General features: G+C 47.6%; 4 protein-coding genes across 6 annotated transcripts; 2 read left to right on the top strand and 2 right to left on the bottom strand.

Annotated features, from left to right (window-relative positions):
• Positions 1-1,757: 1,757 nt before the first annotated feature.
• On the bottom strand, positions 1,758-3,624 carry RBP5 (retinol binding protein 5). The gene is made up of 4 exons (XM_041410959.1): positions 3,275-3,624; positions 2,852-3,030; positions 2,278-2,379; positions 1,758-1,892 (listed from the first exon to the last, which is right to left on the bottom strand). The coding sequence occupies exons 1-4, from the start codon at positions 3,345-3,347 to the stop codon at positions 1,839-1,841; spliced, it is 408 nt and encodes a 135-aa protein (XP_041266893.1). The 5' UTR covers positions 3,348-3,624; the 3' UTR covers positions 1,758-1,838.
• Positions 3,625-4,199: 575 nt separating this feature from the next.
• Positions 4,200-19,484, top strand: CLSTN3 (calsyntenin 3). The gene is made up of 18 exons (XM_041410833.1): positions 4,200-4,334; positions 7,041-7,163; positions 8,116-8,311; positions 8,792-9,000; positions 9,307-9,456; positions 10,109-10,294; positions 10,909-11,178; positions 11,454-11,566; positions 11,646-11,808; positions 12,848-12,904; positions 13,690-13,847; positions 14,030-14,178; positions 14,634-14,860; positions 15,935-16,105; positions 16,678-16,823; positions 16,945-17,080; positions 18,458-18,675; positions 18,760-19,484. Exons 1-18 carry the CDS (start codon positions 4,250-4,252, stop codon positions 18,928-18,930), a joined length of 2,928 nt encoding a protein of 975 aa, XP_041266767.1. The 5' UTR covers positions 4,200-4,249; the 3' UTR covers positions 18,931-19,484.
• On the bottom strand, positions 19,460-27,517 carry LOC121339214 (solute carrier family 25 member 33-like). Of its 2 annotated transcripts, none has more exons than XM_041410834.1 (7): positions 27,206-27,517; positions 23,301-23,477; positions 22,616-22,693; positions 22,204-22,304; positions 21,536-21,602; positions 21,055-21,338; positions 19,460-20,953 (listed from the first exon to the last, which is right to left on the bottom strand). In XM_041410834.1, the coding sequence occupies exons 2-7, from the start codon at positions 23,357-23,359 to the stop codon at positions 20,754-20,756; spliced, it is 789 nt and encodes a 262-aa protein (XP_041266768.1). In that variant the 5' UTR covers positions 23,360-23,477; positions 27,206-27,517; the 3' UTR covers positions 19,460-20,753. The 2 variants fall into 2 exon arrangements, with proteins under 2 accessions (XP_041266768.1, XP_041266769.1); XM_041410835.1 differs by lacking the exon at positions 27,206-27,517 and adding an exon at positions 25,021-25,140.
• Positions 27,518-33,478: 5,961 nt separating this feature from the next.
• PEX5 (peroxisomal biogenesis factor 5) lies at positions 33,479-45,630 on the top strand. Of its 2 annotated transcripts, XM_041410975.1 has the most exons (16): positions 33,479-33,514; positions 34,935-35,138; positions 35,548-35,583; positions 35,755-35,887; positions 36,584-36,718; positions 37,689-37,794; positions 38,952-39,042; positions 39,409-39,525; positions 39,891-39,983; positions 40,160-40,279; positions 40,862-41,005; positions 43,070-43,140; positions 43,310-43,525; positions 43,655-43,820; positions 44,015-44,172; positions 44,535-45,630. In XM_041410975.1, exons 2-16 carry the CDS (start codon positions 34,989-34,991, stop codon positions 44,734-44,736), a joined length of 1,938 nt encoding a protein of 645 aa, XP_041266909.1. In that variant the 5' UTR covers positions 33,479-33,514; positions 34,935-34,988; the 3' UTR covers positions 44,737-45,630. The 2 variants fall into 2 exon arrangements, with proteins under 2 accessions (XP_041266909.1, XP_041266910.1); XM_041410976.1 differs by lacking the exons at positions 33,479-33,514; positions 39,409-39,525 and having other exon boundaries at positions 34,775-35,138.
• The last annotated feature ends 15,318 nt before the right edge of the window (positions 45,631-60,948 follow it).

Below are 60,948 nucleotides of genomic sequence, written 5' to 3'. Positions count from 1 at the left end.
GAAGATACCAGCTTGGACATGGTGAGGTGGGCTCGGTGCTGGGCATCAGGAGAAGCTCTGAGGGCGTTCTTGTGGCATGGAAGAGTGCAAAGATGGCAACAGTGGAACCAGCTCCAGCTGCTGCCTTCTGCAGCTTCATGGTACAGCAAAGGTCACACAGAGGTTCCCTGTGGTAGAAGGAGTGATGGGCTGAGGAGGTCTGCACACAGCAGACATGCTGGATGGCCTGGCTCTGATTGCTCCCTGGCTTTGATTGTGGCACTCAGATTGTGGATACTGACAGGGTGCCCCTGCCTCATATGTCCTCAGATACAACTGTAAAGAGTCAGAGGTTGACACTGTAGGCACAGCTGCAGCTCCCCAACCCTTTGCCTATCACATGTTCTGAAGTAATGCTTTTCTCATGGCACTCATCTTTGCAGTTCCCTGAAAAGAAGCTCTCCAGAAAACACTATTTTTAAATGAGCTGCTGGCAGGAAAAAATGCATTTTTTCAGCTTACAAAGGGCTTATATTTTAAAAATATGCCAACCTCTTGGTTCTCTGTGGTGTGAGTAGCTGCACATCTATGTGTACCCTGCCTTTCAACCTCCTGTTGGGGGGCAACCACAAGCATTTTTCAGGATTAACTGCCTGTAGACTCGTGCCTATCCCATCAGGTGTCATAATTGAAGAACACTTCTCTTTGTGGCATGGGTCTGGCTTTTCTCACCTCCTTTGGTTCTGCCCCCGGTCTCTGATTGCACATAGCTGTGAACCAGCGGAGCTGTGATGGTTGTGAGGAGACCCTGCCAAGAATGCCAGAAGGAATGTTGGGGCTGGAGGTGGTGGCTTTGGTTTCTTACCCCAGGAAGAGATCCTGACTCTTCCTCACCCACGGGACCTTCTCAGGAAGGCAGTGAACATGGGGCTGATTGCTCCAGCCCTCGCACTTCATGCCACCACATGAGAATCTTAGACTCTGAAGGACAAGTTCTGTTTCCTACCCATGCTGCTTGAGGATCCCAAGAAGCTGTGGCTGCCCTATCCCTAGAAGTGCTCAAGGTCAGGTTGGATGAGGCTTTAAGCAACGTGTTCGAAGTGAAATGTCACAGAATCACTTAGGTTATAAAAGACCTCCAAGATCATCAAATCCAGCGTTTGACTGATAATCAACATTTTCAAAGAGACCATGGCAGTAAGAGCCACATCCAATCATTTAGTGAACACCTCTGGGGACGGTGACTCCACCACCTCCCTGGCTAGCCCATTTCAGTGTTTGACAATGCTTTCTCTGAAGAAGAATTTCTTCTGAATTCCAGGGAGGCCTGGAACTAAATGATCTTTAACATCCTTACAACCCAAACTATTCCATGATTCTATCATCCCACGATCCCGGGAAGAACGCAGCATCCCCAGAGGACCCGAGAAGACGGCAGGTGACGGCTGCAGAAGCAGGAGCAGCCTAAGCTACCCTTGCCCACTCGGGCACCGACGCCCCCCACTCCCGGAGGGCACGGCGGCGGTGGGGGCGCCGGGAGGAGCGCGGCAGCTGCGGGGCCGGGCGGGCCGCGGGCAGCCCCCGCCGCGGGCAGCCCCCGCTGCGCTCCTCCCCGGCCGCTCTTATTGTGAAAGGAGCCTCGGCGCAGCGGCGGCCCGTGCTCCCCGCCCCGGCCCATCCCGCTCCCGCTCCCGCCTCCCGCTCCCGGCCCAGCCGTGACCCCCGGCCGCCGCCGGGCGGTGGGCGAGGCTCAAGAAAACACACTGCTACGGGCGGGCTCGGCTCGCTCGGGTCTTGTTTCTTTTTCTTTCTCGCACGGGGGAGCGTGGGTCCCGTCCGGGCATCTCTGCGGGGAGCGCTCACTTCACCTTCTGGAAAACCTGGACGCAGACCTCGTCTTCAGCAGTCATGCGCTGGGAGAAGGGAGGCGAAAGAGGAGTTTAGGTTGGATCCCCTCCTGTCTCTCCACAGTTCTGCCAGCCCTCCCGCTGCCGGCTGGAGCCCCGCAGGCCACACGCTGATGCACTGCCGACCCTCCCAAAGCCCCTGAGGGTCTGGCTGCAGGGCAGCGAAAGGACATCGCCTTTGTTGAGCTGTTTAACTTTCGAGTTTAACTTTTAAACCCTGGAGGCGGATGTTTGTGTGAAGCGGTGGCTGCCCCCCGCAGAGCCGGGGATGAAGTCTGAGAGAAGGTGGAAGGAAACGGCAGGGCTGGCTCGGAGCCATCAGCACCCACACTGTGTCCCCCCCCACTCGCTGTGACTGGGATTTTGCAAGCTGCGCTGGACCCCTCCTCACCAGATGCAGCTGGTCTCCCTCCAACCAGTGCCTCCAGCCTCGGTTCCTCTTCTCTCCGAGCTGCTCGCACACCAGCTGATCCCCCTCCCAGGACACGGTAGTCTGAAGGGAAGGAGAGGGGGACACGGTCCTGAGACAAGTGGATCGGGGTGATACATGTTTCCAGCGATGACACTGGCTGTTCCTCTCCGACACAATGTCAAATGCAGTCCCTGATCTGGTGTCTCTTTAGTGTTTCCTTGGGACAGATGGTCTTTGTGGGAGGTGAATGACCCTCTGGCTTCCAAATGCAACAACAGAGTTCTGCCAAGTGGCCTGACATTCTATCTTTTCAGGGCTTTGCTCCAGAGGATAATATCCTCCGGATCCCAAAGAACTGGTTTCTGGCTCTTTGCTGCTCATTCTCTTTGCAGTGAGTGATTTACTCATAGAACCACTTAGTCCTGGACCTGCAGGGGCATGCCAGCTCTGGGCTTGGTTCTCACCTGGGTATTGAGTTAAAAAGCTGAGCAAGTCCCTGAACTCTTTAGCACACCCCAGTCCCCTGTGAAACTGCACTGCTTGGGTTTCTCACCTGGCACTTGCGTCCATCCACAGGTCCCAGGTCTTCCTCAAACTGGACTCCCAGGTCGAAATCCATAACATAGTCCCGCAGGGAGGTGATAGTGCGGATGACCATGTGATCTCCCGTGTGGATAATCTCTTTGTCCGGCTTCAGCAGGCAGACCAGCTTTCGCAGGACCACGTTGATATCTAGAGGATGAGAGGGAGGGGAGATGTGTGGACCACCTGGGCCCATCATCCAGAAGAGTTCCTCCACTCCTTTAGCCAAGGAGCATCAGCCATAGTACTTTTCCTCTCCTAACGCAACGCAGAAGCGATGGTCCTTCTAGGAGACAGAAGGACCAGAAGGTTCCCAGTTCTCTTCCTCTTTCCCACTCTTAACTTTTTGGAGATACAAAACGGAACTAAAGCGGGGGGGGGGAGGGAGCGTTACCTAAAGCCCGCAGGTAATTGTCCATGTTCTCTTGGGAGACGAAGCGGTAATAGCCGGTGAGGTTGGGAGGCATGCCGGGGCAGAGGGACGCGGCGGACGGTGCGGAGGAGAGAGCGCAAGCGGCCGGGCAGCAGCGGAGCCGGTTCCGAGCTGTCTGGCCGGGCGGGCCGGTGGCTGTCCCGCCGTGCGGGGGGCGCTGCGGGGCGGACCGGTGCCCGCGCCCCCCGCCGCAGTAAGAGTCCCCGCGCCGGGGGGCGCGGAAAGGGCCGGGACGGCCCCTGCTCCAGCATCTCCGCCTCGGCTGGGCAGGACGTAGGGACGGCGGGTTACCTCCTCACCCTCCGCCCTCCTCGGGGACTGCTCCTATTAAACTCTGGACTTCCAACCAGCGGCAAGGAACCGTCCCTCTCCGGCCCTTCCACACACCGTGGCGCCGGTGGCTGCGAGCTTCGTCGGAGCAGTGCCCCGGCCTGCGCTCCCCACGGTGCGGACACCCCGTCGAGGAGAGGCAGGCTGGCAGCTCCGCCCTGCCGAGCCCGGGCTCGGTCTCCGGGTGCGGTCTGCAGCCCCTCGCTCCCCCTCCCCCGCATCCCCCCGATCTCCACGCCCTCCACGTCCCTGAGCAGCCGCCCCTGTGTCGAAGCTTCCCCCCTCCCCGGGCAGGGGCCCGCAGCCGTCGCCGCGCTCCGCGCACTGCCTGGCCCGCAGTGGGGAGGCGAGGAGCGGCCGGCGCGCCCCGCCTGTATCCCCATCCCGTATCCCGATCCCGCATCCCCGTCCCGCGGCACCTGGCGCGGCGGCAGCGCGCATTGGCTGCGCCCCCCGCCGCCCGTGACGTCATGCTGCAGTGCGGGGCGGGGCCGGGCGGGGCCGGAGCGGCTGCCGGCGGTGCCGCCGTCCCTGCGCGCCGCCGCGGGAGCGAGGGCGTGGGTGTGGGTCCGGGTCCGGGTCCTGCCGGGACCCGCCGCCGCCGCGATGGGCGACCCTCGGCCCCGCGCCGCCGTCCTCCTCCCTCTGCTCTGCCTCTGCGCCGCGCTGCCCGGCAGCTCCTCCAACAAAGGTGAGCGGCGGAGCGCCGCGGGCACGGTCCCCGGCGGCGGCGGGCGCTCCGCTGGGACCCACCGGCAGCCCCCGCGGAGGGGCTCTGGAGGGACACGTTGGCCGCGGCTCGTCCATCCGCCCCCGCGGTGGCGGTGCGGTTCCCCGCTGCCCGCCGCCTTCGCCCGGCGCGTTTTTGTCGGGGCATCTCCGCGGTCCCCGGCGGCCCCGGCTTTCTTCGCCCCTTCGGGCGCTCTCATGCCATCCCATCTCCATTCTCTACTTTGTCCATCTGTCATCCTACCACCGCTTTTTTTCTCTCCATTCTTTCGTCTCCTGGCGCTCCCGTCGCGTTTTCCCCTTTTCCACCCACTTGTCTTGCTTTTGTTTAGTTATCACTGGGTGGATTTAGATTCCCACCCCTTCCCTAGCATGCTGACGGAGAATATGTTGTTTCTCCACAGACCCCTGCAGTTCATAAAACACATTCCCCAGCTCCATCTTCCAGTCCTAGTTCATCCATCTACCATCTGTCAATAGGAACTGTTTATGCATAGTTATGCGTTAACGATGCAGGTTGATTTTTATGTATTTTATGTGATAAAGATGAAAGACCCCCAAACCACCCCAGCGCTACAGCTGTAACCTTCTGAATGCAGATGTTCTTTGAGCACACAGAGTGATGGAGAAAGGTGTAGGTTCCTAGATCTGTGGCTGTAGAGACAAGCCTGAGAGATTCATCCAAGGGGAGTCAGCATGTTGGTAATCTGATAGGGTGGGAAAATCTGTAAACATTTGAAGGATTCTGGACTCATCGGGGAATGTGACACCTTAGGGTGCTTCCAGTGCCTTGGAAGAGTCAGGGCTACGGGGCGGGTGTGCTGCAGAGCTGTGTGTACCCTGACATTGGCAGGGGCATTTGTTTGTTCTGCTCTGCTTCCATGGGGCTCGGTGGCAAGGAAAGGCCCCTCATGCTCTGGATTCTCCCTTTCCTTTGTGAATTTGCACTCGGAAACATCTACCCACCTTTGGCGAATTATATTAGATTGACAAGAGCTTTTTTGAAGCTGGTAGGAGTCTGTATCCTGGTAGGAGTCTGTATCCTAAAAATATTCCTAAATTGTTTTTCTATTCTCCAACAACTCATTTCCCGAGAAATCAGATTGGTGATTCCCAAGTTGCAGGTGGATGCAGCAAAGGATTTATCTCTGTACCATCAGCTTGTTACCCCAGCAACAGGGCACATTTGGCATTTATAGCTCTGGATCCCCACCTCGGTGGCGTGGCGCATGGATAGAGCCGGAACAGAATGGAATCCGGCGGGGACAATGGGCGGGCAGGGGGAGACGCGGGCACTTGCACACTGGGAGGATTCCACCTGCATACTGAGCAGGATGGATGTTGCTCTGGATTTCCTACGCAATGCTTTATAATCTCAATCAATACGGTGGTGGAGAAGTGCCAGCCCACGCTCTTCGCTGCCACACCAGGCTGGATCTGCCCGCTCTGCCCTGCTGGGACATCCCCTGGCTGACCTGTCACCCTGGCTGCTGGCCCCCCGGCCACCCCTGGCAGCACCCCCTGCCCTGAAATGCACAAGTGCTTGGTTGCACAGGATGCTGCCCCTTTTGAGCCAACACGTGAGGCCAAGCCAGTATGGCCTTTCAGAGGACACTGTGCTGCAGAGGATGGATCCAACATATTGGAAGTAGTGCCCTTGAGGAGAATGGCTCTGTATCCTACTCCCCACCAGCTCTGAGCCATGCTGTGCTCAAAGTGTTGCTGGGTTGTAATAAATCTTGGTCTCCAGGGGGTGGGAGAGTGGGGGATTATCTGGGAATGGGGGTTGTAACTAGGCCATGTAATATAATCTCTGAGGCCCATTTGGCAGGGAGTGGGCATGGGGGAGGGGTTTGTAATTTGTAATGATTTTTTTCTCTCTCCCCTCCTGTCCCCTCCCCGTCCCTCCCCCCCAGTCCCTTTATTTCTCCCTTTCCCTGCCCCGGAGCCTGTGTGGTAAAGATTAATTTGCTATTTCTGGGCCTGTGACATTTTTCAGAGCCTCCTGCTGGCTGCTGCCTCTATGCCAAGCCTGGCTGGGCTCCAGCCAACGGGATTAGCAAGGAGGGCCCAAAGGAATATGGTGCTCACCATGGAGTGGGGAAGGAAAGAGCAAGGGGCTCTCAGAATAGGTTGTTATGTGCACAGGATGGCTGACTGAAGGTGTACCTGGGCATGTCTGTGTAGGTCCTGGGCCTTAGTCTAGAGCGTGCAAGGCAGAAGTGATAATGGCTGCATTGTCCCCTGGGAATACCCCAAGGGAAGATGTAGGCTGGATCCTTCCATTATGGCTCCACTGAACTAAAGGATTTAGTATTTGGAATCTGTCTCCAGGCTGAGGCTACTTCTGCCTCTCAAGTTCACTTTTTTTTTTAGCTGCTCCAGCTTTTCTGGGCACCCAGGTGACGCTCCACCTATTTCTAATAAGATTGTAAGGAGGACACAAGAAGGAACACATTGTTTCTGAGGAGGTCTCCCATGAGTAGAACTAAATAAGGATAACTTTTTTCTCCCAGCTTATTTTAGACATCTTTATTTCTAGAGAAGAAGGTGGTGAGGGGTGGTTGTTACCTTCCAGGGGATGAAATTCTTCTCTTTTCCTACTGAATCTGCAATTGGTAGCTAATACATTCCTGTCCTCCAATCCCTTACCCCAAATCTGCCTCAGCAAACAAGCACAAACCATGGATTGAAGCAGAGTACCAGGGCATCGTCATGGAGAACGACAACACCGTCCTGCTCAACCCACCGCTGTTTGCTCTGGACAAAGATGCCCCACTGCGCTATGCAGGTAGGTGGGGAACAGCTCTGGCAAGGGTGGAAGGCAGGGACAGACTTATGGAGAGGCAGGGACACAGTGACATTCATCGCTGTGCTGGATCCTACCTCTCTTCAGGAAACAATCACCTCCAAACCACGTTCCGGAGGAGGTCCCTAGTGAAGTCTGGAGGCAATTTGGGTACAGCTTGATTTAGGATGCTGTGAGCTGTTTCCTTAGGGAGAGGAACTGAGGGTGGAGCCAGCTACTTTTTGACGCAGTTCTGCTATTTCCAAAGATCACATGCACAGCGCTGAGTCTGTGAGCCCTGGAGAAAGCTGGTAGGGCACACTTCCTTGGCAGTGCTACCTCCCCTCACAGTGAGCGCAAATCCCAGAACAACTGTCCAGGCTTTCGCTGGTTGTATTCCTAGTGCTTGCTTAGGCCATGCCTGGAGTTTCCTCACGCATTCTTCCTCAGTTTTGGGAGGGTAAATGTGGTCCCTGTGAGCTGAATTTTAGGGTTTAGGTGACCCTATCTGCAGTTCCCTGCGGTACTCTGCGCATCCTGCGTGTGTGGGTGGATGAGACATCGCGGATCTTCATGCTCTGGCTATCTGCAGTATATGGCCCATTTTGCCTCCCTGAGGGATGCGGAGGAGAAATAAGGTGCTCCCCCAGGACTGTGTAGCACTAATAAATGTAGCTTGAGCCTTGTAACCTTCAATCTTTCCTGATGCTGGTCAGGACTCCTTGCCGTGGGAGTATTCTCCAGTAGATGGCAATCTGCATCATTAATGGCTGTAAGGGATAGCAGGAGGAAATTCTAGGGAGAAAAAACTGCTCAAAATGAAGGATGATAGTGGGGGAGAATGGAAAGTGTAAGTTAGAAAGGAAGAAAATATGGGAAGGGAAAGAAAGGGATGTAGTGTTCTCTCCTTAGTAATTTTCTTTCTCCCCTTCCTCTCTGTTTTTGTGTGTACCAGGTGAAATCTGTGGCTTCAGGATCCATGGGTCAGGGGTACCTTTTGAAGCTGTGATCCTGGACAAAGCTACAGGAGAGGGGCTGATCCGGGCCAAGGAACCAGTGGATTGTGAAGCGCATAAGGAGCACACATTTACCATCCAGGCCTATGACTGTGGAGAGGGACCTGATGGAGCAAATACCAAAAAATCACACAAGTAAGTTCATGCAGACACTGCTGCATGCTACAAAATGTGATCTGTGACAAAAATGCAAAGGAAAGTTGCTGTGGAAACACTTCCTTTAGCCAGAAGTATATTTCTCTAGCCATGACATTGTAACTCAGCATGCTGAGAAGATCCAAAGAGAAATGTTCACTGACTGTCACGTGAGTGAATACAGGAAGGAGGGCTCTTTGACAGCAGCTTCGAAAAGTGGTGTTTTACATTGCTGCATATAGGTAGGAGGTTCAGATTGCATTATTATTACTTTTGCTCTTTCTGAGTGGTTGGAAACCATTGTCCAAGCACCTGTGTGACGGCACTGCTGCGCTGAAATCAAGGTGTCTTTCCTTGTCCTTGCTTTTGACAGCCGGAAATCAGAGTGGTGCACTTTAAAAGAATGACTTACTCTGAAATTTAGGTGGTGCATGGCTCGTAGTCAGCCCATCAGTTCTTACTGATGCCTCTCTGCATCAGGGCCACAGTGCACGTCCGAGTAAACGACGTGAATGAGTTTGCTCCCGTCTTTGTGGAGAAGCTGTATCGCGTGGCGGTGACGGAGGGGAAGCTGTATGACCGCATCTTGCGTGTGGAGGCCATCGACGGGGACTGCTCGCCGCAGTACAGCCAGATCTGCTACTACGAGATCCTGACCCCCAACATCCCCTTCCTCATTGACAATGATGGTAAGGATCCTCACCCACCATGTGCACATCACTCCTGTTCTCCTGCTCTGCTCCTTCTCTGCCAGCCCCATTTGAAGGCAGAGCTGTGCTATACAAATTTTCCAGCGCCGCTGATCTATCCTGGTGAGAGCAGCAGCATCCGTTTTGTGGGATGCTATAACTTGTTACAAAGTGACACTGGGCAGAGTGACTCAACTCTTTTTTGGTTGTTTTTGTCATTGATCAAAGATATGAGTGATTTTTAGAAGGAACATCTTTGAGGACACTGCCTGTCCTCTACCTTGATCTCTTTGTTTTGCAAACCAGGGAACATCGAGAACACGGAGAAGCTGCAGTACAGTGCGGATCGTGTCTACAAATTCACGGTGACAGCCTATGACTGTGGAAAGAAGAGGGCTTCTGATGATGCTGAAGTGGAAATCCAGGTGAAACCCACCTGCAAGCCCAGCTGGCAGGGTATGAAATCTCCAAACACATTTATCTCTTGTCTTCGTTTTTGCTCAGCTACTACTCAGTCCTGCTCATCATGAGTATTTGTATACACACATATAAATTTGTGTGCCCATATATATGGTTCAGTTCTGGCACTGGCCCATCTCCACCGGGGACACAGCAGATGTCTAAGTCTGTTGCAAAGCCACTGAAAGGTAAATTCTAACACTGGAAAATAATTTCTTGGATTACTGTGAGCTGCCATGTGTTTGATAAAGCTCATAGACGGTATTCAGCAAAGGTTGTTTTTGGGGCTGCTCTTCTGGAAGATGTTTGTCTTTTCCAGCGTGTGTGGCGTGTTCCTGCAGGTTCACCTTAGTCAATTAGAATTAAGGGGAAATTAACTCAGTTAAACAGCTGCTCTGCCTGATAAGAGAGGCTGACCAACCACAGAGTGATGATACACCAGCATTAGCTGTAGAAGCTGGGACCTTGGACTCTGTGATTCTAGGAAATCTTCCCATGCATTGATGCCAGCTGCGTAAAGCTGTGTTTCCAATGTAGAAAGGGCCAAAAAGTTGGACTAATCCATAGATGCCACTTGTGTGCATGCCAGGTGTTCTGGCCCTGTGTCCTTGGCAGATGCTAATCTCTCACTTCCGCTCCTGTCCATTAGGCTGGAACAAGAGGATTGAGTACACCCCTGGTGCAGGCAGCCTGGCGCTCTTCCCCACCATTCACCTGGAGACCTGTGATGAGCCACTGTGGAACATCCAGGCCACGGTGGAGCTGCAGACAAACCACGTGGCCAAGGGCTGCGACCGGGATAACTACTCGGAGAAGTCCCTGCGCAAACTCTGTGGTGAATTGGTTCTTTCCTGGGCTGAGGGAGGCTGTGGCACAGCACCCTGCCCCACACACAGCAGGGGTGCCAGGGACCACATTCCTCACATCTGCTGTGGTCACTGGGGTGGGAGGACACTGAGCTTGTGTGTTCCACTGAGCGGCAACAGGTGTTCCTGCCTGTATCTCATGGAATCATGGAATGGTTTGGACTGGAAGGAACCTTTAAGATCCTCTAGTTCCAATGTCCCTGCCAGAGACAGGGACACCTTTCACAAGGCCAGGTTGCTCAGAGTCTCATTCAGCCTGTCACTGAACACTTCCACAACTTTCTAGTTTTATAAGGGACTATCTGTGCTTTCCTTGCTGGGAATCCAGAGATTTCTGTGTATTGTCCCAGTATGCAGAGTGTGTGGGTCTTCCCTCAGCACTGCCAATCAAGAGAGCACAGAGACTGGTGAACAGAAAGTCACCATTCTTCTCCAGACAGGAGAAGGCCTTTAGGCAACTCCTCATCTCCCTGTGCACTGAGACATTACAGTGAGGCTTCCAGTGTCCACTGCATCTGATCCCCAGTTCTCAGGCTCCTTATTCTCCCCTGCCAACATTCCTGACTCCCTCCCTTCTCGGTAGGTGCTGCCTCAGGAGAGATTGACCTGCTGCCAGTGCCTAGCCCCACAGCAAACTGGACGGCACGGCTCTCGGTGCACTACAGCCAGGACAGCAGCCTCATCTACTGGTTCAATGGCAGCCAGGCTGCCCAGGTGCCTGTGGTGAGCGGACCGAATGGCCACGAGGGGCTGAGTGACCACTTCACCCTGTCCTTGTGGATGAAGCATGCCGTGGTGCCCAGCAAAGGCAGGCGGGAAGAGGAGACGGTGATCTGCAGTACAGTGCGGAGTGGTGAGACTTCTCCCAGGGTGGTGACACTTCTGCCCGCTGCCTCTTAACTCCTTAGAGGGGATTGTCCCTGCAGGGGTGAATCTCTGATGTTCCAAAGCAGGACTGGGGCAGGGGTTCTTCCTTAGGAACACAGCTTCTTTAGGTGTCCCTCTTCCTCGGAGCGCTCAAACCTCCTCTGAGTACACATTGCTGAGTGCCAGTCACGCATGGCAGCGTGGGCTTCTGGGTTCTGGGACTGCTTGGAGTGTGACACTCCCTGTGCTTGTCCCTGGCAGAGGATGGCTACTCGCACTACTCTCTGGCTGTGCATGGCTGCCGGATTTCTTTCCTCTACTGGCCGTTGTTGGAAAGTGCAAGGCCTGTGAAATTCCTCTGGAAGCTTGAGCAGGTGAGGAAGAGTTTGCATTCTCCCTGTGTCCCTTCTCCTCCTGCCCTTTGCTGATGCCATGCTCTGCTGTCTGCCGCAGGTCTGCGATGACGAGTGGCACCATTACGCCCTCAACCTGGAGTTCCCCACGGTGACGCTGTATGTGGATGGCGTCTCTTACGACCCTGCCCTGATCCACGACAACGGCCTCATCCACCCGCCGCGGCCGGAGCCTTCCCTCATGATCGGGGCCTGTTGGGCCGGTGAGTGCCCACTCCCCACGCCATGCTCTTCCCATGTGGGAAAAAAGGGGTGGAGGAGACCCAGGAGAGGTGAAAGAAACACCACCCAGTATTAAATGATGCAAATCACTCAGCAACCATCTTGCCTGCTTGGCACCAAAGCTAGTGTGGCTCTTTCCTTCCTTGTGGACCAAAGTAGTAAGAGCTCAGGGGAAAGTGTCACTGGCAGCTTCCTGGACAACAGCCATAGAATATGCAATGGATAACCAACATTCAGGCAGAGGAGAGTTGAAATTCTGTACCTCATTCAGGCACTGGCATTTTTTCTATCAAAGCCTTTCACCAGAAAGCAGGCAGTACTATTTATGCTGCTGATTGTGTTGATGGGGATTTCTCTGTCTTGAGGGTCTATATGAAAAAGTCATAAATCCTTCTGTACAGGAATTGGGTTGAAAGACAAAAATCAGGTTAGGAACAAAGGCCACTACTAGATTAAAACCTATTCTATGGAGATGCAAGTTTGCACTTCTCAGATCCTTCAGTTCTCCTGCTAGACTGATGCAGGACAGAACTAAAGGAATTTTCCTACTGCTTGCCTTCACTCCAGCAGAAATTTCTAGCAAGATCAAATCTTTGCTATACTGCTGCTTCTCTGAGGTCAGAGATGTTCCCACAGCTCTGTGCTCTCTTGATTGGCATTTTGCAGACAAGCAGTGTAGATCAGTTTGGGACCCTCTCCTGGAGCTATCTGACTCTGTAAGGGATGTTGAGAACATAGCTGTTTGTGAACATGGCTAATTCCCAAAGTAGGTAACATTGGGAAAGGATTGAAAAACTGCAAACACTATAGTTTATCCCTTAAGTCAGTTACTCATCCTACAGTCTCACTATCAGCTTCATGAGAGGAACTCTGCCCTCTCATCTGCCCTCTAGGGCTGGAGGGTGCACTGCTTGGCACAGAGCTGTTCTTGGGGACTGGCCCTTGTAGAGATACTTGCCTGACCCTGTAACTACCATCTTCCAATGCCTTATTGCTCATCCAGACTTTCTCCTTTTGCAGAGGAGAAAACCAAAGAGAAAACCAAAGGCAGTGAGAACGCCACTGATTCTGTGCAAGGTAGGGGAAAGAAAGAAGATGGATCTCTTCCCCTCTTGACTGTGCATGACTATCACTTCTTGCATGGTGCCTTCCTCATACAGCTTCCCCCGTCCTGTCCTGCCACCTCCCTCCACCATGGGAGGAAACCCCTTATTTGGCAGATTGGTCCTTGATACCTTAGTTTCTGTGGAGCATGAAAAGGCTGATGGAAGGACTGCAGCCCGCTTTGAGAGTTGGAGTATGCTTTTTGTGTGGATAAAGAGTACTCATGCCTGATCATTAAAGCTGGTCTCTGAAGAACACAATAGCCATTAGAGACATCAGGAGATGTCACCTCATCCCTAACTATCTGTGGAATGTGTAGTTTCTTTTACAAGCCCTCACAGGAAGCAGAGTGAGAAGGGGACAAGAAATTGTTTCCATCTGGCATTCAGCAGTTTGACAGAAACTTCTCTATGCTACCCACTGTTCACTGCCCTTGTCTTTTTGTTGGTCTGTTTTTCTCACCTTCCCCCATCTGGAATTTCAAAATTTTTCATCTTCTTTCTTCAGCATCCCTTGTCTTCTTGTTGTCTTTGCTTTTCCATGTCCTGTTCAATCCTCTGTCCTTCTCTACCTCCCTTAACATCTGTATGTCCCTCACATTGTTGTTTTTGTTGTCTGGGCTTTTCCATGCCCCATGCCCCGCTCTGTATCCCTCTATGTTCTCTTACCTCTGCATGGCCCTCACACTGTTGCTTCTGTGGTTTTGCTCTCTTCCTCACCATGTCTCTCACACCCTCCACCTCCCATGTTTCCCTCAGGAGATCCTCTGTCGATACACCACTACTTCCATGGTTACTTGGCTGGCTTCACTGTGCGCCCTGGTAGCTTGGAGAGCCGGGAGGTTATTGAATGCCTGTATGCCTGCCGTGAGGGGCTTGATTACAGTGACTTCGACAGTCTGGGCAAAGGGATGAAGGTATGCCCATCTGCCCAGCTTGCATGGGTCTCCTCCACTCTCCTCCCCAGCCTTGCTTCCCAGGACTTTGCCTGCTCCCCCACCTCAGACAGCTCCCCACCTTTCTCCTATGTGTCTCTCTCAGCCTGGATTCCTGTCACTTGCCAAGGAGCCATGAGTATTTTCTTTTCTTCCACCTCTAGGTTCATGTGAACCCTTCTCAGTCCCTGCTCACCTTGGAGGGTGATGATGTGGAAACCTTCAACCACGCCATCCAGCACGTGGCTTACATGAATTCACTGCGCTTTGCTACCCCTGGGGTCCGGCCACTCAGGCTCACCACTGCTGTCAAGTGAGTGGGCAAACCAGCACCTCCGGCTCAGTTCAGCAAGAGGGTTGCCATTCTTTTGACTAAAGTTACACTGACTCACTTTGTATTTTAAAATAATTGTGTTTTAAGATGGTCTCAAAATGGGTAAAAATCTTCCTGAATTATTCAGTATCCAAATGGATACTGTAGCACTGGTTCCTAGTGCCTATGCAGAACTTCTGCCTCCACTCTTAGTGTGCCAGACATGTGGACTGGTTTTAATTTTCTCTGTGTTTGTCGATGTGACCAAATCACCAGATGCCAGTGGTGTCACTCCTACCACATGTCCCTGCCTTGCTCAGCAGGCTGTAGGGAAGCTTTAGGAAGACTGTTGGAAAAAGGATATTCCCTTCCCTGGAAGTGATGGGCAGGAGGTGATCTTTTATAATGTTGTTGGAAGCCTGGGGCAACTGATGTTTTTTACTGCTCTCCTTCAGGTGTTTCAGTGAGGAGTCCTGTGTCTCCATTCCTGATGTGGAAGGCTATGTTGTGGTGCTACAGCCTGATGCCCCCCAGATCCTGCTGAGTGGCAATGCCCACTTTGCTCATCCTGCGTCAGACTTTGAAGCTCCGGAAGGAATTCCCCTGTTCCCCAACCTCCAGATCACGTGCTCTATTTCTCACCAGGTGGAGGCCAAGAAGGATGAGAACTGGCACGGCACCGGTGAGTGGAGTACAGAGCAAGGTGTAAGAGACAAGAGCTGTGGTCCTAGAGAGGAAGCAGAGCCCCTGTAATGACACCCGAAAGCGAGAGTTTACAAATTTAGAAGCAAGGCACATTGTCTGTCAATATGTAGGCTAATCGGCTCTTATCCCTTTCTGCTCCTCCCTGTACTTTTTCTATCTACTCAATTCCTTTGCCTCACTCTCTCCTAATTCTTTCCCAGGCTGCTCATTCCTAATCCCTTTTACATTTTACCTACATTTCCCTTTATTGAATCCACTGCTGGATGGATATCCTGCCTGTTACTCTCTATACTCCTGCACTTACTTAGTCTCATCCTACTTCCTTCTCTCCTGCTTTCTTTCTTTCTTCTTGCTCCCTTTCTTCTCTTCCTGCCTCACTTTTTCCTGTGAAGTCCCAGTCAGTTTCCTCACACCATACAGTATCCTGTTCTTCAATTTCTTTCCATCATGCTCAGATAATTTTTCTGCAGTCGGTGCTCTATGTGTCCATTCACTTCTTTCATATCTCTTCTGGTAATAGGATTTTTTGCTCCTACTTTTCTGTTCAGAAGCTTTGCCTTTCCTCATACAATGATGAGTTACTTGACTTAAGAGCAGATTGTTCTCAATCCTACTGAAAGCAGTTAGTTATTGAATGTGGTTGCCATTTTAAAGAAGATAAGATCTCAACCATGGTAACCAACAGTGTGAGACAGGGAAAAGCTTTCAAAAGCATGCAGGGCCTGGGAATGTGTGAGTGTTGTTCCTAATTTGCACACTGTCATTGTCAACAAAGTCCTTACAGCCAAGATGTGTTATGATGAACCAGACTGATAATAGTATGTTGTTCCAAAATAAAGTGACTTTATTATGTGCATAGATAATGTCATTAGAACCATCCAGAAACAAGTAATTAGACTGACAGTGATTTTACTTAAGGTCAGTGCTAGGTGGAGAAGGAGAAGTAATTACATATGATGTGAGCACTCTTAGGTAAGCAGGTTCCCCTCTGAGTAACTCCTTCCTTCTCTGATGGCTTTCTGGCCATATCTCCTTTCTGTTTGCATCCCAGTGACAGACACACGAATGTCAGATGAGATTGTGCACAACCTGGATGGCTGCGAGATCTCATTGGTAGGAGATGACTTGGATCCAGAGAGGGAGTACCTGCTCCTGGATGGGGCACTGCTGCAGCAGCGGGGCCTGGAGCTCATTAACACCTCTGCCTACCTGACCATCACAGGTACGTCCTCCCCATGGTCACAGCTGCCTAGCTATGCCTCTGTCACCGACTGTCAGACATCACTGGGAGGAGCACTTGACCTTAGGATGTGTTGGTGTATTTGTGACACTGAGATGTAACCATTTCTTGAACTCCTGGCTTTTGGAAGTCGCAAACCATTTCCTTGGGGAGGTGGCTTTTCCTCTAGCACAAAGTGCTGGTGTCAGCTCTCACCCAGGCTTGTATCATTCCTCCTGACTTAATCCTTGGGGTTTGGTGTTCTCAGGTGTCAGTAGCATTTTGCATGACATGACAGGGACAACATATCCCACAACTTCTGGACTGGTAAAACACTTTTGTACTCTCCAGAATGCAACAGGGCTGTTGCTCTCAATCCTTCCTTCCCTTCCACTTGTTTTAGCAATGCAAGCAGGGATTCCATCAGGTCCTCCACAGCCAGCTCCATCTCCGAGCCCTTCCCAAAATTAACTAACCCAGCATTGCCTTGGATCCCTCTAGCTGCTGCAGGGTTAGGATGCCAGGTGACTTTGGAGCGGGAGCTTCCTCACCCCACCCCTCTCTTCTTGTCTCAGGTGTGGAGAGCATTGCGGTTTACGAGGAGATCCTACGTCAGGTCGCCTACCACATCAACCACGGTGCTGCCCTCTATGAAAGGAAGTTTCACCTGTCCTGCACTGAGATGAACGGACGCTACTCCAGCAATGAATTCACTGTCGAGGTATGAGACTGATACATGCACACAGATTCTTCTGCATGTGTGGGGAGAACATGGTGCATGGGAATGCATAGAATGGGCCATGGACACAGGGTTGAGTCCCCTCACTCTGCTCTTTCTGCAGGTGAATGTTCTCCACAACATGAACCGAGCTGCTCATCCTAACCACATTCTGAGCTCCCAGCAGTTTGTGCACCGAGGCCATCATTTACCTGCAGAGCTGTCTGGGCACAGTTTGGCAAGCACCCACAACAACCCAAGTATGTAACACTATCTTTTGGGTTTATTCCTTTAGATCGGGATGCTCATTGTCTGATATCCTGGCAGAATCTATAGTGGAGGATTCCTCTCAGGCTCTCTGTGCCCATTTTCATTATTCTCATTATATTGCCCTGTTCCACTTGTTGTTAGCCAGTGGACTGCAGTCTTTGTCAGATTGTATTTTAGAGCACGCTGCAACAATCCTCTTGTGGGATATTATCTTCTTGATGTAGAAGCAGACAATTCTACACCTCAGAGGGTCTAAAAAGAGTAACTGTAAGCTGACTTCATTCATGCACCTTGCAAAGGTGCTTTGTGGGCTTGTGTAAAGTAATTTCAGAGAGAAGCTTCAACAGCAGGAGAGAAAAGTGAGTCAAGACTGACACTGCTCTAAAGAAATGGGAGTAGGTGGTTGTCAGCAAGGCAGGAAAATACAGGAGATGGCACCACACAGACAAGAGGAGAATTCTTGCCCCCAAAACAGAGGAGAGAGAAGCCTGAAAGCTAGACTAGATGTTTGTCTGTGCTGGTAGCCCTGTGCCTCAGGCATGACCACACTCCAGTCGGTTCCTTCTGGGCTGTGAAAGCTCCGGGACTTGTTGCAGACATTTTCCCTGTAGTAGGGAACAAACAAGGCACCTTAGAGCTAGCTTTTGCTGCAGCTTCCAAAGTAGCTGATCCCAAGCTGTTCCAGTCCTGCAACTGGCACTGCAGGGGCGGCCTGTGCTTGTGCCAGCCTTTGCCTCTCCCTTCCCCAGCTCTGCCTGATGGCAGCAGCAAACTTGTCTCTTGAACAGAACCATACAAACAAATTTGTGGAGGGCCTAGATAGATTTTGCAGGGAAGGTGGTTATCTGGGGAGTTGAGGGTCAGTCTACAGGCCTAAAACAAACATGTAGGAGCTGGGCTAAGGGTTCTTAGGTGAATTTTAGATTTTCTCCTGTGGAGAAGCCAGACTTTTGCCACAGCACTAATTAGAAGTCCATCATAGCATTCACATCTGCTCCATGTGTAGCGAAGGCATCTTTTGGCTTCTTGCTTTCTCCACTGCTTGCACAGAAATCACACTCTATGAAAATCATCCTTGAGCCCTTACAGGCTGTCCCTGGCACTTATTTCTCCCTCCCAAGAGCAGGATATAGATATATGCGGTGCAACACATTCTGGCAAATTCTGCAGACAAAGATGTGCAGAGTCTACAGGCCAGGCTGACATCACAGGAACTGCCTGTGCCCAGGGGCACAGAGAAGTCAGGCTGTGTTCCTGCAAGGACCAAAAAGGCTCTGCCCAGCGATCGCAGTTCCTGCACGTCAGGCTGGAAATGCATGTTTCTGTGACAGACTCTAGACTCAACTTCTTGTTTTCTTTCTCCAAAGTGGTCCCCAGTGCTGCCACTGTCATCATCGTGGTGTGTGTGGGCTTCCTGGCACTCATGGTGATCCTCGGCATCCTGCGCATCCACTCCCTGCACCGCCGGGGAATGGGGCAAGAGGTCCCTGGGGCTGCTGAGTCAGGGCACAGCAGCACTGGAGGCAAAGAGAGCGACATGTTCTGGGACGACTCGGCCCTCACCATCATCGTCAACCCCATGGAGGTGAGGAGCGGCCACTGTGGGCGGGGCTGGGCGGGCAGCTGGGTTTCCAGACCCTTCCCCTTATCCCGTATCTCACCTCCGTAGTCCTACCAGAGCTGTCAGGAGAGGGCAGCAGGGAGCGTGGAGGGCAGAGCTGGCGGGGGCATGGAGGATGATGACGACAGCACCGACTCGGAGACACCCGACTCCCCGGACAGCAGCGACATGAATGACCGGCACATCATCGGCAAAAGTGACGTCTCTCACCGCTACTAGGAGCTTTAAAACACCCGCCCAGTGGATTCCCCAAAACATATGGCAGGAAGGAGGAGGTGTCTGACTTTCAACTTCTTTCCTCCCCCACCGTGTACACATGTGATCCTCCCTCACTGATCATTTCTGCCTCCCATGTTCCTTCATCTTCTGCCATTCTCATTGTGGACATTCCCCACATTATTGATCCCCCATCTGGCTCTCCAGAAACATGTGTTAGGGCACTTACACATGATGGTGGCACGGTTCAAACTGTGACGCAGGTGTTGGAAAGAACGGAAATCTGAAAGGCAGAGCCAGCCACAGGGCTCAGAGTGGGGTTTCTCACAACTCCTCCCCAGATATTATATATATATATTGTATATTTTTTCAATGTTGTCATTTGAGGTTTATTCTCGTTTCATGCAAAAAAAAAAAAAAAAAAAAAAAAAAAGCAACAAACCACTGCAGCTTTGTGTCGCTTTGTAAAATTGTCAATACTCCTAATACTAAATGAATGAAGGTAAGAAAGATGAGGAAACAAAGTGGATTTTAAAATAAATGGATTTCAAATAAAACATTCAGGACTTCTGAAGTTTTTTCACTACAACCAGGGAAAGAAATAGTGTAGCCTCTAATGTAAAACTGGAGCTTGTCCAGAGCATGTATTTACTGAAATGACTATCTTATCTTGGGGAAGGGTTTTATTTTTTAGCATATGTGATGAAGCAAGAAAAACACATCACTCACTACCCTACCCCGTGCCTTTCTGAGAATCAAAATGCTCTGTAAACACAATGTAGCCTTCCCCAGGACTCAGTGCTGGGGACCAACAAAGGAACAGAAGGCACTCGAGCCTGTCCCAGGCAAGCGTAGCATATGCAGCAAACTGAATTCTTAAACACAGGAAAATAAATAAGGCTCTTTCCATACACTTAGTTTATCAACAGAAACAGGCCAAATCTCCTTAGCTTCATCCATCTTCTCATGTGATCTGCCTTCTTTATCAGTATGATAGAGTATTTTTTATACCAGGGGTTCCAGCTTGTAGAACAGCCCCAGCACTTCCTCTTTTTGCTGAGCATGGAGGGGATGGAAATACAACAGATACTAGCACAGCATGGCTCTGAGCCCAGCAGTAGCATGAGTTGTTAGGATAGTGCTTCAGAGCAGGTTGTGCGTCTTCCCTGGATCTACTTGGTCTGGTTTTTCAGACCCTGCAAGACAAAAAGGGGCTGTCAGCTGCCTGACTCATCCTGGGGCAATGGCTGCAACATGTGAGGGACCCAGAGGAAAATTCTGCAATTTGGCAGCCAAGGTTGAGCAATCCTCCTCAGGGGCAAGAAGGCAGTGCGGTAGGTGAGAGTGGAAGAGCCCCTCTGAGGGCTAAGGTTGCAGCACAAGATCTCTGCTTGCTTCAGTTCTCTCAGATGTTTCAGCTCTAGCCTGTCTTCATGCCCAACTGTGCTCATGTATGGTTGTTACTGGGTCCAAAAGAAGTGAACACGCTGGGGTAAGACACTCTTACACTTTTCTGCTTTGTCTCCTTCCCAGTAAATTCTATGCCTTTGTTTCATCAAGGGAGTTTACAACAGGAAGTGTCAAACCAGTGCCCTGACATCTTGAAGCACTGGAATAATTCAAGTCTCCAGAAGGAAAAAAAAAAGGCTACACTGTGCACATTTGAGCAAAAAACTTGGCACAAAATAGTCGTTGTGTCCTGAGAATGCCTGACCCAGATCTGATCTGTGACAAAAAGCACCACCTCTGAGAGCCCTGCACAAGACCAGGTCTCAGGACCACGATGTCCCTGCACCTCCACAGCAACCTCAGCCAAGTGCTACAGCTTACAAGGCGGAAGAGGCCAAATGTACGATGAGTTCGTAGGTAGCCATCATGATGGCTGCGTTTGGGATCTGGCGGATCAGGTGCGCCAGGAGCCCCCGGTACAAAGCCAAGGGTCCCTCTTCATGGACCACGAGCCGCAGAGTCTGAGTAAAGGAACGGTACCGCGACCCCTCCTCTCGCAACCGCGTGCGAATGACCTCTGGAGAGACAAGGAGGGAAGCCACATATTAGCAGGTGGATCCTACAGGCATGGCATCTCCCATCAAGGGGAACAGAAGCAAGGAGAGTGGACCCACTCACCGTGTGGATATGCAATGCACGTAGCGCATGTTTTGGAGACAGCGGCAGCGCTCATTAGCCCGAAGAAATCATTGTTGTTTGGTGGAAGTGTGAGTGATGGGGAGTGGGAATGCTGGCTGTTTCTCAGCTCTTTTTTCAGTGCTTCATAGATGACAAAGTGTATGATGGTCTCTGACACTCCAGCATAGGAGGCAGTGATGCCACGGTAAAATCCACGCAGGCCTTCTGTGCGGTACACATGCATGGCACACTGGAGAGCGTTGCTGGCCGTCTCCCCCTTCACCCTGGGAAGAAGGGAGAGGGTTAGGGCAGCATACTGCACCCCGACCTACAGTGCTGTTGTGAACACAGCCATAAGCCTCTTGCCCAGCCTATGACTTGCCATGTTCTGATGAGAAATCACAGACCTCTCTCTGCACACCAACCCCCAAACCAATCCTGATGTGACACGGAGTGGCTCTGCACTGCAGGCCTTCCTTACCTGGCTTCCAGCTGCATCCTGGTTTTCACTAGCCAGATGGGGTTGGTGAGTGTGGCTGAGCTAATGCCTGGGGAACAGAAGAGGAAGACAGCCGTGAGTGCCAGGATCATGCTGACAGTTTGTGAAGAGGTGCTGATCTATCAGCTCTCAGAGCTCTGCTTGGCAAGCTGCAGGCATTTGCAATTTGAGAATGACCTTGAGAAGAGATATTTAGGGCAGACTATTTGATTCTTCTCCTCCCCTATTCCAGCCTTTGTCTAGTGGTAATTAGCTCCTCTGCCTCCAACAAAACCCTACTACAGGCCCGGGTGTTACAAAGAGGCAGGAAACAGAATGCTAATTTTTCAAGAGTGGAGGATTTTGTTAGAGAACTAGAATATATCAAGAGATCTAAAGAGATCTTCTGTGAGTGGTCTAAATTACACACTGCCTTCTCTCCCTCACAGCAGTACAGAGCTCATGATACCAGCTGAAGGGGTAAGAAAAGACTTCAAGAGATGAGCCTGTGAAGAATGAAGAGTGAGAAAACAATGTGGTTACTGAAGGAACTCATTTCTCCACATATGGAGGGAGAAAACTTCAGAGCAGCAATGGAGAAGGAGTGAAACACATAGGCTTTTTCAGACAGAAGGACCTCTTGGCTTTGATTTGAGACAGAAAAGGCTCACCTGCACAGGCTGCTGCTAATATGTGTACTTCCTTGGACTCAGGTACCAGGACAGTATTAAGCCTCTCCTTAGTAGCAGAATAGGCAGCAAAATATATAGCCCTGATTGGAAAAAGATACAGAAGAGGTTACAGCTCCCCTGTGAGGAGCAGAGACACTACTGTGCGGTCTCACTCCAGCTTTTCTTACTCGAATGACAGCTCTGTCTAACGTGACATCAGATATCATTTACACCTGGCCCTCAGCAATCATCTTAACACTATGATCAGAAGCTCCACAAGATGTCTGTGTGAAGGGGTCCTGTGGCACACGAGCACAAGGCCCAGACTGCTTTCAGAAAGTGGAGTGGCAGTTATGACACAGGTCCCTTACAAAGTGTACAACACGAGGCACTGTCATGGAGCAGTACTCACCGGGAAGGGGCAACCCCAGCGAGGTTTGGACCCAGACCTCGGAACAGGGACCGTTTGCCTTCCTTCTCAAGGATGGCCCTACAGAAGGAAATGAACAGAGAAATCAGAATAACTAACAATAACTAACTATAATAAGTGAACTAAGAATAACTAATAATAAATTAACTAAGAATCAGAATAACCCAGAATAACTAAGCTGGGGGCTCTCCTGTTCTTCCTCCTTCTTTGCTCTTCAGTATTTCTTGCAGCACCCTCTCCTCACCTCCCATGTTATCCTTTTTCTGCCCTGCTCTCATTTTCTCTCCAATCACTTCTCTCTCTTTCAGTCATAGAATCATGGAACTGCTTGGGTTGGAAATGACCTTAAAGATCATCTAGTTCCAGCTACCCTGCCATGGGCAGGGACACTTTTCACTAGTCATTGCATCCTATTCTTGATAATGCCATCCCTCTGGGTCTGATCCAACCACTAGCTGAGAAATTTCCCCCAGCCCCCTAGGGTGCTTTGCTGAGCACAGATCACTAGTGAGAGGCAGATGTACCTGTGCTCTGGTCAAACTTTCTATTGCACTTGTGGCTTCCAGAGCCTCAGCTCAACTCTCTTTCTCCCTCCCCTCACACCCTCCCTGATGGCCAAACCATCACCTCCCTGGTGCTAACAGGCACACTGCCCTGTCCTACTCACCTCAGCAGCTTGAGCACTCCAGGAGATGGTGGGGTGGGATTCATCAGCCTCACACTCATCCCTGGCAGCTGTATCTCTGGGACGCACAGAGGTCTCACTGCCAGCTGGGATGACTGCAGACGTGTCTTCACCACTTCCAGGGGACAGGTCAGGATGGCTCCAGCTGTTCCACCACATCTAGGGCACAGCAGCACTTAAGAATGACCTCTGTGCCGTAACAGGGCTAATTCTGACCCTGCTTGTCCACAACTTCTCTCCTCTGGGAGAGGAGGTTAGGTACCCCAGCCTGTGTCACACATGACCTCCTGCTCTGACACTGATTAACGTAGCAGCTCAGCTTGGGACATCATCTGGCAGCCTCACTCTGAAGCCTTAATCACTATTTGAGACAAAGAGTCCCAAGTCCACAGGGACTCAGCAGTCCCCCAGAGCAAACATTTCTGCTGCCCACCCTCACTGCAAAGCCTTCTGCTGAGCTCACCAGGCACCGTGGCCCACACTTCGCCACAGCCACACCAGCTCACAGAGGGGCAGCACAGAACTCTCCCACCTCTCAGCCTGCCCATGTCTCTAATCCACAATTACATCAGACCCACATTGGCAAGGGCCTGTAAGCAAGATCTGTAGTTTCTGCCTACAGCCAGGCTTTCTCCAAGCCTGGCTTGCTTAATGAAAGAGGACTCTGACTTTCAGCAGGCAAAAGCTATTTTTGGAACTCATGAACCATCTCCATCAATGGCTCTTGTCACACTGCAGAGTGCTGAAAGGACACGTATCCCCTTTTCCCCTTTCCACCACCCAGGGACAAGCCAGAACTGACACATTTGGTTCTCAGCTTCTGCCCCTCTAAATCCTTTGACTGATAACTCTGCTCTTCTAGAGAATGCTTAGTACCCAAAATACCATTCTGAGATGAATTTACATGCAAACCATGCAAGAGGCTTTGACAAACGGACAATCGCTCACATCTGCTTCAGCCAAAGTTGCTTTGTTTCACAAGAGATGGAGGCTTAATAAAAAGCTCACTCTGCTCCAAAGAAAGAAAAGCCAACCAAAGAACTACAAGATATTGGGGAAGAGTCAGGTATATCATCAGAATTACATATGACAGTGCAGGATAGCAAACAGTGAGAGTTCTGAAGAATTATTTTGAATATAAAGCCTTTGCTCCTAAGGCTTCATTATCATTGCCAAGAGGAAGGGGGGGTTAAAAAAAAAAAAGAAAAGAGAGAGGCCTAGATGCCTACTGCACACCCAAGAGTTGAAGATATGGCAGCTAGGAGATTATGCAGCTAATGATGCCAGCAACTAGCTATGCTATTCCATAACACTCATGTGGCTTTGTCAAGCCCTTGGCAGATGTACACAGTGGTGGTGACGACTTGCAGAGCAGTCCATCAGCAGCAATTTCCCTCAGGAGGTGTATGATAAGTGGTGGGAGTCTGGCAACGTTCTGACTCCTGAATTTAGCTCCAGCTCAGAGGACAGCACATGGCAAAGCAGTGAACACCCTGGCTCAGGTTCTCTGGCTGAACAAGCTGACCAAGCACAGACTCCAACACACAGCCTACGTAGCACTCCAGAGTTGTATGAGGCAGAGTCTGCTTCCACAAAGGCCATGTTGATTCTTCCCATACAGACCATATTCACTCAGGGGTCCAACAGTCCTGTTCTTTACCTTAGATTCTATTAATTTGTCTTATACAGGCTCCAGACTTACATGCCTGTTGTTTCTTTGACCAGAAGTACAGTCTCCAGCTCAGGAGAAGATTGAGTACAGTGGTGACAGATCAAGGTCTAAAAGGTCCGAATAGGGCAGTTTCATCTCCTTATCTAAAAGCTGAGCAAACAATACATCAGGAAAACACTAAGAGAAGCAATTGATTGGTATACTAATAATTCTTCTTTTTAATAGTGCACAAGGAAGCAAAAGTTTATGTAATGTTCTCTTAATATCTAATTTCTTCAAGAACTCCCCACCTGCAATGGTCAGGATCTGAGTTTGAACACACACCCAATATATATAAAAGTTTCCTGAGGTCATGTTCCTGAAGGTACTGATACATCCAGATAACAAAAAAAGTATTATAAAAGAAATAATAACAATTAAGGAAATCATTACTCCTTAGCATAGTGGCCATTTAATCAGCAGAAAGAGAGTATGAGGTGAAGGGCCACTATGAGCTGCTGTGCCTCAATGGCAAGACTGAAGAACATCCATTAATTAAAGCTACGGAAATGAGATGTACCAGTTGTTCAAAACTAGAAGAAATCTCAACTCTGATGTATTACTGTGCATTACATGATGACACAGCTGCTTACACTCTACGGAAGACATAGGTCTGCAAAATTCTTCTGTTTCAGGAGAAATGGAAAATTATGTGTCATTACTCTATAAGCAGGAACTAAAGCAATTTCTGCAAAATAGGATGAAGAGCAGCAGTTGAAAATGAGTACAACATGTACTCTCAGAGGAAAGCTGCAACAAAAAGTGCTAATTGAAGAAGGCGGGTAATTTTACCTCAGAAAATGGTACTTGCCTCTAGATCTTGCTTTCACATTTTAAAGGGAAAACTGACAAGTTTGAGGTGACAGAAAAAGAAGATTAGTTGAGAAATACAAAAGACACTGCTAATATTTTTTAAGTGATCTAAAAAGCATATAAGCACATGCACAGAGGTGACAAGGTTTACTGGTAATTCATGTTAGCTCTTACTTAGGCTGGCCAAAAATTAAGATGGCTTGAAGATCTTTATTTAAGAACAGCAATTCTGGGTCAGACAAACCTGCAGTTAAACCAGGTTTCTGCCTAGGACACACACAAATAAAGGTCACCTACAGAAGAGTAGAAGAAATACCTCCAGAACACTCTCCCAGCTTCCCACAATTTTTAGTTCAGGGATTTCCTCAGCCAGAAATGTTGCCTTGCTTTTAATAGCCTTCAACACATTCTTTTTCATTCATCTTTTTAAAATGCTTCCTGGGCACATAAGAAGCCTTTACCTTCTGCTGTCCTGTTGCCAGGAGTCCCACAGTTTAACTGCACACTGTGGGAAGAACTGTGTTCTTGCAATAGTTCTGAACAAACCTCTCACAAGTTTCTTTGGCTGGTCCCTGGTTCTTATACTGGAAGATAAAGTGGAGAACTGCTCCTTCACGAATGAGACCCTGTTTTGTTTCATTACATAAACCAGTAATATTAAATATAGTGCAGCAATAAACTGAACTTCTCATTCATCTCTTATTCATGTTATTATACCCGGGGTTTTAATTAGCTGTAATTCAGGAGTACTGCTTAATGGATGAGGACGAGATACAGACTAACAAAGTTCCCACTAGTGACATTCTTGTCACAAGCCAAACCCTCAGTTTTTCAGGAACCATGGTGGAAAAAGATGAAGAAAAGCTTAAGAAGAAAGCTAAGAAAGTTAAATGCATTATGAAAGTCTAAGATGCAAAGAATATATAGTTCAAAGGATAAATTAATAAAAGAGAATAACATACAATAACAATGGGAACAGAGAGGACAGGTACACATATGCAAAGATCGACATAGCACAAGAACTGGATTAGCTGCAGAAAACTGGAAATCTACTAATTAAAAGCAATTAAATTATGTGCCTTATTGCACATGCTGTATCACAGGCCTCTCTGTCACACAGTCTCCGGCAGGTTGGTGGGATTTGGAAAAGAATTAGGTGGCTGCCTAAGCAGAGGACTTGCGCAGTTACTCAGCAAAGTCCGCAGGACCAGATTATTTTCTTCTTTAGGGCACCATAAACTTGAAGCTCATCGTTTCGAGACTTTAAAGAGAGGAAGGGGGAGACGCCACGGGACAAATGACTTGCTCAGGGGCACTCTTCTAAAGCAGAGAGGCACGGCCGGGATCCAAACACCTGACTCACCAGAATCAGCCGCACTATTTAAAGCCAGAAAAGTGACACAGGAATCTCAGCCATGCGCTGATGGAGAGAGCTGGGCGCCCTCCCGAACACACGGATGCCCCGCTGAGGAGGCCTCGTGGCGCTCTCGTTCAGCACCCCGCTTCCCTTGCCCCGCATCCCCGGCAAGCTCCGCCGGGACGAAACTCCGTGTCCCACAGGGAGGCTCTCCGTCTTCCCAAGCCGCCGAGCCAGGCATTCCCCGCGGCGCTGCGGGGCTGCTCCACGCCGCCGAGCCCCGACCGGGACCCGGCACAGCCGCGACCGCGCGGGCCGGGACGGCGGAGCCGCCGGGGGCTGCGAGGGGAGCGAGGGCTCCTCCGTGCCGATCTACGGGGGCAATCCACACAGCTCCTTTGGCCCGGCCACTCAAGGCTCTTCCATTAAAAACAAACGAGCAACCCACCCCAAGACCCACCCCAAGCCTCCAAACCGACCCCCAAACTTTAACAAACTCGTCTTTGTTTTGTACGTAGGGGAGCCGAGCCACGGAAAAGTGATAGGTCCAAGAGCAGAGACAAGTGGCTCCTGACTCTCGTCCTCGCTCATGGAACCACAGATGCTTCTTCGGATATTTGGGTTCATATGAAAACGGGCCAATGCTCTCCACCAAAAAACAAAAAACAAAAAACAAAAAACAAACAAAAAAAAAACAAACAAACAAACAAAAAAAAAAAAAAAAAAAAAAAAAAAACAAAAAAAAACCCCAAAAAAACAAAAAACCAAAAAACAAACAAACAAAAAAAAACCCCAAAACCCCAATCCTCTGAATAAATTAGACCCATGACTGAAGTTCGGAGGATCAGTGTGAGAAAGACAGGGAATATTCAGGGGCAAAAAATCCTCTGTTGCTTTTTTCAAATGCACAGTTTCAGAGCACATCAGAGTTCATTGAACATCATCTTCCTTAAACAAAGCAGAATGTACATCAACATGATGCTGTTGCCAAAAAGGCACACATCAGACCAGTTTATGTGTTTAGGAGGATAGCCTGTAGGTCAGATGAAACGAGCTGTCAGAACAGCTCTGTACTGCTGTGACTTCACTCACAGCACTGGGTGACACAGGACTGACTGAGTGTCCAGTTTGGGTAAAATGCTGCTACAACAGAGACAAATGTAGGAAGTGAATCCACAGAGGGGAATAACTACCTTGGCCACTGAAGCAGAAGGATTGAAAAAAATTGCAGCTTTTATTCTGGAAGAGAAGGAATTAACGGAGACGTGGCAACTGAGTCCAATTAAGTACAAAAATACTTTGAAAAGGAAATGAGTACCTTATGTGTGGTGGAAAAGAGCAGAACTATCAGCTGATCAGTAGTGTCTGTCACTACTTGGGCAATGAGGGGAGGACCAGTAAAAAGACTGGCTTTCTGGTCAGTGAAATTGGAAACTGGCCAAAGATACCTAGAAGCTCCAAGCATTTTTTACTTGTCTTCACTGTGGTGGTGGCTAGGCGAATATCTTAAATGGCACCAGCTGCAAGTGGGGAAAAAGTAATTCTAGATTTCTAAGCACTTAGGCAAAGTCAAGGTTTTCAGACCAATTAGGGATGATGAACTTCATGCTATGATGAGAACTGGAGAATGGCCCACTGGCCATTATCTTTGAGATATCTAGGCAGTGGAGAGGTTCAGAAGACTGGAAAAGGCCAAATATACTGGCCATTGAAAAAAAGAAATCTGATTAATTACAGGCCAGCCAGCATTTTTTTTGCTGCCTTCACCTATGACACTGGAACAAATACATATTATGTAGACAACTCACGTTTTCCATTTGAAAATAGAAGATACCAAGCTAAACAAATCTTTCATGGCAGACTTGTCCTTGTGGTCAAGGAAGTAACAATAGATATTAAATTTTTGATTTCAGTAGGATTTTTACTCTGTTTCATCTGACAGTCTAAGAAACAGCCGCGGCCCCCGCCCGCCCGGAGGAGGCGCCCGGGCGGCGGCAGCGGGAGGGGCGGGCGGGGCGCTGTGAGGGGAGCGAGGGCTCCTCCGTGCCGATCTACGGGGGCAATCCACACAGCTCCTTTGGCCCGGCCACTCAAGGCTCTTCCATTAAAAACAAACCAGCAACCCACCCCAAGCCTCCAAACCGACCCCCAAACTTTAACAAACTCGTCTTTGTTTTGCACGTAGGGGAGCCGAGCCACGGAAAAGTGATAGGTCCAAGAGCAGAGACAAGTGGCTCCTGACTCTCGTCCTCGCTCATGGAACCACAGATGCTTCTTCGGATATTTGGGTTCATATGAAAACGGGCCAATGCTCTCCACCAAAAAACAAAAAACAAAAAACAAAAAACAAACAAAAAAAAAACAAACAAACAAACAAAAAAAAAAAAAAAACAAAAAAAAACCCCAAAAAAACAAAAAACCAAAAAACAAACAAACAAAAAAAAACCCCAAAACCCCAATCCTCTGAATAAATTAGACCCATGACTGAAGTTCGGAGGATCAGTGTGAGAAAGACAGGGAATATTCAGGGGCAAAAAATCCTCTGTTGCTTTTTTCAAATGCACAGTTTCAGAGCACATCAGAGTTCATTGAACATCATCTTCCTTAAACAAAGCAGAATGTACATCAACATGATGCTGTTGCCAAAAAGGCACACATCAGACCAGTTTATGTGTTTAGGAGGATAGCCTGTAGGTCAGATGAAACGAGCTGTCAGAACAGCTCTGTACTGCTGTGACTTCACTCACAGCACTGGGTGACACAGGACTGACTGAGTGTCCAGTTTGGGTAAAATGCTGCTACAACAGAGACAAATGTAGGAAGTGAATCCACAGAGGGGAATAACTACCTTGGCCACTGAAGCAGAAGGATTGAAAAAAATTGCAGCTTTTATTCTGGAAGAGAAGGAATTAACGGAGACGTGGCAACTGAGTCCAATTAAGTACAAAAATACTTTGAAAAGGAAATGAGTACCTTATGTGTGGTGGAAAAGAGCAGAACTATCAGCTGATCAGTAGTGTCTGTCACTACTTGGGCAATGAGGGGAGGACCAGTAAAAAGACTGGCTTTCTGGTCAGTGAAATTGGAAACTGGCCAAAGATACCTAGAAGCTCCAAGCATTTTTTACTTGTCTTCACTGTGGTGGTGGCTAGGCGAATATCTTAAATGGCACCAGCTGCAAGTGGGGAAAAAGTAATTCTAGATTTCTAAGCACTTAGGCAAAGTCAAGGTTTTCAGACCAATTAGGGATGATGAACTTCATGCTATGATGAGAACTGGAGAATGGCCCACTGGCCATTATCTTTGAGATATCTAGGCAGTGGAGAGGTTCAGAAGACTGGAAAAGGCCAAATATACTGGCCATTGAAAAAAAGAAATCTGATTAATTACAGGCCAGCCAGCATTTTTTTTGCTGCCTTCACCTATGACACTGGAACAAATACATATTATGTAGACAACTCACGTTTTCCATTTGAAAATAGAAGATACCAAGCTAAACAAATCTTTCATGGCAGACTTGTCCTTGTGGTCAAGGAAGTAACAATAGATATTAAATTTTTGATTTCAGTAGGATTTTTACTCTGTTTCATCTGACAGTCTAAGAAACACATTAGGAGACATGGGAAACTGGATCTACTGAAATCACTGTTGGGAGAAGCTGATGCTGACTGGAAAATTCTAATATTAGTTTTTGATGCTATGCTGTCTATCTGGAAAGAAGTATCAAGGAGTCCTGCAGAGATCTGTTTTCAGTGTGTTATTAGTGTGTTTTTTTCCCCAGTAATTTATACAGTGGACCAGAAAATTGTATCTGTTAAAATCTGCAGACAACATTAACCTGAGAGGGGTTGCAAAGGATTTGGTAGAAAAAATTGTATACAAATGATCTTGATCAATGGGAGAAATAGCCTGAAAGTGTAGAACACCATTTAATAAAAGCATGTGCTAAGTTTTGCACTTGGAAAGAAATAATGAATTTCACAAATTTAGGTGGGGAATAGTTAGAGACTTCCATTTTGTCACTGGTTTCCACCAGGCCCAGGACCTTCAGCAGAGTATTGGTTTTCAGAACAGCTGAAGGATGCAGAGCCTGGAATAGCCTTTTCAGGAGCTGCACTATTTGCCTTTCTCATCTCTCCAAGGGTTTTTGGGGCTCCCTGATATTTTAGTTCTTGCTGCCAAATTATTTTCACTCCACTTGCAGGGATGCATTGACTGTGCTTCTTCTCCTGTTGACTTTAGATCAGACCCTTTGCTTTCTGCCTGCAAGCAGAAATAGTTGTGGCTTCAGCAGGATACTTATCCACCAGCAACCACAGCTGTGGTTGTCCTGGATGCCCTGCCACCACCGCCACTTCTGGTCCTTCCAGTTGCATCAAAGTCTTTTGGGACTCTAAGGGATAAAGGGCCACCCAGCCCTTCAGAAGGAAGTTTTTTTACAAATTTTACTAATTTTTTACAGAGCAGTGTTTCCCTGCCACTGTCCTGAACCAGAAGGCGAAGCTGGTATCACAGGCTTATATCATAGCTGGTATCAGAAACTGGTCATGGGCATATCCCAAAACCTTGTTGCAAATATTTACAAATCAAAACTACTTCATGTCTTCCTCCCTGCTCAGTCTGTGATGGTTTTTGGATTTCTGTCCATGCCTTATCTCAATGTCTTCTCCATGTCTTTGTGCTGTCTATTGGTTTTACTTAGGAGCAGCATTGCCCCTCTCTTCTTCTTGAAAGTCATTTAGGAGTCTGCAGCACAGCATTCTTCATGCCTCTCTCTTCAAATGCTCTTGCTAATCCTTGATCACACCGAACATACACAGGATTTGGAATTTGGTAATAGCAGGTAAGTGTTATTTTAACCTTCCAGGACGCCAGATGTGTGCTTTCAAAATGAATCTTCCAGCAATCCCTGTTTGCTGGGCTGGGGTTTGTCCTGCAGGACAGCCTCGGCGTGCAAACGAGATTCCTTTTTGGTGCTGCTAAGCTGCACACAGGGCACGTCAGCCACTGACAGGTGCGTCTCCACAGGGCCAAGGAAGACACAGTCCAAAGTAAATCTCCCCAGGTGTGTTTGGTGTGGATGTTGTATTTCCAGCCCCAATTCTTATAGCTTCAAAGGCTTGCTCCTGTTGAGCCATACATACTACTTGCTAGCACAGAACTGGCTGTAGATGCCACATGAATTTCAAAGCTGTAAGGAGAGCAGGCAGGAAGACCTACTGTCAAAGAATTGTCTCTAAAACCACAGCAGATGTCACATTTTGGACAGATGAAGTGAACCTTACAAATCTGGAGAGGACCCTGCAGAGGAGCATATTCCTTTGAAAAGAAGATGGGATTTGATTCTGAAAACAATTTATTTCTAGCAACCTAATGTCACGGGAGTCAGCACACATTGTGCAACTCCCTCTTGGTGCTTTTCCCATTCTTTTAGAGGCCACACATAAACGACCTCTGATTTTCCAGGTGGTTTGTCCTTTGGAACCACAAATGTAGAAGGATCAAGGCTGGGAAGGAGTTGGCATTTCTAGGGCTTATCTGAAGGTATCACATACTTTTCAGCTAAATGTGTGCACTCTCAGCCTGTGGCCAGCTGCAACATTTTAGTGATCCCAGAGCAAACAGTAAAATATCAGTCCATCAGCTGGCCAAATGTGTACTGATACAGTATATGCTTATCTATGCATATGTACCATATACATCTCGCTGAATATATATATGAATATAGATATTTTATATATATATATATTTATGTATATTCACAAATAAAATGAGATGTGCATGATGCGTAAAAGTATATATCTCTTGTATGTACATAGATATATGTACGTACAATATATATACACATACAATGTACATATATATGTCTATATACACATATATATGTATATATATATATACAAGTATATGTGTGTATATATATATATACACATATATATATATATAAGTACATACCAGACACATCTCATTGAATATATATAAACATATAATTAGATATAAATATATAAAAATATAAAAAAATATATGTTTACATATTTTTGCAAATACAGTGGGATGTGTATAGTACACACCATATATAGATACACACCGTTTCACGGCCGACAGAGGGGCACACTCCACGGGAGCCGGCTCCGGAGCTAGGGGAGCAGTGCGCGGCGGGGGAAGGCACCGGGGGAGCAGGTTCCGGAGCGGGCGGTGACCCGGGCGGTGACACGGGACACCCCGTGCTCAGCCCCTTTAAGGCGCTCCGGCGCCTGTCCCTTTAAGGCTGGCCCCGCCCCGCCGCGCGAGCCGAGCGCGCCCCGGCGGCCCCAGGTACGGAGCGGGCGGGGGAGCCCCGCGGCCCCTCCGGGCGCGGGCCGGGCGCATTCTCCCTTGTCCTGTCCACATACAGATGCGGAGTCCCTGTCTGACTTCCCCATAGCCCTTCAGACACTGGAAGGTTCCTATTAGTTTTCCACTCAGCCTTTTCTCCAGGATGGAAATCCCCAACTTTCTCAGCCTGTCTTCACAGGGCACATGTTCCAGTCCTTCTGTCAACTTTGTGGCCTTTTCTGGGCTTGCTCCAGCTGTTCCACATTCTTCTTATTTTGAGAGCAACAGAACTGCTGTCAGTTCTTCATATGAGGTCTCACAAGAGCAGCATAGATGGGGAGAATCACCTCCCTTAACTGATGCCCATGTTACTTTGGATGCAGCCTAGGATAATTTTGGCTTTCTGGGCTGCAAGTGCTCACTTCTGTCTCAAGATGTTTTTTATCTCCCCCAAGTTTATCCCCGCAGGGCTGCTCTGAATCACTTCACCCAACCTAAAGGTGTGTCTGAGATTGCTGCAATCCAGGTGTAGATCTTTGCACTTCACTCTGTTGAATTCTCTGATATTTACATCACTGAGGTCTCCCCTCTCTAGCCAAGACCTCTTTTAAAGGTCCCTTGGGATCCATCCCTTCCCTCCAGTGTGTTGACATACCACAGAGCTCAGTGTTCTTGCTGAGGTGCCCTCAATCCCAGTGTCCCTGTCACCCGGGTGTAGAAAAGTGTCAGACCCCTGCACCAGTCCCTGAGGAGTGCCACCCATCACTGCTCTCCACATGGACAATGAGCAATTGACCACAACTCTTCGTGTGGTTAACTCAGATAATCTAAGTTAATTATTATCCAGTATTCCAGGTCATAGAAAGATTTGTACCTTTTTTTGACAACAGATGGCTGTCCATTCAAACTTATTCAGTGATACACATGCCCATAAAAATCCAACAGTATACACACACCCTTCGAGCACACATTATCTGCACTGTCATACCAAAAAAAACCCAAAAAAACCAAAAAACAAAAAACAAACAAACAAAAAGGATGGAATTGAAAAATTAGAAATATTGAATACCAAGAATAGATGTCCTTCTTATCCAAGTTACCCTAGCTAATTTTTAACCCTGAATAATCTTTGCTGGAAGTAATGTCTCTCAGTACACCCGTCTTTCTATCTATTTACATAAATATATACATAAAACCAGTCGCACTCACAAGCTTCCCATGACAGTAGTCTGCTATATTTTTTCCACACATCTACTTGGGCCGGGGGCCGCGGCCTCGCTGTCCCGGCGGACGGGCGGGTGTCCGTCCTCTGCCGGGCCGGGCCCGCGGGGGAGGCGGCGCTGGCGGGTGGCAGCCGGGTCGGGGTCAGGCGGTCGCTCCGCCCGGCGCTCACCCGCTGTCTGTGCCGCCCCGGCACCAGGTGCAGGCGCGGCGGGGTTCGGCGCCGACCCTCTCTCCCTCCGTGCCCGGCGCCATGGCCATGAGGGAGCTGGTGGAGCCGGAGTGCGGGGGCTCCAACCCCCTGATGAAGCTGGCGGGACACTTCACCCAGGACAAGGCCCTGCGGCAGGAGGGACTGCAGGGCCCGCTGGCCTGGCCCCCCGGCGCGCCCGAAGCCGCAGCCGTGAGTATCGCTCTGCTCGCCGCGCTGGCTCTGCGTCCTGCCGGGGAGCAGGGCGCGGGGCTCTCGGTGCAGCTGGTGTCGTGTTGTGGTTGTTTGCGGAAAAAGGCCCAGGGGTCACCCGGAGCAGGGCTGTAGGGTGAAGGCACGTTTGTGAGCACTCAAGGGATGTTGGTGGCTGTGGTGAGCTGTGTGCCTTGCTGTCACAGGCCCTAAGCCAGACAGTAGTGGGAGGAGGTTGGACAGGATCCCTCAAAGTGTTCCTGCTCCTTTAGCTAGCAGCTAGTGCAAGAGAAATGTTGACAGGCTAAGCACGAGGAAGAGGAAGATATAATCTAATTGGGTCACACTGTGTGTGAGTAGAGAGGGGCATGGGATCAATGTTGACACAATTGCTCACTGTTCCCTGCAGGTATCCAAACCACTGGGAGTAGCCACTGAAGATGAGGTAAGAACAGATTTCTTGGTCTTCTTGTAGCTTTTGATTAATCTTCTTAAAGCTTTTCTCATCCACTCTGTTATTTTACCCCTTACCTGATGCTAATATTTTTTTCTGACAAGCCCTTCTTTCCCACTCCATGGCTCTGCCTGTTCATCTTCTGTGCAATGTCTTTGGCAGCTGGTTGGAGAGTTTCTGCAAGCTCAGAATGCCCCTTTGCTGTCCCGTGCACCCCAGACCTTTAAGATGGATGACCTGTTGGCTGAGATGCAAGAGATTGAACAGTCAAGCTTCCGACAGGCCCCTCAGCGAGGTGAGGGGAGCTGAAGTAGGTGGAGAGCTGGAAGAGATCTTGATGTTTATGGTTAAGCTCCTAGCAGGGTGATTCCTATCTATTGAGCTCTTCTGAGATTGTATATGGAGTATTGTTTCTGGATTTGGGCTTCCCAGTACACTGATTTACTGGAACAAGTTCATCGGAGATCGATAAGATATTCAGGGGAGAGGAATCCATGTTGTAAGAGGAAAGGCTGAGGGACCTGGACATTTTAACCTGGGGAAGAGGAGTCTGAGGGGCAGGGAGTGAAGTGTTTTGTTGCTGTCTTCAGCAGCCATGGTCAGGCTCTTCACAGCAATAGTCAGGAGAAGGACAAAGGGTAATGGACACAATTTGTGGAAAGGGGAACTGACTAGGTATGTGGAAACATTTCTTCCCTTGGAGGAGGCAGTTTAGTACTGGAACAGGTATATAGGGAGGCTGGGGAATTGCCAGCCATGGACAAATTCAGAATTTACCTCATAAATGTCCTGAACAACCTCATCTCTAACTTTCATGTTAGTCTACTGTGAGAACTCTAGCAACCTCCAGAGACTCCTTCCAAGTGAAATATTTCTGTGATTTTATTCTAACAAAGAGAAAGATCAGAGGTGATTAGGGCTAGCCTGGAACCCATAAATGATGCCTTTGGGTGCTCCAGTTCTCACTTCTGTTTTTTTTCCCCTCATGTAGCTCCAGGTGTGGCAGCCTTGGCACTGTCTGAAAACTGGACCCAGGAATTCTTGGCTGCAGCAGATAATGCTGGTGACGTCTCTTCAGATTACAATGAGGCTGACTGGTCACAGGAGTTCATTGCTGAAGTGACAGGTGAAGTGTCCTTTTTTGGAATTACTGTCAAGATGATGTCCAGTCACATGCCTGTGTGTAGTGAAGAGCTATTGAATGTGAAATTCGAGTATTGCTCTGGGCCCAGCAGTCAGTGTTTCCTGTAGCAGCCTTAGTGGGGTGGAGGATAGGAAAACTGCTTTTTGATGGTGTTATGGTTAAGTCAAATTATGAACAATGTGGTGTAAGGGTCTTTTGTTGTTAACTTAGGTTACTTAGGGAATTTTGGAGAAGCATGCTGTTTAAACTGCTTTTATAAAAGTTATGATTCAACTGCTGCAAGTTGGAGATGACCTTGTACTACTTCTTAATTACATGTTTTCTAATTCCCTCTCCTAAGGCTAAATTTGCCTTTGGTGCAAAGGTAAATTCTCTTTAGTGTGCTTTGGTCAAATATTTTGTGTCAGCTGTATGAAGGCAGAGGGATGTTACTGTCTGGAAACGTGCAAAGTGTTTCTGGCCCAAAGGTTAAGCTTTATTTGAAAAGCCATCCTATGTTGTGTATAGAAGTGGCTCTGGAATAGGGTCCTGTTACCACACATGCCCTAATCTGGAAATTATGGAAAAGAAACAAGTATATGCTATTCTCCAGGAGCGGCCACTATAGAAAGCTGGGTAGTTCCACTCTTTGACCTTCACTCTTTATATTTCTGAAAATATAAATTAGCGTTACAAAGGTCTTTGAGAAAGTTCTGATGAAAACCTAGTGCTTGTAGGCTGTGCTTTTGACAGAGACTTGTAATGCGTTGCTAATTTTCTTGACCTACATAGTATCCCACAGGGAGCAGATTAATAAGTTGTGATATTAAAGTAGAAAATCATACATTTATCGTCACCACAGTGGCATCTGTATTAATTCATTGTCTGAACCAAAGGCTTGGTTTTTAGATCAGCATTAACAAAGGTGTGGTGATCTGCCTGTCTTACTTTTCTCCGTGTTCTTCCCGTGCAGATCCACTGTCTGTGTCTCCTGCCAAGTGGGCAGAAGAATACCTGGAGCAGTCAGAGGAGAAGCTGTGGCTGGGGGAATCAGAAGATCAGTCTTTGGCAGATAAATGGTGAGTCTGACTTATCAAGGCGAGCTGTTGCTGCTAGGCACTTGGGTGGGTGAAGCACTTGGAAAGGTGATAGATATCTGCTGTGGCCTGAATGCTTTTGAGTCATTTAACTTAGACTGGTGTTCTCAGGCCTTTGGTGTCAGAGAAAGGCAGAAACAATGCTTGCAAACTGAAGTTTTTAAGAGTGTAGCTTTTCTGTTCTCTAGTTCCAGGAAGATACGTTGATTATGTAGGCTAAATTAATGTCATGCCTGATGGAAAGCTCCCTAAAGTAACTTCAGGAGTATGTTCAGGAACTTTTTTCTGCAGCAGATGCTTTTTGCTAGACTCTACTAATTGTAAACTTTCTAATGTAATTCTTTCTATCTGACAAACCACTTCCAGCCTTTCCTTGACATATTTCTAGGTTCAGCCTTCTGCGTATTATTTGAATGTGTTTTTTTGTGGTAGGTTAAAGATGGATCATCTCTCTGTAGGTATCTGTTGAGTACAATCAAGTTTTTCAGTTAAAGAAGCAAAACACACACAAGCAATTTGGGCTTCTAAGATGTTTCCTTACAAAATTTTTGTATATTTGGACTCTCGTTGCACCCAGCTTTTGGCTTCTCTGATAACTTTCCGCAAATAATGGACATTCTTGAGTTATTTCCACCACTTCCAAAACTTCCCCAAGACTGAAGGTAGTGATAACACCTCAAAGTGGTCCTATCCTGCCAGACAAGACATATTGAGTTGTCATTGCTGTAAGCCCTCAATCCTCTGCAGAGCTGATGCTTTTCCAAGGCACTGTTTTCCTCTTCAGTGGGCATGACCTACTTTCTTTGTTCCTGGATATATGACCTTGTTTCTGGTAGTGCTAAACTTGCAATGTCTGATGGCATGTGAGCTTGGCAAGGAATCCAGACTGCTCTGCAGAACTGTGCTGACTCTGTAATTGTTTTATTCTGCTGCTGTTGGTGTTAGTCACTTGCTCAGCTAATGTAGTAGTAATTTTGAATTTTTACAGATGGATAATGGTACTGAATCACTTAGGAGAAACCCAGAATCTTTGAGGAGGGGTTGTATCCCTCAATACTGTTGTCTGCCCCATTGTGTAGACTCTTGTTAGTTGCTTGGTATCAGACTGTCTCTTTCCCTTTTACTGCCTTGGAACACAGGTATGAGGAGTACCAACCTGAGGATGATCTTAAGAAAACTGTTACTGATTTCCTCTCCAAAGTGGATGATCCGAAACTCAAGAATACTGAGGTGAGAAATCTGACTGGGGCTGAGATTAATTATCACTGTGAATTAGTAATTACATAATTAGTAGTAATTATGTTACTGTGAATAAAGGGTGTGGGGAATTGAGAAGGGTGAAGGTAGTAAAGGAATAAAGCCTCCTGTTGTCCCATGTTTCCATTTCTTCCCTGATTCCTGGGAGTTGAACCCTACAATCCACTTCAGATATTATCCATCTCCACTCTTGTGAAGTCCGGTCCTTCCCACCTTTCTGGACCTTTCGTGCTCGCTCTGCAGAGAGAAGCCCTCTTAGTGAAGGAGGGGGGCACGGGCTGAGGGCTTGTGGGCACAGCATCTGCCCAGCTCCACCCTTGTTTCATTTCTCTGCCGCAGTTCCTAAAGTTTGTCCGCCAGATCGGAGATGGGAGGGTATCGATCGAAGCTAATCAGGTGACCCACAGAGACCAAGATCAGGCAGAGCAATGGGCAGCTGAGTTTATACAGCAGCAGGTAGGAGCCCCAGGCCTGTATGCTCTGAAGGAAGAAAGCATTTTGCCACAGTGCACAGTCTGGGAGCAAAGGAAAATGGCAAGTCCAGCTCTCAGCAGTGCTGAGGGAGACAAGGGAGGGGCTGTTGGGCTCTTAGCAGAGTCTAGCCAGAAGATGGGAATGTATCTGGACAGTTTGAGCTTTCTCATCTCCCACAGCATCTGTGAGGAAGAGGAGATTCAGATGAATTTGTTTCTACTTCATAGGCCATCAGTTCTTACTGATGGGGAGGAGGGGTCATTACAGACCCTCCTGCTGTTTTGGGACATGCCCTGAGGTTACCAAATTCTAAAAAGAAAGGTGTGTTTCTGTTTCCAAACTCCCAGGGGGCATCCGATGCCTGGGTGGATCAATTTGCGCGATCTGGGAACATGTCAACTCTTGATACGGAATTTGAGCAGGCAAAGGCTGCTGTGGAGGTAAAGCTGGCTGAGAAGGAGGGCTGGGGTGCCAACTGAGAGCCCTTGGTAGGGTTACCTCTTTCCTTTGCATGCTCTGAGGAGGGCTGGAAACATTCAGGAGGGAGTTCTCTGGCATGTCTGTAGACCTGAGTTTTTGGCTGAGGTACTCCAGTCACACTTTGTTCTCCCTTCAGTCAGATGTGGAGTTCTGGGACAAACTCCAGGCAGAATGTGAGGAGATGGCCAAGAGAGATGCAGAGGCTCACCCTTGGCTCTCTGAATATGAAGACCTCAACTCCTCATCATACGACAAGGTAGGGGAGAACAGGGTCTCTCAGCCCTAGCACTGTGGTGGGCTGTCCAAGCAGTGTGTCTGTCTCGCTCTGAGCTCCACAGACTCTAAATGCTGCTGGGATTCCTTCTCACACTGATTCTTTGCTGTCACTTACACGCTTGTCCCAGATCAGGTAGGGGTTAAATACTGTTTTCACTTGGGCTTGTCTGCAAATGTTGTCTGGTTCTTCTCCAGCACGATATGCCAGTGAATACCGGGGTTCTTTGCAATGAGTTCAAGTGTTGTGTCCCCTGGCCCTGTCCCTGCCCCTCTCCCCCATTCCCCTCCAAGCTAATAAGATACATACTAAATGTTTTGTCTCTCTATTAATGTAACTCCAGGTTTGGTTTGGGGGGTTTTTCCAGCGCAGAGCGGCAGGAAGAACCACCCTTGTTCTCTGATCTGCTACAAATTAGCAGTGAGGATGAGGTTCTGACTGGCTGGTCTGCAGCTTCGGTGTTCCTGATGCAATAGGACTAGACTGTACTGTGCTGTAGAGAGTGCTCTTCTCCCCAAGCCTGTCTCCTAGCTTTAGCCCCTGTGTGTCTGTCTGTTCTGCTAGGGTTACCAGTTTGAGGAAGACAATCCCATGAGGGATCACCCAGATGCGTTTGAAGAGGGGCGGAAGCGCTTGGAGGAAGGTGACCTCCCCAATGCTGTCCTGCTCTTTGAGGCTGCAGTGCAACAGAAGCCAGATCATATGGAGGTGAGTGGCAGCAGAGACAACAGGCTGAGCTGTCAGGACAGTTGTCCCTTCAGTGTTAGGACCTGTGCAGGGTGTATGAAAATACCTCATTTTTCTGTGGCCCTGGGTTTGTAGCTGATGTGTGTGAATCCTCAGGGAGCCCCTCTGAGGGAGGAGGATTCTGACTTAAGGTCACTTACAGGAAGCACAAAGTCATCTGGCCCAGAGCTGTGTAAAGTGTTTGGAGCACATGAGACTGTGCATGGAGCCAAGGCAAGGAGTTCTCATCTCTCAAGTTGCTTCTGTGAAAGTCTTTATTGGCATTGTAAGTTTGGAGGAGCTTATGGCGGATCAGTGCTTTCTGTATCCGTATTAAAATCTAATTCTGAGAAGCTCATTAGATCAGGGTTCTGACCAAGTCTTTCATCTAGGTGCTAGGAAAAGATGTGACCCAAAAAGGTTGGGTGTTTTCACAGTCTTAATTGAAGCTGTGGGCCAAAGAAGGATTTTTACTCTGAAGGCAAAGTTCCAGCTCCTTGTTAAGTGAATACTTTTTGCCATAAATCACTTAAGCTTCTGCAGGATGAATTGAGAAATGGAATAGCCTGTGTGCCTTTTTCCAGGGGGAGAGGACATGGATATTTTTGGGAAGAATGCAAATACACTCATGTGGTGCCTTTCTGGAGTGCCTGCCTCAAGGATCCAGGGCCACTAAATTTTCAGCATGTCTTGTTGAAGCCCTCCTAATTATATATGACTGGACATACATAATTTGATTACCCTGAGACTTAAATGTGAGTGACATTTTAGAACAGACGTCTTGACTTCTGAGAATAGCTGTCTAACTTTCTAGGGTATTGGTAATAGGTGAAAAGTAAGCAGAAGGTTTGAAGATCTGCTTTAGCTTTAAAGTGGTCAAAAGGTGTTAATGCCCTTCTAGAACTGTTGCTTTTTTCTCATAGACAGTGTGGGCTGTAGGCTGAGCATAATGGAGAGGTAATTGAAACCTTAGGGAAGAAATCTTGGGCCAATTCTGGCTAGCTGTGTTAAAAACATTCTGAATTCTTCTACTGTGACTGCAAAATGTACAGGAGAAGTCAAGACTTCACAAATGGTACAGTGATCTAATAGACATGAACAATTGCTGTGAAGGAAATGTCACATTTGCTTTGATCCAAGTCACAACTTTACCTTGAATCTCTTCAGCTCTTCAGCTGGCAGAACACTGCAGTTCTTGCTGGTCAGCTCTGCTTGATTGTAGCTAGCTGTGTGTGGTGAGGCACGAGAGATTCAAGGGTGTAGATTGCCTTCTGCAGGGCTTCTGTGTCTTTGCTAATGAAACAATTTCCTTCCTTGAGGCAGTGGCTACCTCATTTTGTGACTTATTCAAAAAGCAGGTACATAATGCTGACCCACCAACTATCTAGCCTATTTTGGGCCAGGGGGTGGCTATCAACATAAAGTGAACAGATACTTTGGATTTGATGCCTAGTTAAATATTCCTTATATCAGCTGCTTGGAGGTGGAAGTCATTTTCATGTACTGGTGTCATCATGATTGGAAATTCAGTAACATTAACAGTGCTTCTACTTTCAGGTCTGAAAGTCAACTCTCCAAGGTTTCTACTTGCTAGTGGACCACTGCACAAGTACATACAGCTGCCTGCCTCGGCGGTCTCCTTATTATTAGCACTGCTGCTATGCCATTTTGTTCTTGGGAAATAGGAGATGTGCATTTTTCTCCTTCCTCTGCAGCTTGACCACAGTTAGAAGTTAAAAATGGAGATTCTGTGATCTAAAAGTGTAAAACTACCAACAGTTGCTTTATGATAGATTTCCAGGTAGACATTCACTTCTGTTCACTATAACAATGCCAATTTTGCTGTCTTTGAGGCACGTGCCATGACATTTGTCTATCTTTTGAGGGGAACTTAGACCTGTGGCTAATGTGTATACTTTGGTCTATTTGATCTCACTCTAAAGCTGTGCAGGATAATATGCTGGATTTAATCTCTGTGTTTGCGGCTTATTGACTGATTTTTTTTTCCTCTCCAAGTCTAACTTTGTACATCTATGTCTTCCCCAGGCCTGGCAGTATCTGGGAACCACCCAAGCAGAGAATGAACAGGAGCTTTTGGCAATCAGCGCTCTCAGACAGTGAGTATTGCTGCAGAGCTGCTGAGTGTGGCTTCTTGTTGGGTGTGTAGGGCCACAAGAATGACATGGCTGTCATGGGGTGCTCTGTCTTGATTGTTTTACCTCCAGTGTCTGGGTGTCTTCCACACTGATTTAATGCTGCTTTCACTTCTCTTTCTTTGCCCTGCAGGTGCCTGGAGCTGCAGCCTGGGAACCTCACAGCTCTTATGGCTTTAGCAGTCAGCTTCACCAATGAGTCCCTGCAGAAGCAGGCGTGTGAGACCCTGCGGGACTGGCTGCGCCATAAACCAGACTATGCCCACCTGTTCAACAAGGAACCAGAGGAGAGTGTCTCAGGGACAAACCTGGGGCCTTCCAAGCGTGTTCTGAGTTCCCTCCTCTCTGAGTGAGTTATGGTTACGAATTCCAGCCTTCAGCTGAAAGGCTTCTTGGAGGGCTCAGATAGGAGTAGAGCGAGCAGCCCAAGGCCAGCTCTCTCCACAGTACACCAGTATCCTGTTCTGTGCTTTTCCAGCTCGCTGTTCATGGAAGTGAAGGAGCTGTTCTTAGCAGCTGTGCGCAGCAACCCCTCAACTGTGGATCCTGATGTCCAGTGTGGCCTGGGTGTCCTTTTCAACCTCAGTGGCGAGTACGAGAAGGCTGTGGATTGCTTCAGTGCCGCACTCAGTGTGCGCCCCAATGTAAGAAAGGGGCAGACGGGGGGTGCTGGAGGCACTTGGAGGTTTATGGGTGAAGATTTGGAGGAGGTGCTGCATGTACGAGAGGTGCATGTTTGGAGTGGAGGACTAAGACAGATATATGGGGAAGAAGTGGCTGGCTTGGAGCTTTAGGAGATCCAGTTCATCTAGCCCTTTCTCTGTGCCCATTCCTCCAGGACCACCTTTTGTGGAACAAGCTGGGTGCCACCCTGGCCAATGGGAATCGGAGTGAAGAAGCTGTGGCCGCGTATCGTCGGGCACTGGAGCTCCAGCCAGGATACATCCGCTCTCGCTACAACCTGGGCATCAGCTGCATCAACTTGGGCGCCCACCGGTGAGCACAGGATGGGCAGCTCTGCTGTGGCCTGTGGGTTTGTGTGTGTCTGTGGGAGACAGACTGCTGTAGGTTATGAGGGCAGGGCCACACTGCCTGCAGCCTTCTCTTGGCATAGGAGAGCAGAGCGAGTGTGTGGACTCTGCCCAGAGATCCAAGTGTCATGCAGTTACAGGTGGACTAGAGGCCACCTGGACTCCTGATTCTTGTAGAGAGAAAAGGGGGACCTGTGGTTCTGGAGCGGAGTAGGATCTGGGAAGAGGAGGAAACTGTTTTGGAGGGGAAATACTTTAGAAGCAAATGGAGAAGGGAGTGTGAGATGAACCTTTCCACTAAGCATGTGAATGTTCTCCTGTTGACAGTGAGGCTGTGGAGCACTTCCTGGAGGCTTTGCACATGCAGCAGAAGAGCCGAGGTCCGCGGGGGCAGCAAGGAGCCATGTCTGACAACATCTGGAGCACGCTGCGCATGGCCCTCTCCATGCTGGGGCAGAGTGACCTGTATGGGGCAGCTGATGCCCGTGACTTGCCCACACTGCTGAAAGCATTTGGCCTCCAGCAGTGACTCTGGGATAGGCTCCCCTGCGAGTGCAGCGGTTGCCGAGCCCAGCAATGACCTTTCTTAGGGAGAAAATGTTCACAAGGGTTCACACACATCTTTGCCCTGGTAGGGCAGATCATTGGCAACTGTTTATTTTTAAGTACCCCCCTGGTGAAATGTGCAACTTCCCCAACCTGTCTGTTGTGGCCTGAGCATTTCTGAACGGTTCACGTTATCACCTCCATGACGACTGACACTGCTGCTTCACAGATGATCAAAGTGGGGAAGACAGCGGCATCCTGCCCTCTTGCCAGACTGCATTTGCAGTAGTGCCCAGCTTGGCTGTGAGACCTTGGCTGTGAGAGCCATTCTGCAGACTGCCTGCAAGGGCGTGTCTCGAGTTCAGGCTGCTTTGGAGGGATGGGATTGCTGTTTCACCTGAAAGGGTGAAAATTTGTGGGGTTTGAGCATGCTTCCCCATGTATGTGCTTGCATGTATGTATATGTGGGTTACTAGGGAAAACTGGGGCAGTAGTCCCCTTTTCTGGCCACTGGTGACTTCATGGTACAGCCAGATGCTACTTTCTCAGTGTCTCTTCATGAACCTTTTAAGATGAGAGTATTGTACTGATGCTGGGAACAAGGGTGGAGGCCCTTACCCTGTGAGGGTAAGGGGAGATCCCAGAGTTCAGGTTTGAGAGAAGGTGATAGGAATATCTGAAATGTCTGAAATTGTCTGAAATGTAGTCTATGGTGGGGAAAGGGATGAAGTCTTAATTTTCTCTTGCTCATCTGTCATCTTGTGTGTAACTGAATCTTGTTAATTATAAATATCTGTATATGATTCTATTGGGGAAAATGTTTTTTAATTGTAAAGTATTTTGTATAATAAAGGTATAAGCCCACTGCTTTTCAAAAGATAGGTTAGACTCTTTCTCTGTTTCTCTCTCCCCTTTTGACCCAGGTTTTGCTTTATTGATAGCTCGTATGCAGGTGAAGCTCAAAGGACCTCTTTTTGCTGTAGCCCCAGGCTTCAGCTCAGCGAACCAGCAGAAGAGCTTCCCTGTGCCAAAAGCTCTCTTTTTTTCTTGCTCGGGTTTAGAGGTCAGTGATGCACTTTTTTTCCATCTTCTGGCCCTTTGCAGAGAGGGAAGTTGTGTTACATTTTATCACCCATTTAAGGAATCCGACTGCTGCAGTTGTCAGGGCTGGGGGCTTAAGCAGGAAGCGCTGCCCCTTCCTGTTCCACCAGGCACCTGTTTTTTCATACCTCGACCTCACAGGCTTGTTTTTCTCTGCTGGAGCAGAAAGTGTGTGCAGAGAACAGTATTTGCTGTATATTTTCTGAGCTTTATTTTCCCCTGTATCCTCCATCCAGCCCTGTGGCACTGGGACCTACAAGCCCTGTTCCGAGACTGCCGCAGTGCATGCAATACAGCCTGCTGCTTTTGCGGTCTGAAAGGAAGGGCAATGCTACTTCTGTGTCCTGCTCACCCACACTGCTGGTCAGCAACGTCTTTTTGTTTTTACTTACCTCAGTCCTCTGTCAGATTCTTTGCTTGGTGAAATTAAATATTAATGCCTATGCTGTGCCTTACTTGCTGTCTAGCTGTTCTCCCTTCTCCAGTTCTTTGCTGTTGCTTTCACCACTGATTTCCTTTGACTCTTTGGTGCACCACATTCCTCTCTGTTCATATTCCCATTACCATTGCTTGGCCTTCCCTTGTTCTCATCCTTAGATTTCCTTAGTACTTCTCCTCTCCTAGGCTTCCTAGTTACCTCAATTTCCCTTGCAATGTCGCTTAACCTCTTGACTTTGTGTTGGTGTCCTTCCCTATCCCACATTTCCTCCTGTCCCTGCTGGTAGGTTAGCTGTTAGCATTGGTTCACTTTCCCTGGAAATTGTTCTCACTTTCTTCCCCCTGTCCCTGTTAAATTATCTCACAGCATCTCTGCTCTACCTTTTGCTGAGGCTGAACCTTCACCTAAGCACAAGTCCCTGTTTAGTCTCCCAGAGTGAAGATTGAGCTGCCTCTGTCCAGGTCCTGTGTGACTGTCCTGTTGAGAGCTGCCTTTGGAAGTGGGATGTTGATGCAGTGAACACCAGCTGGCTGACTGGATCTGCATTCTGGTTCCATGCACAGTTTTTGTCTGCGCTCTGCAGCCCTGCCTCTAGTGTCTAAACCCAGCTTGTCCTAATGCTCTGTGTGCATCATGATCCTTGTTTGCATTTCCAGTCACAAGCCCAGTTGTACAGCAGGGGTGGGTAGCAGGTACCAAATATTTTGGATTAATGTAAAGGCAGTGAGGGATATTTGCATGTCCCTAATCCAACCCCCTGCTCACAACAGGCCTAACCCTAATGGTAGACTGGGGAGTTGAAGGCCTTATAAATGATTGTGCTCTCCAGTTTTTTTCACTTATGCCAATGCACACAACGGTGGCAGGGCCTATCACCACTGAAAATTTGTAAGAGATCGCAGCATGACCTTTACCAAATTCTTGGGCTTACAGGACACAAAGTAACTTTTCATAGAGCCATAAGTGAGTGGTCAAAGAGGGTAGTTTTTCCACCCATGTTTCTTGATATGTTTCTGCTGTATTTCTTCCTTCAGTGTCAATTTATTTGCTGCTTAAGAACCCAAGAAGTCATAGAATCTCTTGGTGATGGCTTTACCACCCAGCCAGAAAACGAAAATGTGCTTTCAGGTCCTTATAGCTCTACCCACAGTGCTCCTCATTAACTTCCATCCTTGTCAAGGAAGTGGTTGTGCTGTCATTGTTTATTCTGCTTCACCATTGCAGTTTCCTCTCTTGAGCTGCTGAGCCTTATTATGATTCTGAGTTTTCTTGAGTTGCAACCTCCTGAGTTCAAATTTTGGGTCCTAGGCTTTTACCTGTTGTGCCTATGTATGCTCAGGTCTTTCTGGTATGGAAGGTGCTCAGACCAGCCCTTCTCTAAGGGAATGCTCTAGGGGTGGTGACTTGATGTGAGTCTTCATGGAAAGAGCATCAGGCAAGCAGACAGTGGCTACTCTCATTCCTCTAGGAGTCTGCTGTTTGAAATAATGTCTGACTCAGAAGTTGCATCAGTATGTTTATCTTAGAGCCTTTGGAGAATTTTTTCTCTTCCTTTGCCTTGTTGATTTTTAAACCACATGGTGCCTTTGGTCTTTATCATGTCTTGTGGATGCACACAAGAACTGTTTAAATTCCTGAAGTATTTTCTTTTGTGTTTTAAGCCCGTTGCCTCTTCGTTTCTGGTCTCCTCCTTCAGTTTCTGTAAGACATAGCAAACAGAACAGTCCTACTACAGTCCATGTGTCCCCAGGGGAGCCCTTTTCCCCACCTCTGTACCCCACTTCTGTATCTTTTCTATTTTTACTGTGTTCTTGCCAGTACTTCCTTCATGCCCTAGTCTGCCTCAGAGCCCTGACCACACTCTGTCACTTTCTCTCCTCCGAGTTGGCCCCTGGTGCTTGGAAGTCTTTTGGCAGGCAAGGAAGGACTGATAGCAGCACAGCAGCTCTTCCACCTGCAGCAGCAAAGTGGCACCAGAGACAGGCCCGCCAGACATGCCTCTTTGCCAGAGCAGACTCTGGCAGCTTCTCTGCATCATGGTCCCTTGCTCACTTAGGAAAGTGTTCCTTTGCACCCACAGGGGAGAAGAGAGACTTTCCTGTCACTGCTCTGTTGAGTATGATAAAGCATTGTCTAATATTTTCTGGTGGTTTTTATGATGCATAGTTGGAAAAGTGTAAAATTTTAAAATTCTGTACCTGTCCAGGACTTTTTAGCAAGGGTTGTAGGTGCAGAGATCCCCTGAAAAACCTGACGCCAGGTGGGTTGGGGTTTTTTCTGAAGTGTTTCCGTTTTTCTGTCGATTTCTGAAGCAGAAGTGACACCTAGTGTTGAGTCGGTGGCAGGTCCGTGTCTGTCACACGTGCTTGGATGGGGACGCCAAAGGGTTTAGGAGCACAGCTTGCTAATTAAACTCGACAGGAACAAAACGCTGGCTGAATTTTCTGAACGTGCAGCTGTAGGTGCAAAATGTGGTGCTGGGAAGCGAAGACCTTTTGAGGGTCCGTGATGCCTTCCCCTGGCTTCTTCCCACTGCTGAGCATGGGTCTTTGTGTTCGTGGAGTCCAGCTTAGCAACTCTACCATGGGAAACGATTTGTACATTTATTAAAAAACCCAAAAACCAACCCAGCTGGGTTCTGGAGTTTTGAACTGGCAGTTACTCATAGACAACCTGTTGTCTTTTCCTTCAGAGGAGACTTGGGAAAGGAAATAAATAGTTAGAAAAGATCTTCACTTTCTTTTCTGACATCTGCATGTTGTCAAGTGGGACTTCCAAGGCTTTTGTCCGTCTGTGTTTGCTGTGCCTCTCTTTCCAGCACGATTTGTTTGGAGCTCACTCCCAGTGTTGTGACTGAATATGCAGCAGTCATCCATAGGATACTGTCATCTCTCTTTTTGCTGAAAAAGTGGTTTGCTGTACTGAAGAGCAGCAACTGGGAAGTGCAGCAAACGGAGGAAAGCAAAAAAAAAGGCCATTCATGTGAGATACATGCTAAGCAAAATAAGACCCTTTTTTTTCCCCCTCCAAGGGCTTGGTAGTGAATGCATTTATTAGCATGTAGGCTGTTCACAGTTTTGGGTTCTGTGGTCCAGTGGCATGTTCCTACGTTGCATTTTTGGGGGCTGTTTTGCTTGAGAAACAGAAGTTGGAGAGTGAAAAGTGGGAAAAAACCCTTTATTTTGGCGATGAAGAATTACATTACTAGCACTAACTGCTGCTAAGTGAGTAAAACCCCAAAACCACCTTCTCCAGCCACAAAACCAAACCTCCAAAATAAAGGAACTAGTGTTCTGCTGCCTTGAGTCCAAAACTACCAGACAAAAATTGCAAACAGAAACTGGAGGGATATACTTTATGGGTCATTTTATTGGTGTTTTAATCCTCTTGTTTTAAAGTAAGGAGTAAAAACAGATGAGTACTGAGATACAAACTAAGGTATCCACAGTGATAGAGCAGGATAGGAGCACAGCAGGATCTGGTGGTTGAAGGAATTTGTTGTTAATTAGATTTTTCTACCATTGTACCTTTTCCAGCACTGTGAAGTGGGTGCATATGTGACATCCACAGCTTTAAGTGAAATTGTTTTATCACCCTGCAATCTAGTAGTAAATAGTCTCAAAATAAATAAATAAATAATAATTAAAAAACCCCAGAAAATCAATTTTATGAAAAAGATGAAAATATTTTAGTCTTTATTCTTCCCTTGGTGGAGTGTTTTTTGCATAACTGCACATTTTCAAAGAATCTGCACGTCATTGTTCATCTTGTTCCTTCTGTTGCTTTTCGTATGCTGAGGGCAATAGAGGAAGAGGGGTTTATCCTCCTTCTCTTAGGTTTTCACTTTTGTCTGACACTTTCAGATTTTGAGATACCACTGTTTCTGCAGGAGGGGGATAAGATGAATTTTAGGAAAGACTGTTTCCCATAAATTTGCTCCACCCGAAGTGTTGTGTCCAGCTCTGGGGACCTCAGCACAAGTCTCAGGCCGTGGACCAGTTGGAATGAGTTCAGAGGAGAGACACGAAGCTGATCAGAGGGCTAGAGCACCTCTTCTGTGAGGAATGATTGAGAGAGCTGTGGTTGTTCAGCCTGGAGAAGGATTTGGGGTGACCTTGTTGTGGTCTTCTAGTACCCAAAGGGGCTGAAAGAGAGCTGGAGAGGGACTGCGATGAGGGCACACAGTGGGAGGACAAGGGGAATGACTTCAAGGTGAAAGAGGGCAGGTTTAGCTTAGATATTAGGAACAATTCTTCACTGTGAGGGTAGTAAGGCACAGGAACAGATTGCCCAGAGGAGCTGGGAATTCCCTATCCCTGGAGTAGTTCAAGGCCAGGCTGGATGGGACTTTGAGCACCTGGTCTAGTGGAAGGTGCCCCTGCCCATGCCAGGGGGGTTGGAATGATCTTTAAGGTCTCTTTCAACCCAAACCATTCTGTGATCCATAAGGAATAAAAGCAAACAAACCCAACCCACAAAGAAAACTCCATAAATATTTCCAATATCACCCCCCCAACCCCACCCTGTGGTGCTCTGCATTTTTCAGTGACTTCCTTGTGCATAAAGCACCATATAGGTGAGATTAATGACATTAAAAGCCATTTAGTTTTCAATCCAATAACACTAGGACAGATGGTCAATGACAACCAGGATCTCATTGCTTTCTGTGAACCTGGGAGTACAGAGATCCTTTACCACGCTTTTGCAGTAGCACAAAAACATGGTAAAGGATTCCATCATTGAGCATTCCATCATACAGTGCCTTTTGACTTTCCTCAAAGCCGTGAAAAGTCCCCCTGCTGCCTTTGGTGCCCTGCAGGGAGTACGTGGATGGTTTAGGAGTTCACTGTTGGCTGAAATGTAAACTTGAGAAATGCAAACTACTCTGTACTATAGCTGAGATACACTCAGACTCAGGCTTTGTGATGCCTTTGTGGCTCATACATTTGGTCAAAGGTGCTTTCTGAGTCTGCAGGTGCTAGGAAAGATGGGAATGTTTAGTTCATGATTAATGATGTCATTACACATTATTTGGTTTTTGTTTCAGAAACACAAATAATAATTTAATGAGTAAAACATATTAGCAAGCTAAGAAAAATGAATGTTGTTCAATGGCAGTGTAAATCCATCCTATTCTAGGCTGTTTTAGTCCCTCTTTCAAGCATTCCTCACATTGGTGTGCTCATTCTTCCTCCATTCTCTTCACCAGACAGTAGACACAATGGTTCAGAAACGGAGTATTCCCCTTTCCAGCAGCACTGAACTGTAGGCTGAGGTCACTGCAACACACAGAAACGTGTCCTAAAGGTGTGATTTGCCTGTTCAGAAAAGGGACTTCTCATCTAGCTGTTGCTATAGAGTCAGGGCCTGTTTCTCTTCAAAACCCCAACATTTCAATTTACAAATTGCTCTGCTCAATTGCTCTGCTTCCAGCCTCTGCAGAGCAGCAAAACAATAGACCACATGGAAAAACCCCCAAAGCCTCAAGTATTTTTATGCTGGCTTAGTTTTGGGATCTGGCACACCATGGTCCCAGCCAAGCAACAGTGAAAGAGATACAGCATGAGGATTTGGCTGGATCTGGTGTACAGGCTGCTTGTTTTGCAGGGATGAACTATCTCCCTCCGCAGCTCCCCATCTTTGCCAGTTACTTCCTACCTGACAGAGCAGGGGTGCCTCAAGTGAACTAATGAAGATCTTATTGCTTTTCCCTGCTGCAGAATAGCTTTCTGACCTGCTAGCCAATGAACTTGTCTGAAAATATATTACAGAGTGAACCTGCAATGAGGAAAAAAAGGAAAAATATTGCCACCACAGCTCTGCCAGAGCCTCCTGGCCCTGCTTTAGCAGCTGTGCCTCCCTGCAGCTGCTCAAGTGGCTACGTAGGTGAGAAAGAGGAAGAGAATTTAATAAAACCTTACTTAAATGCCCCCTCTGTCAAGTGGACATGTCCCAACAAAACCCTTTGGAAAATTAACATTGCTTTTTATATTTGCTTCACAGGTAAAGAAAAATTTGCAACAGGCAGAAAAATTCTACAGCCTGTGCGTCACAAGGTACTTTGATACATTTTTATTACTGTGATTCATCTGCTTCTGGAGGAGAAGGACAAACAAGAACCAAAGTTCTAAGGTTTTATCAAGGGCTTCTGCTTCAACAGACTTTTGACCCAAAGCAATAACACGACTGGTTGTAGAAAGATCGAAATTTAAATAAAATAGTTAATGATTTTTGTTCACTTATTGACCATTTCTCAGTTCTGTTGACTGAGGTATTTCACAAGACTTCTGAGCCAGCTATAAATGTGGGGAGGTGAAACGCCCTCCCCAAACCTCAGCTCTGCACTGGAGGAATTGCCCTCAGCTCCCCCCAGCCCTGCAGCTGACAGCAAGGTAAGAGGCACCCTGTGCCCAGGAGGGCTGGAAGGGTTTCTTGGGCAGCTGCTGTGAAATGCAGGGCAAGGGAAGGAGGCTTTAGTGTTGGGCTGAGAGCTGCAGCAGAGCCGTGAGGGTCTGCTGTGTGTGTGTGCAGAGCCTGAACCCATCTCAGGGCATGAGGAGATGGATGGCTGCTGCAGGAAAACAAACCTCACCAAGGGAGAGGGTGGAGGGGGCCAGTCATACACAATTCTCAGAGGTGAAAGTGAAAATATTCTACAAATTTATCTTGGTCATGGGATCTTTGTGTTGTATCAGCAAAATTAAATGGGTCATTATTCATACTTTTTCTACAGGTAGAAAGTAATTATTGTAGTGCCTAATCAGTCAGTGAGTTTGAGCTCACATCCTCTCAGATTCCATATAAGCTTTTATAACAGTGAAAAAATACAAGTTTTTAATCACATGAAGGTTTTTTCCCAAAAAAGTGAGGCTTAAGTGATTCAGGTTTTTAAATTATGGTGCACGTGTCTTGCATTTTACTGCAAGTTACCATATTACTATGGCTTTAAATCTTACTGGGGATATCTGTCTTTTCCCATCCATTCTCAGAATCAGCTAGAGGAATGGCTTTTTTTGTCCCATTTATTTGCCCTGAAATATAAATCTTTGCTTCAGTAACTGTTACATGATTTAGAGAGGAGCTGTTGTCAAAACTGACTGCTCATTGCTATTCCTGCAGCTGTTACTAATAAACACAGTGGCTTTTTAACTGAACTCAGATGACTGTGGGGAATTAGATATGTGTATTGGTAGTAGTGTTAGGAAAAGACATTTAAAAGCTGAACTTTAGTCTGATTTAAAGAGCTGGTGCCTACAACTCGATTACTTCTCAGTGTATGTCAAGAGAAGGAATTTCTTGATTTCAGTAAAATTCCATATAAAAAGAGAAATAAGGTGTTTCAGTGAATTCAAAGTTCATTTCTGTCCTTCAAAGATAGGTTTTTTTTACCCCCTGGTTCTGTGTAAAAAATTCACTTTCTTTTAGAAATTAATTGCATATCTCACTACTTTTATACTGCATTCTATGTGGCTCAAGAAACCTACTTCAAATGAGTGCCAGTTTCTAAAATGTTTCTCAACTGCAGCATCAATTATCAACAAAAAGATTTATCATGAGTTGTATATTTTATTTCATTATTATTTTGGGTACACCAATAAGATGTTAAACAAAATGCTCAGGTGTCTCTCACATGTATATGTATTAAATGAAACTGGACTGTTGTGGTGTACAAATCTCATTTTACTTTTTTCCTCCAAATCAAAATTTCTGTGTCATGTCCTCACTCTTTCACAGCTGCTGCTATTTTTATCTTCTGCTAAAATTGTTTTACATTTCCTTTTTACCTTTTGTCCCCTCTGGTTTCCAGCATTTCATGTCTGGTGTGTAAAGGCCTCTTACAGGCATTGCTTGTCTTCTGTTTTCATTTTCTGTAGGCTGCCATCCAACAGCAGAAAATCCGAACCCCAGAAGCTCTGCTGAGATGGGAAAAATCATTGTTTATGAGCATGCCAACTTCCAGGGCATGTCCAAAGAATTCCACACCAACATTGCCAACCTAAAAGATGCAGATTGGAATGATTGTATCTCCTCAGTGAGAGTAATCGGCCATCCTTGGGTGGCTTATCAGCATGCAGACTATAAAGGACAGTTACTGGTACTTGAGGAGGGAGATCATGACTTCGTTAGCAAAAAGATGAATGACAGGATCAGCTCTCTGCAGGTGATCACTGAAGATCTGCACAATCCCCAGATCACTCTCTATGAGCACGCTGATTATCAAGGGAAGAGCAGAATAATAAAAGAAGCAACCAATCTGGCCAGGGGACATGACAATGACACCACATCTTCACACAAAGTCCAGAAAGGTGTCTGGCTGCTGTGTGAGCACAGTGATGGAAGTGGATTTCAATACATCGCACGAGAGCATGAACACCTTCCCAATTACAAGGCAATCGATTTCAACGACAAGCTTTCCTTCCTGCGTCCCCTTCGTCCTGGCTGTGGCTGTTAGAATGCAAATCCTGGAGTGCTCAGAAAAGATGCAGCCCCGGCAAGAAAACTGAGACCTTGTTCTCTGCCTGTGCTTGCATCACTTTCACCCCAGTGTCACAGGAGCACCGAATGTGAGAGGTCTCCTGCCCCACAAATGGCTCTGCCATTGTCTGTAATCCATTTTCTGTTGGTGTCAATAAAGAATCTTTTGCAATCAGCAGTGGGTTTATTTTATGCAGTGTTTAGTGTAGGTAAACATTTCGCTTTCATGGAGAGATGTCTCTGTGTATCCAGAGAATGTTTTGTGTATTCACTTGCAAACATTTTTCATGGATCTCTCCTGTAGAATTTTATCTTCCAGTTTCTCTGTCCAGAAACATTGCAACCAGACTAAAGAGCTTGGTAAGTATTTTAATTATTGCTGTGTTGCTGAGCCAACTTTCACCTGCAGTCTGTATTTAACTACCCCATGAATTATTGTATCTCAAGGCATTGATCATAGAATCCTGGAATCCTCTGAAGTCTGAGGTTGGGAGGTGCTTTAGAGATCATTCCAACCCTCCTGCCATGGGCAGTGACACCTTCCACTAGATCAGGTTGCTCAAAGTCCCATCCAGCCTGGCCTTGAATACTTCCAGGGACAGGAAATCCACAACCTCCCTAAACAGCCTGTTTCAGTGCCTCCTCATCTTCACAGTAAAGCACTTCTTCGTAACATCTAGTCCAAGTCTCTGTTCTTTTAATTCAAAACCCTTCCATCCTCACCTATTACTGGTTGCCCACTCAAAAAGCTGCTCCTGCTCTTTCTTATAAGCCCCCTTCAAGAACTGGAAGGCCCAAGGAGGTCTCCCTGGAGCTTTCTCTTCTCTAGGATGAACAACCCCAGATTTCTCAACTTGTCTTCATAGGAGAGGTGCTCCCACCCCATGACCATCTCCCAGTCTGTGCTCGTGTCTGGGATTGCCCTGACCCAGGCGCAGCACCTTGCACTTGGGCTTGTTGAACTTCATGAGGTAAGTGTGGAATCACTTCTCAAGTTTGTCCAGCTCCCTCTGGATGGGATCCCATCCTTTTGTTGTGTCAGCTGCACCCCTCAGCTTTGTGTCATCTGCAAACTTGCTGAGGGTGTCATTGATAGAGATCTTAAAAAGCACTGGTCCCAAAACAGAGTCCTGATGGACACCAGTTATCACTGGTCTACTTCTGGACATAGAGCCACTGACCACAACTCTCTGACTGTGTGGCTATTTCCCAAACAGTCCACCTTCAAACCCGTGTATCTCAGTTTGGAGATAAGGATGCCATGTGGGAACATGTCAAAGTTCTTAAGGAAGTCGAGGCATGTGAGTGACATCGGTTGGTTTCCCCTTGCTGATGGCTGCAATCCCTCCACCACAGATGGCCACCAGATTGGTCAAGCATAATCTGCCCTCAGTAAAGTCATGCTGGCTGTGTTCTTGTCTTGCATGTGCCTTAGAATTGCTTCCATGGGGATCTGTTCCATGATGTTCACAGGCATAGAGGCAAGGCTTACTGCTCTGTAGTTCCCCAGATCTCCCTTTTTCCCCCTTTTTGAAAAATAGAGTGATATTTCCCTTCTTCCATTCACTGAGGATTTCACCTGAAGGCCATGACTTTTCAAATATGATGGAGGGTGGCTTGGCAACAACACCAGCCAGTTTCCTCAGGACCTGGAATGCATGTCATCCAGTCCCATAGACTTGTATCTATTCAGCCTCATAAGTGATTTCAAACCTGCTCTTCACTTATAGTGGTAGGGACTTCTCTCTCCCAGTCACAACCTGCAGCTTCAGTGACTCCAGAGACATCGGAAACCTGACTTCCAGTGAAGACGCAGGCAAGGAACACATTGAGTACCTCAGCCATCTCCACATCCATTGCCACCAGCTCTTCCTTCTTGTTTAATGGTGGGGAGTGGGCATCACACTCTACTTGGCCTTGATTTTCTGCCCAGTGCTCTTGCAGAAGCCTTGGTGTGTCCACACAGGCAGGCAACTGGCACAGCTACAAGCTTGTGACTGGAACACAAAGAGTAAAGCTATTTCCATTTCCATGGGCTTATGAGCAACCAAACTCTACAGGCCAGTACTCTGGTGCTTGAGGAGGGAGAACACAGCTTTGTTGGTGAAAGATGAAGGACAGGATCAGCTCTGTGCAGGTGATTGCTGAAAATCTGCACAATCTGCACAGGAAGCCTGGAACATGCTGTGCTATCAGCTTCTGGGCTTTGTCCCACCTTGAAATAAACACTGCAGGCTGTGCTGACATGTTGGCCACTCATGTTCCTCTGCTTGGCTCAGGTGGGCAGCTGCAATGGGAACAGCTTAGAATCCGTGTATTTTGGGGCACCTCTTACTGTTTTGCAGCCAGTTTCAGGTTTCCTTGCTCCCACCAAAGTGGAATTTCCAAATTCAATTCCAAGAGCATCTGGCATTCTTCCTACTCTAGAACACCTGTTTTATAACGGCAAGTCAACTGGTAAATATCACATTCTGCCCAAAAGAGTTTGTGGAAGAAATTATTTTGGAAGTCTTACTGAAGTGCCTTGGTCATGTCTGAGAGATCCCTTTCAGAATCTCAGCATGATAACGATGTTACATAGGCACTGTTAATAGGAGAGAGATTATTTTGGATGTCTCTGGTTATATTTCCTAGGAAATACACTTAGTGATATTTCCTTTTTGAAAACCACTATTTCTTAGAGAGAAAATAAGGTATTCTCTTATTTTGTTTGCATATGTAACTGAGAAGTTCCTTACAGCCAGGAGGTCTCTGAAGCAGATATCTCCTAGTTTTCCCTCTGTTTCTCTTGGGCAAAGAAAATATTACATTACCTCCCAAAGCTGCTTTTCCTCTGATTTTAATTAGTGGACATTCCTGTCTGGCTCTGTCTCTCCTGGTCACCAGAGAAGGGATTTTCTTCACTTTGGGGGCTGTAAGGAGGTGGTCGAGTTGCTCTTGGGGTGCAGTGCAATGCAGACCAGCTGACAAGTTCTATGCTGCTCAGGTAGCAGTACCCTTGGAATCATGTTCTCTGGTCATCCTCACCCTCATCCTCATGGCAGATTTTAGGAGGACTCTCGGGAGGATACATCACCAACCGTGGCATTCCCTACTTTATTTCTCACATGAGGTTTATCCCTATAAAAGCACACTGTGCAATACTCTTGCCCAGTAAAGACTAAAATATTGGCACCTCAGTATGCCTGCCAACGCAGTAATAAACTGTACCTGGAGGTCCCAAACCCTGCTAAACTACACATGGTATTAAAAAGAGTAAAACAACTGCTTGCAAAATCAACAGTCAGCAAAAAACCTTCACAGAGGGGATTATTAATCCACAGTGCAAAAAGACATTTGAAGAGAAAGAAGAGTAAGGAAGGCTTGTAACAAGTAACAAGTGGTATTCCAGAAGGAGATGTCTAAACAAGAAAGCTTAGACACTGTGGCTGTGACAGAGAGATGATACACAGACAGACTCAACTTTTCTTGGCTTGATCAGAAACATCCTCAGAACAGGTTCAGGTGTGTTTGGGTAAACACGGAATATAAAATGCAGGCTTAAAGTCAGATCTTGTGTGCCCAGTAAAAGGTGATGTTACACATTAACCACTTCTGTTATTCCCTAATGCTGCCTTGGTTTCCGTGTTTCAGGACTCTGGTGCAGCTCCTTTGGGTCAGCTTTGTGAATGAGCCTCTGTGACTCTTCCCCTGCAAGGCAGCTCCACTGCCAAAGCAGCCTCCATCACAGGAGTGGAGGAAACCAGCCGGCAGGATGCTCTGCTGCACGTGCCTTAATCGATGGTTTTTTTGGCTAGATGATTTAACATTCACTTGGGAAAACCCAAGCTCTTTTCCAGAATTCTCAAACTTGTTGTTTGCAAGCTAGCAAGTTTTTACTGTGGCTTTCTTCCCTACTCATTTAATTGGCTACTGGAATTCCCACAGCATGAATTTACATCATATTTTAATGCATCCAGCACTGAAAAGCCATTGTGGGAGGCACAGCTGAAGCAACTTATTTTTTCGCCATATGCATCTTCAAACTCATCTTCCCTTTACCCAACAACAAAACTGCCCCACTTTCAATTCAGTTGCTGATGCTGCCTTTAATTTTTTCTTGGTTTCCTTGTCAGAGTATTCCTCCCCTTTACGCTGCTGTGTTTTCTTGGCAGTGCCTTATTGACTCTGTGTTAATCAGAGCAATACTATGGCAAAGCTTAAATGAGATTCTTCATCCCTGTAAATCAAATCTCAAAAAATGCAAAGTGTGCTGCTAACAAAAGCAGTAATGAGAGACTTTCCTTCAGAGATCTGTAGAGGTCATCAGGAAAATAAATGTGCACAGCTGGTTGTTCCTATAAGGAATTCCCTTCCCCGGAGCAGACTTGTTTTTGTCACTTACAGGGTCCCAAAGCCCAGTCCACTGAACAGTCTCCCCATCAAATCTCTGTGTTGCCAATTTAGAAAGAAGGAAGTTGTGGGGACCATGTCAAAGGCCTTGCAGAAATCCAGGTAGATGGCATCTGTAGCCCTTCCCTTTTTCACTGAGGTAGTCAGTCCATTGTACCAGGCCAGTAGGTTATTTGGACTGGACTTTGCTGAAGCTGTGCTGGCTGTCTCAAATCACTTCCCTGTCTTTCATGTGCCTACAAATACAGAAAGAGATAAGCAGGAAGCAATTTGAGTTACTTAACTGTTAACACACCTCCTTGCTGAATCAGCCAAAATGAGCAAGACAATGATTAAGTGAGTAGGTGAATACTCTGATAAAAGAGCAGCAATCTTTCTAGATCTCCTCTCCCTTGAGGAAGTACCATCTCTTGGAGCAGTAGTGCTGGGCTGCTGGCACCTAAATGCCTGTGCTGTCATTCACACAGTGAGGACGTGATAAACCTTATCAGGATCAATGGAAAGCATGAACAAACGGTGACCCCAAGGGTCTGTTCTGCCACCAGTGCTATTAAACACCTTCCCTGATGTCACAGACATGGGGTCAGGTGCCCCTCAGCAAGTTTGCAGATGACACCAAGCTGAGGGGTGCCTTGCCGTGCTGGAAGGAAGGGACTGTTAAGAAGCATCTCGAGAAGCTTGAGAAATGGCCCGATGTGAACCCCATAAATTACAGCAAGGCTGAGTGCAAGACCCCGCAACTGGATGTCAGAGCAACCACCAGGAGCAGCGCAGCTGAGGAATGAATGGGCTGAGGGCAGCCCTGTGGAGAAGGAACTGAGAACACAGGTGGATGAAAAACTGGACGTGACCTGACACTTGCCACCTAGAAAGCCAGCTGTATCCTGGGCTGCATAAAGTGTAGTTTGCAGGATGAGGGAGATGATTCTTGCCTTCTAATCTGCTGTGGTGAGACTCTGCCTGGAGTACTGCACACAACAGTGGGGTTTCCTGGACAAGAGAGACACAGACCTGTTACAGCAGGTCTAGAGGTGGGCCAGAGCCGTGAGGGTCTGCTGTGTGTGTGTGCAGAGCCTGAACCCATCTCAGGGCATGAGGAGATGGATGGCTGCTGCAGGAAAACAAACCTCACCAAGGGAGAGGGTGGAGGGGGCCAGTCATACACAGTTGTGAGGGGTGAATGTGTCAGTCTTTTACAACTTAATCTTGGGTATGCACCTCAACCAACACATACAACTAATTTGAACTGAGTAGTTGTGGGCACATGTCTTGTTTTATGTTTTCCCTCAAAACTGAAATTTCTGTCATGCACTAATTTCTTTCCAGCAGCTGCTATGCTTATATTCTGATAAAAACTTTCTATTTTTCCTTTTCTCCACCACACTTCCCATAATCTTGTGTTTGGAGTATAAAGTCTTCTTACAAGCTCTGCTTTTTTTTCTGTCTTCCTTTTGTGCAGGCTTTCATCCAGCTCCTATAGCAAGGAATCTGCACTCCAGAAGTCCTCCTGAGATGGGCAAAATCATCATTTATGAGCATGCCAACTTCCAGGGTTTGTCCAGAGAATTCACCACTAACATTTCCAATCTAAAAGATACAGATTGGAATGATGTTGTCTCCTCAGTGAAAGTAATTGGCCTCAGCAGTGGGTCTGTTTTGTGTGTCTTTGGAATAGATAAATATTGCTCTTTCTTGGTGAGATATCTCTGTGTATCCAGAGAATACTCCACCCAGTCACTTGCAAATATTTTTCTTGCAGAGCTCCTGGAGAATTTTGTGACTCTGCTT

This window comes from Onychostruthus taczanowskii, unplaced genomic scaffold (genome assembly GCF_017590055.1).
Source record: "Onychostruthus taczanowskii isolate IOZ18803 unplaced genomic scaffold, ASM1759005v1 scaffold34, whole genome shotgun sequence".
NCBI classification, from domain to species: Eukaryota; Metazoa; Chordata; class Aves; order Passeriformes; family Passeridae; genus Onychostruthus; species Onychostruthus taczanowskii.
Note: the sequence above shows the minus strand (reverse complement) of the source record. Positions and strands in the feature narration are given on the sequence as shown.

Excerpts from the sequence above, each read along its gene's own strand:
- LOC121339214 (XM_041410834.1), bottom strand. The coding sequence starts at position 23,359 with ATGAGTGTGAGGCTGATGAATCCCACCCCACCATCTCCTGGAGTGCTC. Across the intron at positions 21,603-22,203 it reads ATTAGCAGCAGCCTGTGCAG|GCATTAGCTCAGCCACACTC; the intron begins GTGAGCCTTTTC and ends TCTGTTCCCCAG. Across the intron at positions 21,339-21,535 it reads AGGATGCAGCTGGAAGCCAG|GGTGAAGGGGGAGACGGCCA; the intron begins GTAAGGAAGGCC and ends CCTTCTTCCCAG.
- CLSTN3 (XM_041410833.1), top strand. The coding sequence starts at position 4,250 with ATGGGCGACCCTCGGCCCCGCGCCGCCGTCCTCCTCCCTCTGCTCTGC. Across the intron at positions 9,001-9,306 it reads CTTCCTCATTGACAATGATG|GGAACATCGAGAACACGGAG; the intron begins GTAAGGATCCTC and ends TTTGCAAACCAG. Across the intron at positions 16,824-16,944 it reads GCAATGAATTCACTGTCGAG|GTGAATGTTCTCCACAACAT; the intron begins GTATGAGACTGA and ends CTCTTTCTGCAG.
- PEX5 (XM_041410975.1), top strand. The coding sequence starts at position 34,989 with ATGGCCATGAGGGAGCTGGTGGAGCCGGAGTGCGGGGGCTCCAACCCC. Across the intron at positions 35,584-35,754 it reads GAGTAGCCACTGAAGATGAG|CTGGTTGGAGAGTTTCTGCA; the intron begins GTAAGAACAGAT and ends TGTCTTTGGCAG. Across the intron at positions 41,006-43,069 it reads AGAAGCCAGATCATATGGAG|GCCTGGCAGTATCTGGGAAC; the intron begins GTGAGTGGCAGC and ends TGTCTTCCCCAG.
- RBP5 (XM_041410959.1), bottom strand. The coding sequence starts at position 3,347 with ATGCCTCCCAACCTCACCGGCTATTACCGCTTCGTCTCCCAAGAGAAC. Across the intron at positions 3,031-3,274 it reads CAATTACCTGCGGGCTTTAG|ATATCAACGTGGTCCTGCGA; the intron begins GTAACGCTCCCT and ends CTCATCCTCTAG. Across the intron at positions 2,380-2,851 it reads TGGATGGACGCAAGTGCCAG|ACTACCGTGTCCTGGGAGGG; the intron begins GTGAGAAACCCA and ends CCTTCCCTTCAG.